The sequence below is a fragment of the Sardina pilchardus genome, chromosome 15, assembly GCF_963854185.1.
Source record: "Sardina pilchardus chromosome 15, fSarPil1.1, whole genome shotgun sequence".
Classification (NCBI taxonomy): Eukaryota; Metazoa; Chordata; class Actinopteri; order Clupeiformes; family Clupeidae; genus Sardina; species Sardina pilchardus.
This window is the reverse complement of record NC_085008.1, coordinates 9,387,743-9,459,198: the sequence shown is the minus strand read 5'-3', so window position 1 is coordinate 9,459,198 and position 71,456 is coordinate 9,387,743. Positions and strand designations below refer to the sequence as shown.

The 71,456-nt window shown below is 44.8% G+C and overlaps 3 protein-coding genes across 6 annotated transcripts; 2 read left to right on the top strand and 1 right to left on the bottom strand.

Moving 5' to 3' along the window:
• Window positions 1-22,998: 22,998 nt before the first annotated feature.
• LOC134102658 (uncharacterized) lies at window positions 22,999-25,158 on the top strand. Its single transcript, XM_062556827.1, has 3 exons — window positions 22,999-24,127; window positions 24,487-24,582; window positions 24,681-25,158. The coding sequence occupies exons 1-3, from the start codon at window positions 23,398-23,400 to the stop codon at window positions 24,767-24,769; spliced, it is 915 nt and encodes a 304-aa protein (XP_062412811.1). The 5' UTR covers window positions 22,999-23,397; the 3' UTR covers window positions 24,770-25,158.
• An 817-nt stretch (window positions 25,159-25,975) lies between these two features.
• Window positions 25,976-68,000, top strand: psmd1 (proteasome 26S subunit, non-ATPase 1). Of its 4 annotated transcripts, none has more exons than XM_062555372.1 (25): window positions 25,976-26,151; window positions 27,063-27,106; window positions 27,211-27,284; window positions 27,381-27,550; window positions 27,635-27,843; window positions 27,937-28,080; window positions 28,259-28,485; window positions 28,636-28,693; window positions 29,201-29,329; window positions 29,924-30,012; window positions 30,125-30,203; window positions 30,292-30,465; window positions 30,556-30,667; window positions 31,441-31,637; window positions 32,185-32,280; window positions 33,166-33,230; window positions 50,082-50,196; window positions 53,627-53,743; window positions 56,085-56,187; window positions 58,680-58,849; window positions 61,459-61,551; window positions 62,498-62,590; window positions 63,925-64,101; window positions 66,483-66,650; window positions 67,797-68,000. In XM_062555372.1, the coding sequence occupies exons 1-24, from the start codon at window positions 26,136-26,138 to the stop codon at window positions 66,627-66,629; spliced, it is 2,898 nt and encodes a 965-aa protein (XP_062411356.1). In that variant the 5' UTR covers window positions 25,976-26,135; the 3' UTR covers window positions 66,630-66,650; window positions 67,797-68,000. The 4 variants fall into 4 exon arrangements, with proteins under 4 accessions (XP_062411356.1, XP_062411354.1, XP_062411355.1 ...); XM_062555370.1 differs by having other exon boundaries at window positions 62,498-62,596; XM_062555371.1 differs by having other exon boundaries at window positions 29,198-29,329.
• On the bottom strand, window positions 34,910-44,158 carry htr2b (5-hydroxytryptamine (serotonin) receptor 2B, G protein-coupled). Its single transcript, XM_062556872.1, has 4 exons — window positions 43,753-44,158; window positions 42,173-42,886; window positions 38,108-38,308; window positions 34,910-36,790 (listed from the first exon to the last, which is right to left on the bottom strand). The coding sequence occupies exons 2-4, from the start codon at window positions 42,471-42,473 to the stop codon at window positions 35,862-35,864; spliced, it is 1,431 nt and encodes a 476-aa protein (XP_062412856.1). The 5' UTR covers window positions 42,474-42,886; window positions 43,753-44,158; the 3' UTR covers window positions 34,910-35,861.
• Window positions 68,001-71,456: the final 3,456 nt, after the last annotated feature.

Genomic DNA, 71,456 nt, shown 5'->3' with positions numbered 1-71,456 from the left:
TAAAAGTCCTCACTACAATAATTCACTATTAAATAATTTAACTATTTAGACTACTCAACTGTTCAGCCATTCCAACGGTCAGAAATCATATGACTCGCGCCAACTGTTTCCTCTGCCCACAACTGTTTCCAAATAAAAGTTTGTTTTGCATTTTATGTTATATGCATATTCATGCACTGGTAATTTCTTGAAATATAGTTGGTACTTGCTGCAACATATGTATACAGCAGTACACAAACACAAACATTTGAGCCAAGTGAGACCTAATTCACTGATAAATGTAAGAATGAATAGTTGCTAGTGACTGCTTTTCAAATCTAATCACAGAATCTGCAACTTCACTATAAATCGTTCATGATCACAGAGATGTAGCCTATCCCTTCTGTTTTCAGTCTCATCTGATCCATAGATACCAATGTGTTGAATTTCAGGCCATTGGCAAAGTGCAATGTGTAATGAGTTTCATCAACAAGGCCGAGGCAGAAAGCTCTTATTAAATGTGTCTAAAAGAATATATATTTTTTTAAAAAAATAATTCCCTGCATTCTGCATTATTGTCTGCTTGAAAATCTTATGTTCCTCTTTCCATTTGGTCAATTTCAATGATGTGTAACTTTACTGACAGAGCTGTGTAAATGTGCCCTGAATAAGATGACTCATATAATGAATGATGATTTGTTGGTGACACCAGTAGTCAGATATAACTTTAAATACAGTGTAGACAAAAGACTATTCAAATCCACTGCAACTTGAACTCTGATACTTACAGAACCAGCTTTGTAACATTCTGATGCACCTTATGTTTTCACAGAACAGAACTGAAAATGATGCTAACATAGTAACGCCTCCACACAAAGGTACTGGAAACAAATCAATGTAGTCAGAGTTACGAGTGAGTAAAGTAGAAAGCTGATTGAGTCAGACCGGCACAGTGTATTAACATCATAAGCAACATTCATAAGCAGAATGTTTCGTTTTATGTTTCTCGTCTACTTGTTCGCATCACCTGGATCACCATGTAAGTGCGACAAACCAAAACTTTTTTTTATTGGTGTGCTGGGTTTACAATCAGTTTTTTGTTTCCTGGGTTTACAGTAGATTTCTCATATTGGGGGGCCTCATAACATTGTTGAAGATTAGGATATATTGTGTTTGACACAGTGTATTGAATTACATTGTATTTTTATAATGCTCTTTTTTGGTTTGGTGGCAAAACAGTGTTTTGGTTCCTTTTGTTCTTAGTATCTCATAATTATGACCTACAGTAATTATGACTTAGTGTAACTAGTAGCCTATAATCATTTTGGCAGTTTTTTTTCTTTTTCAGGCAGAAACGGGCTTCCATAGATTTAGTCCTGCCAAAGCCCTGCTTCTATCCTATCTAGTGTGCAGTATGAGAGGGGAAGTGCTAAGCGCAAAAGCCAATGTATGCTCCTTTTACCGATATGTTTAACAGTTTGCATGTCTTACCTTAACAACATCAAATTTGGCACAGCACTTATTGCACTGTCAAATTGAAAATCAATTGGATGTGGCCCCGGCAGTGGCGCAACTGGCTGGGGCACCTGCGCCGTACGCTGGCGACCCGGGTTCGATTCCCGCCCCGTGGTCCTTTCCAGATCCCACCCCGACTCTCTCCCACTCGCTTCCTGTCATTCTCTCTACTGTCCTGTCCAAATAAAGGCATAAAAAGCCAAAAAAATAATCTTTAAAAAAGAAAATCAATTGGATGAATGGTTTGAGAGATATGTGAATAACATACATTTCTGTAATTTAAAGCTAGATAGTAGATAGATAGATAGATAGATAGATAGATATAGATAGATATATATAGAAAAAGGGGAAATAAACAATAAACGCAAGGGTCAAAAGACAAAAGAAAACTAAATGCTAGCAATAATACAGCAAAGGCAAGACTGCTTTAAAGAACCCACACCCCTATTATATCAGTTGAGATCTCATCTGAGATCAGATACACTCCAGCTCCACCATGCTGTCAGTCTGTGGATGATAAGGTGTCTACAGTGCTCGCATTTATCCCTAAAGTTTAGAAAAAAGAGGTATACTAAGTCATCTTTGATTTATCGTAATTTCATAATGATAACAGAAAAACTCCAACCTTGAAGAGAAGCAAATTTACTCTGAGAAAAAGGAATATCTCATAAATAAATAATGTTTTAACAAGATATGTGTCACAATTATTGGCACCCCTAGAAAAACGTATAGGTCTAAACAAAATGTAGAAGTTTTTCCATTTTCATTCATAAGTTCATAAGAACTTTCAGCTATACTCCATGACTTCCTGTTTCACTATGGTATGAATATAAAGTGACACAGAGGTCAAATTCCATAGTGTTTTGGAAAGGACAAGAAGGCTAAATTCAAATAAAAGGAATGTGTGTTGACCTTTGTAAGTCAAAAGATTGTACCCCACACACAATATCTTAAGCAACAACCCACTGAGCAAAAACTGGTCCAAAATATGTCCAGAAGACGTGGTCGCCGAACTCCAGAAGACGTCTTCCGAGTGGCCAGAATGAACGTTTTTAAGACGTATTTCCTGGACGTTGAATAGATGTGTTGTTCTGGGTGTGATATAGGTGTCGCTTGAAGACGTCTGAAAGACTTAATTAGACATCCAGAAGACGTCCTCAGAGTAGCCAGAATGGCAGAACGTCTATTTGCAACTAATTTTGGCTGTCTATAGACGTCCCGAATGGGGTCAGGCTGGACTATTGTCCCAATGTCATTTATTAACTGATTCTGGCTGTCAAATAGACGTCCAGATTATGACCTCGCAGAACGATTATTTGCAACTAATGTGGTTGTCTATAGGCGTCCTGAACCGGGTCAGGCTGGACTATTGTCCCAGTGTCATTTATCAACTCATGTTGACTGTAAAATAGACGTCCAGATCACAGCCTGGACAGACCACTGTTTTTTGGACGTCCATAGACGTTGCTTGCTCAGTGGGAAATGTGATATCTTATGGCAAAAACCACAGATCACTCAGATATATCTTTGCCTTCTGCTGACATTGACACCCACAGATGTGTAAGGAGATATTGCTTTCATAAACCAAATATGTCTCCTACAAGATTGATGCTTTCATGAGTTATCTGATAAAGTTGTCACACTGGTGAACAGGGCCTACAAGAGATTAAATCTGTCTTGATTTGCCATTCAGATCAGAACTGGTTAGTTGTCTCTTCCTGAGCATCATGACAGTCCTTTTTGTAAGGAAGTAGTTATAAGAAAGTTATCAGAAAGTAGAAATCTGAGCATATAAATCTGTCCATCAATTTCCAAAGTAACATTGACTGTTTTATGCTCACTCACATCGACATAAGTGCATCTCACTTTCACTCATGCGTGAGATGCTGTTTGGCTTCTTCCAGAGTCTACCAAAGCCTCCCAAGTCTTACCCCAGATCTTAAGATGGGCCAAATTTAGCACTAAGGGGTTGGGAACATGGCAGACATGGGAGCATTCTGGATTGATGTGTCCTGGCTGCCCACAGTTATGATGGAAAATATAGGCTTTGGGTCTCTGTGTGCTGCTGCTTTGTCTTTGGGGTAACTAGTCACACCCAGAAGCAGCTCTGCCAATGTCTCTCAGCTTTTGAGTCCGGACAGAGAGAGTGTGTCCTCCTTTTTGGACATTTGTCCGGATTTTTGGCACGAGGACATCACAAAACTCCACCGATTTCCTTTTCACAAAGCAGTAGATGCGACGATGAATTCCGTTGATGCACTAATACCAGTGCGCTAAGATGTCTTTCAGCTCTGCGGGGTATATTCAACATCGCTTTGCTACCAAAAGCAGGACAGATGCATATTGTGAAAACAGACATGTCAGCTCCCAGGGCAAGAGTGCCTTAGAGAGGCACACTCTCACAAACAAGCACAAAGAGAAAGCCAGATCTGCCAGGCAATCCTCTGTTGTTTTTTTGTTTTGTTTTGTTTTGTTTTTTTGCTCCAGCAGCAACCACTGTAACGTTAGAGCTCGGTCTGCAAACTGAAGGTCTCAGTTATAGAGCAATAAAGTAAATGTATGCCATAAAAAATAAACAGCCACAGCCTGCAAAATGAAATGAAAGTTACTGAATATGTTTTGCTCTTGATAGCCCATACATATTTGTGCGAGAGCAACAAAGTCACATGTTTTAAACAGGTGCAAAGTGACTAGAGTAGAGGTGGGAAAGAATAAATTAAAAACTATGTCGCCAAACTGAAAGTGAAAAAAACAAAACTGATCCGTAACAGGCAACACAGACTCCTGCAGGCTCACAGGCTCATGCAGCATGACATTGCAGACAACTGTTAACCCACTCTCCGTTTCACCCATAAGCAGAACAATCATGGCTAATTGGGAGAGCCCACTTCAATAGAGAAGAACACTCAGGCTAGGGTCACACTACCCAGCCAAATCTGTTTTTTTACTTGATGTGACACATATCTGATATGTGCACATCACATAAAGTCACAAAAGTTTGACTTTCTTTCCACCCTGATTTGCCACTTCCATGTGAATGTGATTCAAATCAGATACAGATCAGAATCAGAATCAGCTTTATTGGCCAGGTTTGCGTAAACAAACAAGGAATTTGGACAGTTAATCTTTGCTCTCAAAGTACAACACTCAGGCAAATAAACATAAAAATAATAAAAACATAACAAGAATAGAATGAAGGGGCCCCAGCCGTGGCGCAACTGGCTGGGGCACCTGCACCGTACACCGGCGACCCGGGTTCGATTCCCGCCCCGTGGTCCTTTCCGGATCCCACCCCAGCTCTCTCTCCCACTCGCTTCCTGTCATTCTCTCTACTGTCCTGTCCAATTAAAGGCATAAAAAGCCCCAAAAAATAACCTTAAAAAAAGAATAGAATGAAGGGCAGTGGAATAAGGCTATGTATATAAATACAGTATGTACATTTGCAAATAAATAGCCACTATGGGTGGGATAGGGTAATGCGATTGCGGGGGGAGTGCGGATGGGAATGTCCGCCTCCTTGTTGAATTCTGCCATGATATTGTCCCTACATTGTTTTCCCATTTCGTTTTCCCATTTCTATCTATCTAATAAACTTTTCCTTGACAGCATCCACCACTACCAATATCCCTGAATCTACGACTGGAGCTATAGAAGCTACAACAACACAGGGGCTGACTACATCAACCACCCCTCCTACCAGTACAAGCACAACTGCTGAAACAACATCAACCACCCTCTCAATGGCACCTGAAACAGGTATCAATACAACATCTAACAAAACCACAACAATCTACACCAAGCCACTGATCATGCTCCCTGCATCACTTTCCCATTTGTATCTAACTAATGGACTTTTCCTTCACAGCATCCACCTCTATCGTCAACACAACTGAATCCACTACTGGAGCTATAGGAGCTACAGGAGCTACAACAACACAGGAGCTGACTACATCAACCACCCTCTCAATAACTGCATTTCAAACAGGTACCAACACAACATCTAACAAAACCACAACAATCTACGCCAAGCCATCACTTTCCCATGTGTATCTAACTAATGGACGTTTCCTTCATAGCATCCACCTCTGTGCCATAGGCTACGCACACGTCAGGCTTCTCAACAACAAGAAAACATGTCCCTTGTGTGTGCGTGTGCATGTGTGTATTCACTCCAAATTGGCCTACCATAACTTCCCAACTCTGCACAGAATCCCATTCTACATGACAGCAAAATGTTCTGTAAAGTTAGTGAACATATCAAAGTCAACGTAATGCAGAACTGCACGCGCCATTTGTTGAGCAGGAGAGAGAATGCATGCAGGCACGCATCTTGTTTTCTTTTACTCGGCTATCATATTTGTTGGTTATCACATCAGTACAGAATGTTAAGATAATTCACTAACTCAAGAATCATCATGGATTCAACCTGTTTTTTTAAACAATGAAAACAGAAAGGATGGAGGCAGCAAAGCTAGATTAGATAGATTGTGCTACCATTCTTTCCTGCAGGTGCCCCTGTATGAAAGTTCATAGGGGTCGCCATTAGGATGCGCCTATGAGCTGTGGCACCACAATTATGGGTTTTTTTAGGTTAAAACCTTATAGGCTATGCTTACTTTAGAGCGGAACTCGGACTCGACTTGATCAATAAGTACTCGACTTGAATCAATAGTGACTCGACTCGGACTTGACTCGGATAGTGAACACCACTTGGACATTCTCGGACTCGGACACTGGAGACTCGAACCTTGACTCGGACTCGAGGCATTGTGACTTGACTACAACACTGATAACTGCTCATATAGCATCAACCACCCCTCCTACCAGAACAAGTAAAACTGCTGAAACAACATCAATCACCCTCTTAACAGCTACACCTAACTTCAATCGAATTAGATTAATAACAAGACTGTTGTTGAAATTCATTTGGAGGTAGATTATTATGGCATGCTCCCTGCATCACTTTCCCCTTTGTATCTAACTAATGGACTTTTCCTTCACAGCATCCACCTCTACCGCCAACCCAACTGAATCCACTACTGGAGCTATAGAAGATGCAACAACACTGGAGCTGACTACCATTACAAGTACAACTGCTGAAACGACATCAACTACCCCTACCATTACAAGTATAACTGCTCATATAACATCATCCACCCCTACTAGTACAACTACTCACACAACATCAACCACCCCTTCAGTTACAAGTACAACTGCTCACACAAAATCAACCACCCCTCCTATCAGTACAAGTACAACTGCTCAAATTACATCAACCACTGTCTTAACAACTACACCTGCTACATCAACCACCTCTCCTACCAGTACAACTGCTCAAAGGACATCAACCACCGTCTTAACAACTACACCTGCTACATCAACCACCTTTCCTACCAGCACAACTGCTCACACTACATCAACCACCCCTACCATTACAAGCACAACTGCTCATACAATGTCAACCACCCCTACCATTACAAGCACAACTGCTGAAACAACATCAACCACCCCTACCATTACAAGCACAACTGCTGAAACAACATCAACCACCCCTCCTACCAGTACAAGTACAACTGCTCAAATTACATCAATCACCTTCTTAAAGCTGCAGTCGGCAAGTCTGGTAGATTGAGGGGACTTAGCCAATATTTTTAATATTTACTTATGCCCCACCCCCACTACCACCGAACACCCTCCCATCAAGTCTGTTCTCCTTAGTGACTGTGCACGAACTGTGCTCTCACACAGCCCTGTGCTTATTGGACCAAAAGAACCAGGAGCAGTGGATTTTTGCAAAACAAATAACCGACTCTAGGTGGAGGTAGAAGCGCAGGATTTGATTTATGTTGTTCTGTTGTAGCATACTGTCGGTGTCAGTGAATATCACCAAAAACATCTTGCCGACTGCAGCTTTAACAACTACACTTGTCATTTGACAAAGTTCTGATGATCAACTTAAATCAAACTAGATTAACAACACTGTTGTTGAAATTAATTTAAAGGTAGATTATTATGTTATGCTCACTGCATCACTTTCCCATTTGTATCTAACTAATAAGACTTTTTTCCTTCACAGCATCCACCCCTACCATCAACCCAACTGAATCCACTACTGAAGCTATAGGAGCTACAACAACACCGGGGCTGACTACATCAACCACCCCTCCTACCAGTACAACTGCTGAAACAACATCAACTACCCCAACCATTACAAGCACAACTGCTGAAACAACATTAACCACCCCTACCATTACAAGTACAACTGCTCACGCTACATCAACCAGCGTCTTAACAACTACACCTGCTATATTAACCACCTCTCCTACCAGTGCAACTGCTCACACAACATCAACCACCCCTACCATAACAAGTACAACTGCTGAAACGACATCAACCACCCCTACCATAACAAGTACAACTGCTGAAACGACATCAACCACCCTCTTAACAACTATACCTGCTATATTAACCACCTCTCCTACCAGTACAACTGCTGAAACAACACCAGCCACCCTCTTAACAACTACACCTGCTATATTAACCACCTCTCCTACCAGTACAACTGCTGAAACAACATCAACTACCCCTACCAGGACAAGTACAACTGCTGAAACGACATCAACCACCCCTACCATTACAAGTACAACTGCTGAAACAACACCAGCCACCCTCTTAACAACTACACCTGCTATATTAACCACCTCTCCTACCAGTACAACTGCTGAAACAACACCAGCCACCCTCTTAACAACTGCTATATTAACCACCTCTCCTACCAGTACAACTGCTGAAACAACATCAATCACCCCTACCATGACAAGTACAACTGCTGAAACAACACCAGCCACCCTCTTAACAACTACACCTGCTACATCAACCGTCTTAACAACTACACCTGCTATATTAACCACCTCTCCTACCAGCACAACTCCTGAAACAACATCAACCACCCCTCCCACCAGTACAAGTGCAACTCCTGAAACAACATCAACCACCTCTCCAACCAGTACAAGTACAACTGCTCACACGACATCAACCACCCCTCCTACCAGTACAAGTACAACTGCTCAAACAACATCAACCATCCCTCCTACCAGTACAAGTACAACTGCTCAAACGACATCAACCACCCATCCTACCAGTACAAGTACAACTGCTCAGACGACATCAACCACCCCTCCTACCAGTACAAGTACAACTGCTCAAACGACATCAACCACCCCTCCTACCAGTACAAGTACAACTGCTCAAACAACATCAACCACCCCTCCTACAACTGCTCAAACGACATCAACCACCCCTCCTACCAGTACAAGTACAACTGCTCAGACGACATCAACCACCCCTCCTACAACTGCTCAAACGACATCAACCACCCCTCCTACCAGTACAAGTACAACTGCTCAGACGACATCAACCACCCCTCCTACCAGTACAAGTACAACTGCTCAGACGACATCAACCACCCCTCCAACAACTGCTCAAACGACATCAACCACCCCTCCTACCAGTGCAAGTACAACTGCTCAGACGACATCAACCACCCCTCCTACCAGTACAAGTACAACTGCTCAGACGACATCAACCAACCCTCCTACAACTGCTCAAACGACATCAACCACCCCTCCTACCAGTACAAGTACAACTGCTCAGACGACATCAACCACCCCTCCTACCAGTACAAGTACAACTGCTCAGACGACATCAACCACCCCTCCAACCAGTACAAGTACAACTGCTCAGACGACATCAACCACCCCTCCTACCAGTACAAGTACAACTGCTCAAACGACATCAACCACCCCTCCTACCAGTACAAGTACAACTGCTCAGACGACATCAACCACTCCTCCTACCAGTACAAGTACAACTGCTCAGACGACATCAACCACCCCTACTACCAGTACAAGTACAACTGTGCAAGGGCAAGCTAGCCCCACCACTCCACTTCCTCTGAGTATGACTGCATATGAAAACATAAAATAACCATTAATTTGTTACAGCTCTGATGAAGAAAATATGAAATGTTCTCTTTCTGCTTTCAGATTTAACATCAGTCTTTGGAAATCTCATGTTAACTTCTGTGGTTGAACTTAACAATGAAACAGCTATGGTAGTAATGGAAAAGGTGATAACTTCAGTATTCTAAATTCTTTGTTTTACAATATTCCAAATATTAGGCTACAGTATATTAATCAAATGAAACTATACATACAGTATGTTGAACATTGATACATAACTATTTTAAATATATCATTATAATAAATCAAAATACTTTATTATATTTGATTTTTTTTTAATACATGGAAATCATCATTGCACACATCCTGTAATGTAACAACATTATGACATCAAAATCCATTTTGGTATGCCTGTCCTATTAGTATAGTGTGACATACTGTATCCAGTATCCATGTTATCTTATGTGTTTAATGTAGACTTTGAAGTTTAGAAGTTGTTATTGGCAAGTTATTCAAAAAGAATAATTTGTTAATAGTAACACCTTTCTCTTTTTTTCAGTTTGAAAAGTACCTGCTGACACAGAAGAACATCACTGTGAAGATTAAAGTGACGCATGTGGAGCAAGTTGAGGGTGATGAGTAGGCTAGGCTAGTGGATAAGGACAGTTTTTCCTTGAAGAGCTGAATTACCTGTTATCTGCGATTTGCATTGAGTATGATGTTTTATCATATATAACAGGGGATGTGAACTTCCATAGATATTACAGAGAATAATATCACAGAGGATTTCATTACTCTTCTTGATGCTGGCGAGTCACTCTGCTCCGTGCTGTTTTCAATGATTTTCATGGTTTTATGTAATGTTTAGTTCAGTGTTTGAATGTGCTTGGCTAGCTAGTTGAACGTAGGCTATTCACAGTTTGCAGCTATCTTCATTTTTATTGTCTTTGTCTATCATTTTTCTGTCAATTGTCATTGCCGGAAAACCTGGTGACTCTCGCCACTCCATCTGGCATGTTAAAGTTTGAATCATTTTCATTGTTTTATGTAATGTTTTGTGATATTTTTGTTCATGTCGGATACTTTTTGTGTATCGTAGCTGATGGACCTGTCTCTCCATGTGACAGAATTCTCCCAGTGGCCAGAAGGGCTACCGGGTTGGTCTTTTCAATGACAACATGATGTGCGCACTTCACAACCTTTGTCCCATGGACATTTTTATTATAATATATACATTTTTTAAATTTGCTTATTTATGTCTTGATGTCTGTGTGTGGAGCATTTTGGGTCGCACTCTGTGCATAAATAATACGGTATATAAATCAAAGACTTCAGCCTCACTCAGCATACAGGGGCAAACACACTCCCTTGGTCACACATCTCTAAGGGCTTCAACATCTCAGGCCCTGATAAGGCCACTGTTAAGGCCCTGTTAAGGCCTTAAGGCCACAGATGTAGGAGGGTAGGAAAACAGATCATTGTCAACTATGATCATTCTAGTGCTCTTTTTTGATCAGGCCCTCTCAATGACTTCTACCTGGGGGCATGAGGGAGCTCATGAACATGCCCCCACAGTGTCAATGTAGCTGCCAGCTGTTGCAGCTCTTGGCTGCACCATCTTGAGCTAGGAAAAAACAATTGAGTTATCATTTAACACGATCACAAACATTTGGAGCTTATAGTCAAGTCACTTTATTTATACAACACATTTATAACAGGAGTTAACCCAAAAGATTTACAATTGAAACAGTTAAAGGTTGACAATAGCCTACAGAAATACATTAGACGGGCAAGGATATATTCAGTAGTCCTATACATGGCAGGGATAAGAAACACATTAAAATAAGAAATAAACTAAAGAATAGGCCTGAATTAAATATTAGATAAAATAATGGGAAAGGTCAAATAAAGAAACTGAACAATGAAAGGTAAAATAATAAATAAATTACTGAACGATAAAACCATGATGGTTAAATATAATGGTTTAGGCTAATTATTTCTAAAAAAACCCATTTGAGTTGCATTGCTCATATTTTTATACAAGCAACATACAGCTGCTACAATGTGCACTGGAAATTTGTCTGAGCATTCTATCTAGACTACAATCCCACTGAGAGTACGATAAATGTTACAACCTGCCCGATATGCGGAGTTACCACTCCTACAAAAGGCTGTTTTATTTAAATTGATTGATAATGTGTGTGATGGGCTAAGATCAGACTATTTATGATAGGCTACATAGGCTAAGTCATGAACTAACAAAAGCCGTCACATTTTCCATATGAACAATAATGCAAGCAAGTCAGTCTTAAACAGAAAGGTTCGTGCAACGCTTTGCAGTGCTTTGTTCTATTTGCAGAATTCACATGAGAAAATGAAAAATGGGTTCAAAACTTTCATTATCCATTTGTCAGACTACTCAGCAAATGGACAATTGATGCTATTTTTAACTTTCGAGTGTGGTTTTTGAAACGGTAAATAATGAATTTGAAACAAAACTAAAATTGAGTCCATTTTCCAGTTTTTCCATTCCTGCATCGTGGTTGGACTGAACCAAACGCGCCAAGGGATGTAGGCTACGGGTGGCGCGGCTGGCCAGTTGTAGAGATAGGCCCAGCCTATATAATTAAATAAATAGGGAAATTCTCTCTGCCCAGGGTGAACCTAGGGACATAATCTCTGGAGCGAATTTTGTCCCTAGGTATACCATGGGTAGAGAAATCTTTTCGCTCCAGAGACCAAGTCCCTAGGTTCACCCTGGGCAGAGAGAAAAATGTTCTCTCCAGAGACTAAGTCCCTTATTTATTTAATTATAGTGGCAGGCTCCAGAAACGAAGCCAGGGGAACGCCGAGAAAAGCGCCCGATTCGGACACTTCTCAGGCAGGTCCCCTTGGCCTGGAGGGTACCTAACCCCCCGCCCCCCCCCCCCCCCCCCCCCCCCCCGGTGGGGTGCCGGCACGTTAATGAGGGTGCACTGAAGAAGTTGGTGAAAAAGCTTTGGTGACTCTAGATAACCTCGGGCCGCTCGCGCGCCCTCGGTGGTGACGATGTGTCTTTCGAATATCTGCCCTATCAAATTTCGATGTTACTTTCGGCACCTACCATGGTGACCACGGGTAACGGGGAATCAGGGTTCGATTCCGGAGAGGGAGCCTGAGAAATGGCTATCACATCCAAGGAAGGCAGCAGGTGCGCAAATTACCCATTACCGACACGGTGAGGTAGTGATGAAAAATAACAATACAGGTCTCTTTCGAAGCCCTGTAATTGGAATGAGCGTATCCTAAACCCATGGGTGAGGACCCGTTGGAGGGCAAGTCTGGAGCCAGCAGGGAATACCAGCTCCATATAGCGTATATTAAAGTTGCTGCAGTTAAAAGCAATTCCTCTGCCCGCGATGCAAAGTCTAACGCTAGTGTGAAGGTTCGGTGCGGGGATTGCCAATGCTACAGCACCAGAGGGAGGAGTGGGTCCCTGTAACGGTTTTGCCTTGTATGCCTGAGTGTCCCAAGAAACAGCACTTGGTAGGTGTGCCCAGAAGACCGTAGGGGTGCTGGCGCCGATGGGTGCTCTCGGCCATGACACATGTGGAGGGGATACGCGGGCTGTTTAAATAAGATGCTGGCTTAGATTCCACCTCTCTCCACGTGGGAAGGGTGCTGCGGTTATAGCCAGGGTTTGCCGAATGCTGGGTGAATCAATTTAAGACCCGAGTTAACCTGTTTCTTCCACAGAGATTCCCCTGCCAGTGTCGCTAGCACGGAGCGTACACACCCGCCGCGTCTCAACGCGCATGGCCTATGGAGGGAATCCGAGGGCCTGCCTCATTAATGAGGGCTGTAGAATGAATGGCAGGATCTTCGGGACAGTCGGTGAAATACCACTAGTCTTATCGTTTCCTCACTTACCCAGTAAGGTGGGGAGGTGAGCCCCCGACGGGCTCTCACTTCTAGTGTCACGCGGTGCAGGAGTGGTCCCGAGCCATGACCTGCTCTGGGGACAGTGGCAGGTGTGGAGTGTGACTGGGGCAGTACACCTGTCAAACTGTTACGCAGGTGTCCTAAGGCAAGCTTGGAAGGAAAGAAACCTCCCATGGAGCAGAAGGGCAAAAGCTCGCTTGATCTTGATTTTCAGTATGGATACGGACTGTGAAAGCTGGTGAACACAGGTTAGCTCAAGGTGGGCACGGTGACGGGTGGTTAAGGGTGCTTGTCCAGAGTTGGGCGTGGTGAGGTCCTGGGCAGTGTGGGCCGATCCCCTCTGACCGGGGTAGGCCTGGCGGTGTGGCCCTGGAGATTTGGCCTGAGTAGGGAAGTCCTGTGCCAGGCAGGCTGTGAGGCATCGGAAGTCCCCCTGGAGGTCCAGAGGGTCAAGACTTATTTATTTATTCCTTGGTGCACCATGGGTGACAGAGAAAAAAAAATACTACAGAAACTCAGTCCAAGCCACTTGAGCCGGAGGGGAAAAGACCTGAAAAAGGGGGAAATAGGCTCAGAAACGCTCTAAAAGGGACCGTGCGCCACAACCCGGCTCTATGACACAGTATCGCAGAGCGGTCGCCGATGTCACGATGGACGTGATGTCGAGGGAGGAGATTCGGAAGACGCAGTCGGAGGACGCCATGCTCAGCAGAGTGTGGGCATGGATTGAAGCTGGCCAGCACTCAATCCAGAGACCAAGGCGATTCATTCGCAGGCCTTTCACAGTGCTCGCAAGCTCCACTACAGCAATACACAGTCGGAGCTCCCATGGAGCGGGTAGCCATTGATGTCATGGGAACCGCTGCTGGTCACAGAAAGGGGAAATCAGTGCTCTTCAGGAGCTGATTGATGCAGCAGAGAGGATTGGGGAATGATGATGAAGACCCGGGAAGATGTCTACATCCATGGCAGAGAATCATGTTGTCATGTTCTTAAAGGTTGGTGAATGATTCTTGTCGCCATCAGTTCTGCATTATGTGCCGCCTTTTAGATTAGGCCCACGTCAGAGTGTTGCCCTCTGTTGCGTTGTTTCTTTCTAGCATTCAAACAATGTAATTATTGTTGGTCAAAATATTTTCTCCACTTGCCTACCAGTGTATGGTGCTTGTATTGAGATGTTCTCAAAGTAATACCGACGCATAATTTGTCATTTAAGCTAAACGCTGTTTACCCACCTCTCAAATTTCAGAAATAGAGTTTATACACCTCCTAATAGAGTGTATGCACATGCACAAAATGCACCTTTAACATTCTGAAATCACACTACATTATCCAGATTTACACTATGTAGGCTACACTCATCAACACTCTATAATACTGTTGATATTGTCATAACATTCTCAATGTCTTTTTCATCATCTGATATGGCACTTTAAGCCCTGCATTAATGTGAAAAAAATCATTCACAGACTGGAAACAGTGTACACGAACATCTGGATGCCATACAGGAGAGCAAGCAGCCGGACCCAAGAAAAACACCATCCATGCACAGTACATTGTTCTCGACAAGTACGCCATGTCAGCCAGTGCAGTTGGCGACTTTGATGAACTGCTCAAGAGTCATTTTGTGTTCGGTACGTCCTACAACAAAGTACTTCACAATAGGTGTGTGTGTGTGTGTGTGTTTGTGTGTGTGTCTGTGTGTGTTTTGTGAATGATCGGATGTTTTTCTAGTGGGCCTACACCCTCATGGCGGTGCGTGCTGCCTAGTTGGCCACTCCAGACGGGTGCAGGGGGGTGGGGCAGCCTCGGAGCCAGAGAGCAACGAGTGGGGGGGCTATGAGCATCGACGGGGGGGCACCTGTCGGGGGGGGGGGCAAAATACTGCAAAAATCTACTACAGAGCACTCTGTTTGGGGGGGCACAGAGACCTGTTTGGGGGGGCCTGGACCCCTATGGCCCCCCCCTGACGCCGAGCCTGGGGTGGGGGGTGGGGGGGGGAGTCCCGCCCAAGCGGTCGATCCAGTCCGCTCCCCGCGCTTTAGCAACAGACAAAGAAGAACACCCACCACCCACACCCAAACCCCCCGCCAGGCCTTATCGGCTGCCCGCGCTATCGGGATGTTTGGGCACGCACAACCGCCTACCCACCAAACTCGATGCAGGTCCTCAGATCGCAGCGAGCGACAAGACGCTACACGACGTTCAAAAAGCTTCTTCCCAGCGCCCGACTCCAAAATAGCAGGGAGCTCTGGACCCAGCATGCCCGCCGTACTCTACACGACCACCCATTGAAATTAATTACTACACACACACACACACACACACACACTCGGAGAAGATGGTGAATGATGTATCAAAGTAGACTTGAAAGAAGATTAGCAGCGATAACCCCTCTCCTTTCGCCTAATGCTATTTTCTGACTCTGCCTTCAAGCTGCTATATTTGCTCTTAATCATCATATTTTCAACAGTATTTGCAGGGTTTTTTTTTTTTTTTTTTTGGCGCGTGTTGACACAGCTTGATAAAACTCTTCAGTGTCAGGACTGAAACCTGAGGCGGCGAGGAGCATATTTTCGATCCCGTGGATACAACGACAAACACGAGATACTCTATCTGGTGTTTAAGCAGTTCTGGTCAACAAGTGGCGAGCCCTGAGCGTCTCAGTCATTGTGAGGTGTAATGGAGCATGACAGATCTGTGGTGTAAGGCTGCCCTTTCACCCTGCTAATGGCGCCCGAGCAGTTGCCCCCCAAACGTGCCACCTGGACGGACCACACAGCGCAGTTTCATCAGATTAGCACCGACGGCCGAGACACGGCAGCACACATGCAACTTGTGATCGCGATAAGCCGGTTATGATTGTCCCATCTCTCCACCTAAGCGAGGAAGGAGCGGAGCGGAGGCAAACCAGCTCCCTCTCACACACTCAGTCACTCACTCATACACTCGCTCACACACTCACTCACACTCATTATGGTGGAACTGTTTTTTCCCTAACTAATTTGCTAGAAACTGCTGGATGGAGGTATCGCCTCTTGGCAGGATGAGCGGAGCCGGCGAGCCTCCGAGTTAAACCCACGGAGCAGCGTGGTGCGGAACACACACACACACACGCACGCACAGAGGTGGGCACAAATACATCAAAAACTATTTTGTTACAAATTACAAATACTGGCTTTTAAAATGTAACAAAATGAAATACAAAATACTGATGTGAAAAATGTATTTAATTAAAATACAAGTATTAGTAATTAGAAAATACAAAAATACCCCCACAATAATCAACTTTAAAAAAAACCCACACAAATCCACATGCACGTTTGTACATCTTGACAAAGTTTCCTGGAAATGCTGACTCATCAAGTGTTCCCGTTCTTGCAGAAGTCAGTGTGTCCAATGATGTGCCCCCACGACCACCCATTCCTTCCCATCTTTGAGATTCAAGAGGTGTGTACCTGGTATCTCTATCTCTAGTCTGCGCAAGTAGAAGGAAGTGACAGACATAGAAAAGATAGAAAGCATTCGTCGAACTTTTCTCAATGAAGGCCAAGATGAAAGAGCTTTTCCTCCTCATGACCCTCCTCGGCAACACACACAGCGGTAAGTCCCACTCTTTCTCATTATACGATGCATTTTCGCAGGCCTACACAGGAATGAGGGTGGATAGGTTATGCTTTAATGCATTGAAATTACCACTGGATCAACGGATACAAACCGATGTTCTTGGAATGAATAGATTAGATTAAATTAATAGATTACTGTTAGCACAAAGTGTATAAAGTATTATTGTGTATTTGGTAATATTGTTTAAAGATGTGTGGTTTATGGTTGTTAAATTCACTTGCATTCCACAGATACTATGTATGGAATAGAAGGACAGTCCATCATTCTACCTGGAACCAAACCAAATGGACACAAGGATTTTGTTCAGTGGACATTTAATAACACAGTCATTGTGGATTGGGATGGAGAGATGAAGCAACCTGGCTATAGTTATTCAAACATGGAGCTGGACATCAAAACATTTTCTCTGACCATCTCAGATCTTCAACCAAAGGCTTCTGGACGGTACATACTCAGAGTAGATCACTTTGATGTACACGCCTATCAGCTTGTTGTATTAGGTGAGTAGGATTTATGAGCCTTCTTGTTTTTAAAGCATTACTGTCCGGTTTTCTACCCCTCATTACTGTCCGGTTTTCTGAGACAGGAGTGTATAATGGCCTAATAAAAAGTATGAGGGCGTCCATAGGGTACTAAGTCATTCATACTCTGGCATATAACAGGGAGATTGGTGTCTGTGTCTAGAACTCCTTGTGGTGGTCTACAGTATGTAGTATTGTTGCACCTGTTTAGAAATTACATGTCATGTGCATCAGTGGTCAATAAGTATTATGGCGCTTAATGATATTCTCTCTTTTCCTTTGCAGAAACTGATGACAAATCACGTGGTCTGGTTTCTGTACCTGGTAACAGATCACATGTTCTGGTTTCCACACCAGTTTCTCTCTTCTTCTTCCTCCTACTACTAATTTTGTGAGGTGGAGCCAATTCAATTCAAATTCCAATTCATTAATTGAATGTCAATTCTAAACGTCAATTCTAAAATTCAGAATTCCGCTGACTGACAAGGATGTCCATTAATTGGCATGACTCCATGATGGTTCCTGCTGACCTGGTTCCCCACATCACTTCTGCATATGGGTTATTGCTTTACTTTGCTTTGCCAACTGTTACAACTCTGCCGGTCTCTGCCTGGCTGTCTGTCTTTCTATGGGTTGGGGCAGAGTCAAGTCAGCTGCTCATCACCTGATTGGGACACCTGTACTATAAAAGAGGACCTGTCTGGAGCTCGGGATTCTGCTCATACTCTGATTGGCACAACCCTATACTTTCTTACCATCTCATGCACCTCATGTTTTCATAAAAAAAACTTTACGGTAACTGGTTGGCAACTTTTGCTGCCGTGCCTTTTACTGATTTTTTTTACAGTGTACATTATTTACTTTAATAAATATATTTTTGTCAACGCTTTATCCATGTGTGGTCTCCCTTATGTACTGTACAATCACCACAAACGAGCCTAGGGGTTGTAACATACAACCAAACAGGGCTACACATCATTCCTGTGATGCTACCCCACCAGCCAATATGATAGCATATTGTCATGGTTATAGGTAAGAGGCTATATTTAACCACATGATGATTGATTTTTTTGGCTAATTTGAGGGGGTAAATGGCATTTCTGTATTTGAAATCCTCTAAATACAATCCCTCAAAGTATTTTGTTACAAATTACATTTGATTTTTTCCAATCCTGCAAAATACAAATTACAAAATACAAAAAAGTAATTAAATACGTATTTAAAATACATATAATTGAAATACTGCCCATATCTGCGCACGCACGCAGGCACGCACGCAGGCACGCACGCACGCACGCACACACGTATACACACACGTATACACACACACACACACACACACACACACACACACATATCTACACACACACGCACAAGTGCATGCAAGCCCAAGCACAGAGAAACATATGAAAACAAATAAATACAACATCAAATAACTTCAATCTCACATTCACACTTACATGTGCACACACACACACACACACACACACACACACACACAGAATACATACATGTCATGCATGCACACACACACACACACACAAACACACACACACACACACACACACACGCACACACACAATCAAACACACATGCACAAATGCCTCCAGGCAAAGAGGAATATAATGTATTCAAATACAAATCACATCACTCTCACCACACAAAACAATCCTAAATACACACACACACATGCTCAGCAGGCTCTGATGTCTCCCTGGAGCTCTAAGCACCCTGTCAGGCTCAACAGGCCGAGGGGAGAGGGGTTGCGAGAGGGGTTGGGTTTGCCTTGGGGTCATTCCGTGTCAAATCACCCAATTTCAGCTACATTTGGAAAGTGACCCTCTCCAAAAAAATCTGAAATAAATCACAGGTGTTTGTAGACTAAACCTATAGAGGTGTATATGCATAAATCTTAAATAGTATATCTGGATCACTAATGGTTTAAAAAACTACAGCCCTTTGAAGCTTCAAGTCATTTTAAGCATTGTGGTGAACAATCCTTTTTGGTCAACTTGCAACGTTATTGGTTCTTTTGGTATTTCACACACATCAGTGAAACTATGTGAATGGAAGCACATTTTCCTGTTGAATTAAAAAATCTATTCAGATCAGAGGTATCTTGTGTAATTTCCCCTCTGCAAAGCTCTGTAAATGGCCATAAATTCATTATGTGAAAAGACATCATCACTTTTGAAGGTTTCTCATTCATAAAGTATGTGCCACAAATTTCATCAGGTTTTTTCCCCACTCATATATGGACTATAAGGTCATGTCCATGCATCAATTTTGGTTGTAATCGTTGTCGTATTGTCAGAGCATTTTGTTTTAATTGGACTTGATTTTCAAAAAGCCCATTTTCGTCCTATCATTTCACCATGTGGACAGTTAACAGGATTGTTTTTTAATTTTACCGTATATCATTTTGTATGTCCTGCACTGTCTTGCACTGTCCTGTCCAGCACTGTCCTGTCCATAGGGTGACCACCTCCAGTCAGACAAAATGTGGGACAAATAGCATGGCAAAGTGGGACAATGTGGGACAGACGTAATAACTTTAAATGTAAGATATATTGTCTATCTAATTTACTAAGCAACATTTTTTTAAACCTACCGACCAAAATATTAAGACACTACCTAAAAGACAAAACACTAATTTTGCAACATCTTGTCTTTATTGGGACTATCAAACAGTCAACTGGGGAGACCGGGTATAGTTGAAACACAGGGATAGTTGTAACATCACCATTTCCACAGAACAGGAATAAGATATTGGACATATGATAACATCAGCATGTTAACTACTCCACCACTATCCCACATGGTGATTTTTAAGCCTAATGTCACCTGTTCTAATTTAGCAAAGGAAAAACTGATTTTGACATAAGAAAGTAAAATTTTTCACCACGGCTATATTTTTCTTAGTACTTTTACCATTGATGATACAATCACATTCCTCATATTATATTAAACTGTCTCTGAGGCAAAACATGATGCATTTCATCCAAGCATAAACCAAAGCACTAGGCCTATACAGCAAGATACATATGGCTGCCAGGGATCGGGGTAGGTTGTAACACTCCACATGCATTCAAATTAGTACAATTGCTTGATTTAAAAAAAAGATTACAGAATGCTTATTGAGGGGTGGGGGTTGACCTGTCCTACACCTCACTTGGAAACTACATCCTCTCCCTTCCAGATGGCCTAAAATTATTTATGTCTAATTTTTAATGATATATCATGTAATTTCTCTGCCATTGTTTTTGTCAGCTGTATCAACTCTGGGACATCTGTAGTACAAGTTTTGTGCAATGTTTTATACTATCCAGTCAAATTTACACAGAGAAACACACACAGACTCACAAACACACCCCTACACACATCTCACACACAAAAATACACATACACACAACTAACTTCTTGTGAAGTGAAAACAAGCTTCATTCTTCATTCTTTCATTTTGAGTCAGGTTTTCAGTGTTTTGGTAAAGTGTGTGCAGAGAAATGACGAGTTAGTGTAGGCCTAAATGTGGTGTAGCCTAACATGGAATGTGTTTTTGAGAGTAAATGATCCATTTGGCCAATTGTGTTTTGTAGGCGTGAGTCTGTGTTAGAGTTTAGAAGTAGGCTATCTGAAGTATGGGTAAGCGCTTGTTAGCGATTGAAAAAAACTGTAATGATGAAGTTAAACCGGGTATCCAAGCCAGAAGACTGGGAGGGACACACGTTCACGGAAACGCAACGAGTCACGTTTTCTACGCGGAGCCACTGATCACTGAATAGCGCGGTTTCTCCAGCACTCCTTAACATTAGCTCCTGCTATGAGTTTATGTTTCAAAACGGTGTTCTTAACTGTAAAACGATTAGGCTATTATAGGACGCACTTATAACTGTACTCTAAAGACAAGACTAGGCTACATGCACTGAAAGACGTTTTTCTGTTGATCTCCATGAAAACACGTCCATACTGACAAGGCCGTAACCAGGATTTTTAAAATACCGAGGTCAGGGCCATCGCTAGACATTTTGGGCATCCCGAAATGCCAGGGGGGTTCTTCCGACCCCTCTGATCATGTTGCCAACGACATAGAACTATAGATTTGTTCATTGTATAACATGTTTTGTTCATAACTTGAACCAACACACTTTTCCACAATATTCTTTTTGTAGAGCCTCAAGAGCCTTTTCCCAAACTGACTTTGGTTATTTAAACTGGACCCTACTCCTTCTGTGATTAAGAATGCTCTGCATCTCCTCATCAGTGTAGGGAATGCTGCATATAAACTGCAGGGTCATAGCTAGGGTTGCCAACTATGTGAAAATAACATAAGGAACATTCAATGTGAAATGGAGCGCGGGGCATGGAGCTTAGCTTCTTTAAGTTGAGGCCTGGTTATGGCAGACTTTGGGGTCATAGGGCCCACCTACACGTACCTACACCCCACCCCCCATCAAATCATCATTATGATGATCATTACAATGATTATTATGCTATATAGTTAGACATGCACTTTCACTTCAAAGCAGTCAATGTTTGAAGTGCCAAAATTGTTCACAAAAAGTTTGTGAAAACTATGCATATGCACATGTTAGCGTGTCATATGCACATCAGAGGCCTGCTTTACTAATGTAAGATATACGTACAATAGTGCATTGCTTTTGCATGGTTGCATGGGAGAATGGAGAAAAAATGGATATGGTTTATAATGAAATTTCATTTGAATGCCTGAATGTAAGGATTCAGGAAACACAATAGCAACTTTTGTCTATGGTAAACGGCCGTGCAGAAATCTGGAGAAATCTGGAGATCTTTAAATGAAAGACTAGATCTGACCATGATCAAATTTGACTAAACGATACTCAATCCTTGAATTTCCCCTTGGGGATCAATAAAGTACCTATCTATGCTAAACAATGTATTGTACATCCTCTGCTCTGTTTTTATGGGAGTTGCGAGAATCCACGTTGTTCTATTAAATGTCGTTAAATAATTATAGCCTTCCAACAGGTTGACGCGGAACTTTGCCACCAACGTAGTTTCAGTTTCCGTCACGCAAACGCGTAGGCTACATGTACACGCATGCATTCAATGAACGTTCACACTTAATTGTATGGCTCTATGTTTAATCACATCAATTTTGTGTGTGTTTTTCATTGTAACGTGCGTGCATTGAGCAGTTAAAATACAGAACAAAGAGCGTTCCGTATCAGTTCAATACGGAAGAAGACTTAACGTGTAACACTTATAAAACGAAACTTGAAGAAAAGAATACCGAGGACATGACCTCGGTGTCCTCAATGGTAGTTACGGCCATGCATACTGACTGAACATGGAACAACGACTCATGTCGGTTAACTGACAGTGCCCTGATCAACCCTTACCCTCCGCAAAGTAGCAAGGAAAATATTACATTCAGCGGCCTGCGCTACTTGTGGCGCGGTCCCGCGCTCTCCTGGTGAAAATTCATCTGAGGCCAGAATAATGGTTAAGTTCGACCTCAACAATCCGTTCTAGTCTATGAAATCAACTATTGTGAAGGCTCTTCCATGTTTACTCATGTAGCCTATTAAAAATTAACTATTTGCACTAAGTTAAATTGTATGCGATGGTCACACACCTATTAGCGAAATTGACCAATTGGAAGCTGTTCCTTACTTCCACCCTCAAAGTCCCATAGTCCATTGCAACAACACAGTGCCAGACTTTAGCTTAGTGAGCTTAATTTATGAAAGCTTCCGCACACGCCATGGGATATAGCCCTTCGATTGTATTGTTTAACGAACAATATACCCGAAAGTGCATTATTTAATTTCGGTATGAAACGTGGACAAAGCCAAGGCTAATCGTCCGTTTTTCAAATAAATCGGTTAGTCATGGCCGCACCAGGGGCTGGACAAGGTGACGAGCAAGAAAAACTTGAAGATGAATTTCAACAAACGGTGTGCCGTATAGGAGGCAAGGAGAAGATTTATCTTATTGGAGAGGTCTGTAAAAATGACGGCGATCAAAGCAATTCGTTACAGACACTGCTTGATGAAATGTTCAGCGACAGTAAGCATAATCCTAGCTCGGCAAACACGACTTTGAATGACAACACACGTCCTGAAAACCAGACCAATACACTGAACGACGTGGCAGATATCAAAGACATTTTACCCATTCAAGATAAGGCAGGTACGGGTGCTTCAGTCAAGGACGGACATGAACCTGGACTTGGTGACATTCACAGGACGATTAGGTCGAGCAGAAATGCTACAGCAGCCGCCAGATCAATTGACTCTGCCATGATAATATTTATTTTCAAGCACGAATACATCAGCAGCAATTGTAATCACATCTGCATCAAGGAAATTATGAAGGACGTGAGAGCCCGGACGAAACATTCTCCAATATTTCCTGCTGTGATTGGTTTGGTCCACTCTGCAGCTGAGACAAGGGGGTCACTTCAGTCTGTTCAAGTTTTGGAACGTTTACTGCACTCAGTGTATCGAAAACATTCCAGTGACTCCATATGGGCTGGTTTATACATTCCAAACACTGTGGAAAAAATGTTGTCTATCAAGAGACATGTCAACAAAGCTGTTCACTCGTCTCTTTCTTCAGGTTGAGTATTCTAGAATAATTATATGGTTTATCCAGGAAAAGCGGATTCTTGTAGCCTGAAGTGTAGGCTACAGCAACCAATGAGTGGAATCTTTATAGACAACATCAAAGAAGGCTACTGTGATAGAAAGGTCAAATGATTGTCATGAGATGAAGTTTTGAATGCATTAATAGCTAACTTGGCTATCAGACCTAGCTCAAGCTGCAATTCATCACTGGCAGATCGGGCTGGGTTTACAGTCTGTAATAGCCCAATACCTACCCTAAATTGGAGATCATGTCATATCATAGATACATTTATGCAGCAAGTTTTTATGCTGTATGGTGAAATTGTTTCGTATTTTCCACTGGTATTTCAGATAATGTGAGAACAAACAACCGTCTCTGGTCACTGAAATGTTTGTCTCGGAGGAGGCAACAAAGACAATCCAGAGGTCAACCTAGCTGCACATCTCGTACGTAGTTCATGTGGACATGCAAGTAATTCATTCAAAGAATATAGGCTATGGCATGCAAGTGGGCAGTGTTGCAGTGATTCTCTCTATCCTTGTAGGTTCCATGGAAACAGTTGAAGGTATCCCACTAAAGTCAAGAGGACATCAAGGAGATTTTTCCAATGGAATTAGCTCATCAGGGACTTGAAATAATTGAATATAGGCAATATTGTCTTGGAATAGGCCTAATTTGTTGCAGTGGCACTTTTGGCACAATACAGTGTGACTTGACTGTACAAATACATGAATAAATTGTAACCCATACATTCAGAGAACCGGAATCTGGAAATGTCAAATGTAAAAATTATGTTTATTTTAAGTGACTGATCAAACACCTATGCAATTTGTTCAGTGTGTTGCTGTCAATGGGTTGTAAATGCATGTGGTGATGCCACAATGATGCATGTTACAACTATTTTAAGGTATACTGTGTGTTAATTACTTTAGACCAATAGCTTTTATTTCTACTTTTTGATAACATTCTGTTATAATTTTGAGTACTCTCACTAAAATAAAATATCCTTTTTACCCCCTTTACCAGATTAAGGTGTGTGTGTGTGTGTGTGTGTGTGTGTGTGTGTGTGTGTGTGTGTGTGTGTGTGTGTGTGTGTGTTTTGGTAAGCCATATGCAATGCAAGGTTTGACTGAAGAACACTGACATAAGAGTTAGCAAACCCTATGATGCATGATTAAAGACTATATTATCTGACATCACTAAATCAGACCAGAGAAATCAGACCCACAGACATTGACTGTAAAAAGCGGGTAAACTGACTTCCTAAAGGAAATTGCTAGGCTACCACATCGTTTCCCAACCTTAAGGTCGCCTGAATTCATATGGGGTCAGCTTGGGTAAAGTAGCCCTGATAATCGACCAATAGGCTATGGTAGGCTACATTAAAATATGTAGGGCCATAGGCTTACATACCTAAAAAATATGAACCCTTTGATATTAACTAATCAGATCTTAAATTACAATCTATGTTAAAATAAATGTAGACATCCTCCATGAGATTGTCATGGTTAATATGCTTAATACTTCCAAACAAAGTAGCAAAACAAGTTAAACAAATGAGCTTACTAGGACATTTGGGGAAATAGGCCTACATCGTTCTCTTCTGTAGGCCTATGTTTGGTAGAGATGTGCTCTCATCAAAATAGGGTCACCTGCCATTAAAGGTGACTGGTATGAATGAATGAATGAATAAATAAATAAATTAAAAACTAAATATGTAAAAAACATTTAATGTTTAAATTATTCAGGAGGAAATTGCGTTTTCAAAACTTCGAAATTGTTTGTCGTCATTCTAGTCAGGCACGTTTTGGGTCAGCAGCTGAGATCCAAAGGGTCCTGACAAAAGAAAAGCTCATTGTGAGGCAAGTTGCAGTGAACGTTTACCCCTGTGGTTTAACGGGGTTTATAATTGGAAAAAAACATAGTCGAGATTCGTTGGGTTTTACAGGTAGATTCAATTTAGTGAGTGCAGATTGGGCAGGTGAATAAGGAGTACAATATGATCACCTCTGCCGGTAAGCACAAATCTTCTTTAGGTCAAAAATGCCGTTGATATAGCTGAGTCACTAGCCAGCCTTCAAAGTTGCTATCCTAGCTTGGATAACGTTAGACATCTAACAGTGGAGATTTTTCAATTATATAAGAATGACCTCTGTAAAAGTCTGATGTTTGTAGTAATAGCTTCTCTGGTTATAATTGTGAATTAATATCTACAACCCTACATCTACAACGTTATCACTTTATCAGGCAAGCAAAGCGCCTGCCTGTTAGCTATAGGTAGCATAGTGTGTTATGTAGATTAGCAGAAGCTATATTTTGGCATAGAGACTGAAAGCAACTGGCTAGCTAGCCAACGATGACTGACATTTTACCGGTAGCTAACATTTCGTTCGTTGAGCGTTATCAACTATTAGTTGGTGTCAGCGTGTGGGTTAGTCTGAACTGCAATGATCTAGATGATGACTAAAGATTATTTTTTAACTTATGTGTGGTAAATAGTTCAGGTAGTAAGTTAATTTGCTCTGTAACTCTGTGGGGATTAGCCAGCTAACGTTTATGTTAGGGCTTTGGCTAACGTTATATGCTATATTCACGTTAGCTAGATATGGCTTCTCAACGTTTATTATATTATAAATATTATTATACGATTTGATCTTATTATACGATATGATTGATGGGAAAGGATAGTGGTGGACAGTTTTTGTTGACAGATCTATTTGAGCTTTTTATGGTTGGGTAGGTCAGCTATTTGCACTGTAAAGTTCACAATAATAAAATATCGTGCTAACGTCAGGTGTTGATTGTTGTAGCCTAGGTTAACGTTGCATGGTGGTTTTATGCAAGGCACTTTGGGTATCTAGCTAACGTGACCAGTTATTACCGATGTTTACAGCCGTGATCTGAGTCGTGTTTGTTTTCTTTAAAGCTGGAATCATATCCCTCCTGGATGAGGACGAGCCGAAGTTGAAGGTAAACATGTGCGGCCACATTGAACACACCGTTTAGTTTTCGAGACTGTCTCGAAAGTAGTGTACTAAAAAAGTGTACTTATTCCGATATAATTATGTCCACAGGAATTTGCTCTTCATAAACTGAATGCCATTGTCAATGACTTCTGGGCTGAGATTTCCGAATCTGTTGACAAGATGTAAGTGATGATTGACTGATGTCTCTTTACCCTACTTTCATCCCAGTATGAATCCTTAATATTTACTGTGGCAAACTGTGGCTTTTTCCTGTTCAGTGAAGTTTTGTATGAAGATGAGACATTCCGGAGTAGGGAGTTTGCAGCCCTTGTTGCCTCCAAAGTTTTTTATCATCTTGGGGCCTTTGAAGAATCCCTGAACTACGCCCTCGGTGCTGGTGACCTTTTCAATGTGACCGATGACTCGGAATATGTGGAGACCATTATTGGTGAGCAATAAAACCGAAAGTTTAGCCACTCTGTTGGGCAGTCTACAAAATATTCTTGACTTGTTTTTAACATTTTGTCTTCAGCTAAATGCATCGATCACTATACCAAATTGCGTGTGGAAAATGCTGAGCTGCCAGAGGATGAAGAGAAGAAGACCATTGATCCCCGTCTGGAGGGAATTGTTAATAAGATGTTTCAAAGATGCCTGGATGACCACAAGTACAAGCAGGCCATTGGCATTGCTCTGGAGACACGGCGCTTGGACATCTTTGAGAAAACCATCTTGGAGTCGGTATGTAGTTGAGAACATTAATGTGATATTTCATTTGGTATTTTATAATGTTAACCAACCAGAATTTTGATCTCCCTTTTCTGTTGTGTTTAGAATGATGTAGGGGGACTCCTTGCCTACAGTCTGAAGATCTGCATGTCGTTGATGCAGAATAAGAAATTCCGTAATGAGGTCCTCAGAGTTCTTGTGAAACTCTACATGAACCTGGAGAAGCCTGACTTTATCAATGTCTGCCAGGTAACCACTGACTGTCGTTTGTTCCTTTCTGAGCACAATGGTGAAAAAGCCATTCATGTACCATGGTTCTCAACATGTGTGGAATATGTTTTCCTTTCCTAATCCCATTGTGTTTTTATACATGTATACAAGGCTGCGTCCACTCACTGTATGCATATTGTCTCCTGTTTTTGTCCAGTGCTTGATTTTCCTGGATGACCCACAAGCAGTGAGTGACATCCTGGAGAAGCTAGTGAAGGAGGACAACCTGCTGATGGCCTACCAGATCTGCTTTGATCTTTACGAGAGCGCCAGCCAACAGTTCCTCTCGTCCGTCATCCAGAACCTGCGCACTGTCGGCACGCCAATCCCTGCTGTGCCTGGCTCCACCAACACGGGCACCGTGCCCACACCAGAAAAAGACAGGTGAGGCGGGAGGAAGAGTGACCTGACATCTGAGGACTACTTGTAGCCTTCATAAATTGTAACATGCACCGGCATACAATCTGTATTATCGTTAACCTTGTACAAAAAAAAGGAATGTTCTTATTTTTATTTTTATCGCAAATATTGTAGTGATGCCATGGAGACTGAGGAAAAAGTTGGAAGCTCACCTGCAGGAAAGGCTGACTTGGTAAGAATGCATTCCTACTGTCTCTTGGAACTGTAAACATATTTAATCTAGACATTTTATACTCCATGAAAAATGCCAGGTTAATGCAACACAATGAATAAATGTACAGTACCACTTTTTGGAGAGATCTATCTGAATGCAAAGCAAGTAGTTAATGTATCCTCAATGTAAAAAATGAATTTCGATGGCACATGGTCAGATAAACAGATAAACACCTGTCATTCCCACTAGCCGACCAGGCTACGCACTCTGTTCCGTGGTCCGGGTCGGAAACCGTGTGAAAATGTAAGGAAAGCTTTCATAGCAAGATGCTGCTAGACATATCGCCAAAGGACGACTGTTAGAGTGCTCTAGCAAGCTTGTTGCAGCATTGTTGCTGTTGGTGCTTTAGGTTAGGTAGTTAGTTCCCCAGTTTTAGATCCAAGACCCTTTACTACTGCTTAGTAAAGTTATTATGTCATTGACAATTTGGAAGTTGTCACCAATTTGCCTAATTTTTTTCAGCAGAAAGATGAACCAAAAGACCAGAACTCAAAAATGATTAAGATACTGAGTGGAGAAATGGCAATCGAATTGCATCTCCAGTTTCTCATTCGAAATAACAATACAGACTTGATGATTCTGAAAAACACAAAGGTAAGATGGTTGCTTTGTTTTGTTTTCTTTTTACACCAAAGGGCTATGATAAATCCAGTTCAGATTCTATAAAAAATGGACTGAGTTGTACCAATGTATACGTAGTTAATTCTGCCATTAGAGAACATGAATAATATAGTGTCTCCTTTAAAGTTTGATGGCTGAGGTAAATGTAAACGCATTGAAAGAAGTCAGACTAGTACCTTACGATTAAAGTGAGCTATTTGGTGGACTGGGGCGAGGCTATCGAGACATGCTACCACAATGCCATAATTCTAGCTCTTAGAATTAGGTAAAAAACAGTATGTTGATTGTATGAAATAGTCCTAGCCTGTTATAATATGTAAAAAAACAGGAATGGAGCTCGCTCACAAACTGTATATTTAAAAAAAATGAGAGTTAACGTCAAAAAAGTGATTTATTGGCCCACCATACTTAAAAGAGACCTAAAGTCCCCATCCTCAGTGCATTATACTGTGGACATAACCTGCCAAAAACAAACACATTTAATATTTCATAGTATTGGTTAGTACCTTGGATGCATTTTTTAGCCTCTTCAACTAAGTTGTCCTTCGTGTTTGTTTTATGTGTCAGGATGCTGTTCGAAATTCAGTGTGTCACACAGCAACGGTCATAGCCAACTCCTTCATGCATACAGGAACCACAAGTGACCAGTTTCTAAGGTAGGGTCCTTTTTATAGTTGATCTAATGAAAGTAACCAAGACTAAGGTTACACTTTACATACAGAAAGATACAAAAATGTTAATGTATTGTTTTTAATACCTTTTGAACAGAGAGAATTTGGAATGGCTCGCAAGGGCGACCAACTGGGCCAAATTTACAGCCACAGCCAGCCTTGGTGTCATCCACAAGGTAAACTTTCATGTCTCAACAAAGTTTTCTTAGTGCAGCGATGAGGGAATGTTTGAAAATTCTCATTTTCGCCTCTGTTAATGTGCAGGGCCATGAAAAAGAAGCATTGCAGTTGATGGCCACATACCTGCCCAAGGACACCTCGCCTGGCTCTGCCTATCAGGAAGGTGGTGGCTTGTATGCCTTGGGTCTCATCCACGCCAACCATGGAGGGGACATCATTGATTATCTCCTCAGTCAGCTCAAGAATGCCAGCAACGATGTAAGTGTCAAAGAGTCGTTGTTTATGTTGTTGGAAATCACATTTCCAGATTGCATTGAATCCATTGCTTTGATCTGGTTTTTTTCACAGATTGTTCGCCATGGTGGGGCCCTGGGCCTTGGCTTAGCAGCCCTTGGCACAGCACGACAGGATGTTTATGACCTTCTGAAGTCAAACCTGTATCAAGATGACGCAGTTACAGGTAAGTGGATCACAATACCGCTGCTGTTTATACTACAGGGCAACTGTCTTACTCAGAAACACTGAAGAACAGACAGCTGTAGAACCATGAATGGTCTGGGGCAGATGGAGCACCGAGTCTCATTAATCCTGAGCCATTTTTCCCCTCATTATCATCTCGACTCGGATGTGATAAAACGTCTATAGCGGATCTGTATATAAACACCATCTAGCTGGTGTTTAGAGAAGTATCTTCCTGAGGAGAGACTTGGTAGCTTATTTGCTAACTTAGTTAATCACTTGCATATGCCAGTCTCTGTAAGCTTACCCATTCCTCAGTGGCGGCCCAGGTTTATGTCTCCGCTGGCTCCCGATGCCCAATAAATGCCAGCGTTTATCATTTTGGGCCCTGTGTTTGGTACTGAACAGAGCGGTGTCTTGGGACAGTGCCTGAAGGAAGCTGACCAGTAATTAGTGACTCTGCTCATCCTCTTTTATCTGCTCTGTTGTGTCTGCAAGAGGAGACAGTTGTCATAACAAAGCCCCAACAATGGCTCATATCTTCAGTCCCCACTTTGTCTGCATTTGTTTTGTTTTTTTCCCCTCTCTCTTCTTTCGCTCTCTTGATTTCTGTGTTTCTGTCCTGCCTACCTCCTGTATGTATGGTGTGTATGGCGGTCGCTCTTGTGCTTGAGTGTTTGTGATCTGCCTTTCCTGTGTGTGTGTGTGTGTGTGTGTGTGTTCGTTCGTTCGTTCGTTCGTGTGCTCAACTGTTTCACGTGTGCATCTGTACAGGAGAGGCTGCTGGTCTCGGTCTGGGCTTGGTGATGCTGGGCTCCAAGTCGGCCCAGGCCATCGAGGACATGGTGGGCTACGCCCAGGAGACCCAGCACGAGAAGATCCTGCGCGGGCTGGCTGTGGGCATCGCCATGGTCATGTATGGCAGGATGGAGGAGGCTGACGCGCTCATCGAAAGCCTCTGCAGAGACAAGGTACCACGGGGCCCTAGTTGGCTACCAGGATGGGACGCTAACCTGTTTGGTGTTTTCCTTCAGTGCATTGACTGGAGTGTTGTACTTGTTGCACATCATGACAACTTATATCGCATCACCCAAGAGATTATGGTGTAGTGTGCCTTGTGGTATAGCCATGTTGGTCTTTTCATATATATAGTGTTTCTTTTGTCTGTCTAATATTGAATTGTTATGAAATGTACTGGGTCTGTGTACCTGACCTTTGGCTTACCTGTAGTTTTATGACTCTGTAGATTCTGTTAGTCCACAGTATCCAGACCTTTGTACATTTGGAGACTGTATTAACATGGCTGGTTTTAAGGCTCCCATCCAGACATGCAGTTCCAGACACATGCAACACTGAGTCATTTGTTTGGCTGAACATCTCCTGTACTGTTCTTTATGTCGGCCGGTTAAAAGCACACAGACACAAAGTCTGTAGGCTAGGTGTGACCGGGTGTACAGGGCGCCCACAATTTGCACAGACGGCACCCTGATGTTCTGTTTTGTGTCTCTGTGGCTCCAGGACCCCATCCTGCGACGCTCGGGAATGTACACAGTGGCCATGGCCTACTGCGGCTCCGGGAACAACAAGGCCATCCGACGCCTGCTCCATGTGGCTGTAAGTCCCCTTTTTTGCTGTATCGCCGTCACGATGGCAAATGTGAGCCATGATATCAGTGTTTCTTTTTCACAACTAAGCCAGTGCATTGAAGATGTGTCTCTTTCCATTTCCATTACATTTATTCATGTAACCATAGCAACTTACATATGTCAATTATATTACAATTGTATTCTCCCTAGAGCAACTTGTGTTTAAGTGCCTTGCAGCTCGGTCGAATCCGGGAATTCAACCCACAACTTTTCAGGCTACTGCATACTAGTCCAGTTCCTTTGCCACTACACTATGTAGATAACTGATCACTAGGCGAATCTTTCTTTGTATTAGGGCCGGTGTCCACCAATCGCGTTTTTTGTGCCGACGACGACAATTTTTAATACAAAGTCTATGTAGTTCAGCGTTCACAGTGCTGAGTGCCGTCGGTGGAAATAAGCTCTCGGCACTGACCGTTTTTTACCGCAGCACTCTGAGCACTCAAAAGTTTGAAATCTGTTCATAGCATAGGTAACAAAGCAACAATAAACACTTGAATGAAGCGCAGAGAAAAGGAGGTTGAGGGTGCTCTCAGCGTTGAAAAACGCGATTGATGGACACAGCACCCTAATTTCAGTCTGCAGATATATCACAGTACAACCACATCCCCATTAAATATAGTATTATTAGTTTTCACTGGTTAAGTGGAATGCTTTGAATTATTGTATCCTTCTGAGAAATGCGATACGATTACTAGAAATACTATTTGGTGCAAGTGGCTACTCTGTTCATCAACATCACCTGGGCACCCGGGTTCCAATCTGACTCCCAGCTTCCAGTCACTCTTCACAGTCCTGTCTGAATAAAGGCAAAAAGCTCCCAAATATGCTTAGACTGTTTTGTATTTTTTAGGTCAGTGACGTGAATGATGATGTGAGGAGAGCAGCGGTTGAGTCCATTGGGTTCATCTTGTTTAGGTAAGTGTCATCGCGTTCCTGACTCTCTCTTGCTCTCTTGTCCTGCACTCCGTCCTGTAGCCACTAGGGGTCATGTTTTGCTAAGCGTCTTAAAATGTCATGCTGTGCAAACTTCGCTGGATATTCTGACGGTCTGCATGTGTGCACAAAGAAGACATTCCTTCCATTCTTGTCGAATATTTTCCAAATGTGTTTATGAAGATCTGAATGACCGTTGACCACTAAATAACCATTGTAAGGTATTTATTTCGCACTGCTGTGTCTTCCTTCCAGCCTTCATGTTGAAAACATTCAAAAACAAACAGACATTATTTGCTGGAAATGGCTTCCCTCTGCTCTTAGTACGGATAGCGAGTTTTGTGGTGTGTGTTGTTGAGGTGTTATTCTTATACAGAGCTATAAAGTTCTTTTAGGGTTGGCTCTGTGCTTTATCGTCTGCTATTGTGTGCCAGATGTGTTGCGGTGTTTGTTTGCCCTCAAAACAGGTTCAACTTTGTACTCTAGACCTAAAATACTCTGTTGTGAGTTACAGTGATTGACTTGTGAATTGCTCTAATTGGGCCAAGTAAGAGTCTGAAATTGATCTGTGTGTTCAATATTCATGAGTTGTTGTTTTTTGAGGAATAATCCTCATGTCTTGAAAGACTCTTGCTTTAAAATTGCATTTTATTTTGAAAATATATTTCAGCAGGGTGAGTGTATAGTAGTAGGCCTTTTTGATTCTCATTAGTCAAAACCCTTGCGATAAAAGACTTCCTAATTGGGATTGTTTATATTAACAAGCGGAAATGGTTTTGTGCACAAGCTGTAAATTTCATTTTTATGTTGCTCGGAAATGACTACAGCTTCTCTGTTTTTATGGATGATGACCATATTTTTATTTTTGTTAAAAGAAAGGTTAAATGCGTAATTTTTAAAAATTCAACATTTCATAGGAATTACTAACATTTGTGTTTTATTTTGACTGGGATATGGTAAACTGCTGTCTGTATCCGTTAGACTTTGTTTTGCTAATAATGAGTTTAGTATGTGAAATTGAAGAGCAGTGGCAGAGGTTGTTACGACTCAATTCCCGAAGTACCATAATAAGTCCTCCTCCTTTTTTCATCCCCTTTATATTTTATTTGCTCACCGAGCTCCATTTCTCTCTCCCTGACATGGATTTACCCATCAGGCTGCTCTGCTCTGTGTAACGGTGCTTGGGGCCAAGCAGAGGAACTGGGGGGACTATTTTAAGCCCAAAAAAGGCTATGTGATATTCCCGTGATCAATTGGCTGCAAGATAAACGTTGTGTAAATCCTTCCTGTGTTTAGAGAGCCTCCTGAACTGCCACAATTCAGAGGTGTTCTCCAGTCTCACTTGCCGACAAATAGAAAGGCAGCACCCAATGGAGCTATATACCCTGTGTGAAGGTGCCGAAGGTCTCAGTGATTTCCATCTCCCAAATTACCTCTGCTCTTCTCCCCAGCAGATTTACCAGCCTTAATTAACATTTATGTGGCTAAGAAGAGAATGCTTAAATTTGCTCACAGTACGAATTTATTGGACGAGGCATATGGTATTGTAGTTCATTGACCCCTGAATATTAAAGTTCTTTGTCACTTGTATCAGACACAGTAGGCGCTTGGCAGAATGCGATTAAGCCCCCCCCCCCCCCCCCCCCCAATTCTCCTGCTCAATTTGGTGTCCTTCTGATGGATTTTACTTGGGATGCATTCGTGAAAGGTGATTAATCACAGAAAGGCTGGTTGAGATTTTATTACTAGCTTTAGCCATTATGGGCTCATGCACAAATCCGATGATGGATGTTTGAGGTGTTTTTGGTTGTTAGTAAGTCCACTCACCTACATTCAGATATCTTTACCATGGCCTTATGATTCTAGCTCTTGCACATTGTTGCAAAAGTAGAGGAATGAAAATCTGGTTTGAGGTGTAGTATTTTTCTCACTGTTGTATTCATGACAGTTCATTATGAAAACTTAAGTAAACAGTCATTAATAATAGATACGTCTGTGTTATGGCAAACCCAGCTTTGCATATTTTTCAAGGTTGTTCTCTATGAATGCTGAAATGTGTCTGTCTCTAACCTTTATTTGTTTTATTTGGCAAGGACACCAAAGTCTGCCCACAGATTTCTTTGTCTCACTTAGCATCTACAATCATTGGTTGGCATTTTTTCTCCAAACATAAAAAATCAGACTGTAAGGGCAAATTATAAATCTTTTGCTTATTTGGCACAAAAAACGTAGTCTTTCATCTTTTCAGTAAAACCAGGTGACATTCAAGAACAGTTGTACATGTGTACATAGAAGGCTCAAATGATCCATGCTGTGTTTTCCCCCATGCTTGACTTGTCAACATATTGAGAGCTAGCAAGTTGGGTCAACATATAGAGCAAGCAAGTTGGGTTATAGAATAAAGATGAACTGAATGTCCACACTTTCTTTTAGTCCAACAACTGCTGGCATCCATTATGGGGTCCTGTTTCAGCCTCGTCAACTCATTAGGCTTGATATTACCAGATCATACTTCCACCTATTAGTAGAGCTTTTTTGCCAGTCAGGTTCTTAGGAAGCCACAGTATTTACTGACTGTCCCTTGTTGTGTCTAGTGACATCCAGTTGAAAAGGTCACACATAGCTAACATTTTCATCCGGCTTGCCGTCATCGTTTTCTGTGAGCAGCAAAGTGTCCAGCAACACGCTGGTAGAGGACTGGATCGGTGCCGATCTCCTCCGCAGAGGGCTCTGATAGTTCACTGGGCTGATGCCATTCTTCATTCCATTTTTCATGAAGAGCTTTGAGTTCTCAGCCACGGAGGAACGGAAAGAGATCCGCGTCAGGGTCTTTTGCTGCACTTTCGGGGGCCTGGGCCCGCCGCTGTAGTTACAGGTGATGTAGCGGGCAAACGCCTCGCGGAAGTTCTTGTTGAAAAGCGTGTAAACCAAGGGGTTGACTCCGGAGGAAACATAGCCAATCCACTCGAAAATACCCATGAGCCGACCCACCACCTTAATGTCACAGCTCTTGCAGAATACTGCCGTTACATTTGTGATGAAGAAAGGACACCACATTACTACAAACAGCAGAAACACTATACCCAACACCTTTGATGCCCGCTGCTCGTTGCTGATGTTCTGCATGGATTTTTTACCCATGGTTGACAGTCTCCGCATAGGGATGTCCTGCCCCGTGAAGGGGTTTTGGGGGCTACCAGTTCGGTTTCTCTTGACCCCTTCTAGCATGGCTAGTTTGGTGGAGTCTGATGGAGAAGAGTTGGGTTGATCACGCTGGCACACTGTGGAGATGGTGGGCCTAGAATAGCGCTGAGTCACCCGTGACCTGAGCAAGTAGGCCTTTTTGCGCAAGGCCTGGATGGTCAGCAGATATATGACCAACATTACAGTGAGTGGTATGAAGAAAGCTGCCAGCGATCCAAACATGATGAAATCTTTGAAGCTGTCCTGCTTGAGCAAACAAGTGTGGTTTTGGTTGAAGGTGATGTTGTTTGGGTGATGGAAGATTCTCAGGCCCTTGATTGGAATCGGTATGGCAATTCCTGTAGAAAGAAGAAGAGCGTTAGTCATAACGAAGCTCTCGGATTATAGTCTTTTTTCAGTTTTGAAAGTGTACTTTTTGCTATTAATTCCTGGCACGGATGGAGTTCAAATAGGTCCTCTCTGTTCGATATTCAGACATACTATTAAAAGGCTGAGGGATATGATGGAATAGTAGCCCCCCTCATTTACTACTTCTAAAGTCCACACAGGATACATTAGTCTTTTAGAGACCAAGAGACTTGCATTTTGCTCTGCAGCGATCATTACTTTTGATCTACTGTCGTCTACCTTTTTAGCTCCGCAAAACCAGCACAGGCGAAAAGAGCAGGGGATTGCCGACGCTGTCTGTCTCGAGCATGTGAGCACGGGCCCTGCCTTTGGAGGGGCGTTGTCTGTGTCGGCCAGGATGTCTTAGCCAAGGCGCTGCACCACGGCTGACTCGCTCCAAGCAGCTCAGCCAAGGGGAATTGTCTGGACTAGATGTTAACGAGCATGGCTTGTGAGGTGTTTAATTTCGTTTTTCTCCGCTGAAAGCCACTGTGTAACTGAGACAGGAATCGTTAAAAGGAAATCATTGGGCTTATGTAAACATGGGTTCATTGGTCAGTCAGAGGCAGTCCAGTTTCAAAGACAAGAGGATGTTGAAGAAATGCTTGACGCAGATAGTTAGTGAGAAATAATGGGAAAACGCATTAATCAGAATGGAGTAAACAAAGACTGGACAGATTTGACACACAATGCACAATGAACCCCACCAAATGATCCCTAGTGGTATTGGTTTACATGTATTTGAATCCGGGACAAATTGATTTTCTGTTTGAGATTATTTCTGTACACTCATAACTCCTCTGAAGCCTCCCGAGTATGACTGTTGAACGTCTCCCTGTTTACGGTCCCTGACCTGCGAGGGAACATGGCAAGCGTTCACAGGCTGTTCCCAGCCTTCTCTCTCGGCAGCGTCTCCTGCTGCACAGCCTGAGGCCGTTTGGCTCCTACTCCTCTGGTGTGGCATGTGTCCTGTTGCTTCTTTAAATGTCAGGTTTAATGCGTTGCGCATGGTTTCGCAAACGTGTTCGTATAAAACAGTTGCCCATGTGCCTGAACTTTTGAAAGAAGATTCCGATTATATAGACTAGTTTTTGAGGATAAATGTCCTAGCCATTACCAAATGCGACACCCCGAGGAGAAGGTACATCGTAAATAGACCGTAGATGGGACTGAGAGCAGACGTTAGTCAATTCTGCAGACATTAGTCACCTGTAGAGGGAGGGCAATCCATGTGCCGTTTACCCCTTGCTCCCATCGCACATGCTTACCGATCGATATGATCCACACAAGTGCAATCTTCGCCATGGCCTTGGCACGGGACTTGTACTGGCTGTGCTGGATGGGCCTCTTGATGGCTATGTACCGGTCGAGGGAGATGGCACAGAGGTGCATGATGGAGGCAGTGGAGAAGAGCACGTCCAAGAAGAGCCAAATGGGACACAGGAACTCGGGAAGTGGCCAGTCTGAGTCTGGAGCAAAAAGAGCAGAAAGCAGTTATTAGTTGAATTTATTTTTGTTGTAGGGATGTTGTCTTGGAAGGCATTGCTAATGTAAAATGGAACACTGACAAAATGTGTTCTACAATGATGCAGTTTGGGATAGTTTTGAGCAAAGTTTTATTCATGTTATTTCTCTAGTTCAGTATATTAGTTATCATTTTTTTACAGCTATTATACAAGATTTATATGGCAAACCAAACAAACGTTTTTCATTTTTCTTAAATGTAAAAAAAAAGCACAGAAATGTGCATTAGTCATAAGATTAGATCCTTTGCTGTTTTTTTATGTTCTACATTGAAAATTGGAGCAGCCTAAGCTATTGGCTCAAGGAGATTAGTTTGAAGAGTGAAAATGGTTCTGATTAGTAACCCATTTGTCTCTGGAGTAGGCCAGCATCTCCAAGGACTGTTGCCGTGACTAAGAGCTCGCACTGCTCCTCATTTGGATATGCTGTCATTGTAGTATTGTTTATTTTGGGCTTCAGACAGCACATTGCCAGCTAATTGACTTGGATTTCATCCCATTTCAAATTAATTTGGTTAAAGATGCGGTCATTTGCAGGCTTTTCAAAATGTAATTTAAATATAGCCTAGAGTTTAAGGCCTTCATTCCCATGACATGTTACAGGTCAAATGTTTTCTAAGCCCACAGTAACTAAGATTTGTACATTTGAAGAGCTATTGTTTATTCAGGGACGTTGACTAGGCATTAAGGTCTTTATCGCCTAGCTGGGTTGGTTTTGACTTGCAGATTCTGTCTGTACATTTCCTATAAAACTGCTCTGCAATGCCAATGAAGCAGCTTTTACCTGTACAGGGCACTACATTTTCATGAAGATGTGGAGGTGATTCAAATGAGCCATTGGTAGATGCACATGCTTTGGCTTAGTTTCATTCAAATAGAAGGTTTGAGGGATCAGTTTGCAAACTAGCATGTTTTATGGGAGGCTGTTATTTCTTTAAATATTCATTAACATGTTTCAGCAACATGTTCTATTGCAACCCTTACGATAGTGTTACTGTGTGCTGTGGATTTGGCAAAAGTTTGTTAATGCATAATTATAGAACAGTGTAAACACAGGCTGATACTCATATGACTTAATTGTTGTTATTGATATGGTCTGTTGTTTTTTCCATTGTGGTTTGCAGTTATTTTGGGCCCCTACCAAGCTGAGATGGTCCTTGACCTGAGTCACAATGATTTTACATAGTTGACTGTATTTGGGAATCATGTAGTCAGACTAGATACCTAGACTAGGTAATATTTATACATGTTTTGTGTCCTCAATAGGTCCCTCGTAGACATGTTTTGTTTTTAAATTTGACGAGAGGCTGCAATTTCTGTAATGGGGTCCTTCAGGAGCTCATAACCATTTCATCTTTCATGTGCTTGTGTTTATCTCGCTGCCCTCTCTCTGACAAATTTGAGTTTCAGCCCATTTTATTCCAGCAAATGAAGTGATCTGTCTCTTGTGTCTTATGCCTTTGGAAGTACAAACTGTTTCAACATATTATGCGTGTGTGAGTGAGTACTGTTCCCAGATCTGTTGTGGAGCTCTGTCAGCTGTCCAGTTTTTATAAGGGTGCTGTCAGTACCAAAACCGCTTGTTTCTCATTTCTGTCTGGGACTCCCTTATACGTGTTTTCACTTTTCCCTGAAATGGAGAATCGCAACAGATGTTTTCTGCCCAGGCGGAAATACTGTGGCGTAAATATTTCTCACCCCTTTTAAAGATAAACACCCATGTGGTCTGGATGTATAAGCCGGCTCCCATGTTTCCATCCACTGTACTGTATGTTCTCCTCTATGAAAAAGTAAGACTAAGGGTTGGGGGTGGGTTTCAAGACTTCAAAAGCTTTGTCTAGTTTCAGCTGTTATCGGAGAGCATTTCATTTAGATAGTTTCACCATTGAAAATCGCGGAAGGTGATCCCTCTGCTCACCTGCTCCACAGATGTGAAAATGCCCGACCCCCAGCTTTACATCAAACCTACAGCTAGTATTCCATATACTCATGAAGTTTTTAAGTCAAATAAAATTCAGGTAGAGAGGAGTTATTTAAAAGTACAACTACATGTATAAAAGTATAGCGAGGAACTGTCTGACAGAGTCCAAGCTAAAAAAAAAAGTAGTTTGTTACCTGTATTAGCCTGACTATCTTCACTTTCAGAGAATATTCTATTTAGGCAATGCACTCGAAGAACTGTAAGTATCATCAGGACCATGGGTTTAACTCACGGCAGCATTGTTTAATATACACTGTACTGGCTAATTTTGCTTGTAAATGACTGACTGTTCTTTGCGCTCAGACTGACAGTAGTGTATTTATCTTTGTTGACTGGCGAAGTGATTTAAAGCACACAGTTTAAAGCACACAGTCCTAGTCATAGTCTTGCTGTAATCTTCTCCAGTTGCAGATGTTTGCGTGCACCCGCGACACAAGCCACTAAGTACACTTGTTGTAGTCTCTCGACTCGCACACAACTCTGTTTGGTGACCCGTGTGAAGCACTACAGTTTTGTTTATGTCTGTTTAGGCTGTCTTGAACCGCCCTCCCACCCCCCCCACAGGTCCCTTCTGTCTAACATCTTGGTACAGTGCAGTGACCTACAGTCCCCCCCCCCCCCCCCTCCCACCAGCCCATCCTGAAACTATTCCACAGGGCCTCTCGTGTGCTCCGCTGGGTTTCATGTAGCCTTTTTTCATCTCCGCATTGCACAAACTTCTTTGTGAGCTCTGAAGTCGATGTCCTACCAGATGAGGACATGTGCGTTGTATTTGTTGTTTCTGCCATCTCCCCTTCCTTCTTTCAACGAAGGCTGGCTTTAAAGTGAGATGGATTCATTTGAGGCTGTACCCCCCCCCCCCACCCCCCACCTCCCTTCTCAGCATTTTCCCCTCTACGTCCACTTGAGTAGCAGCACATGGTTCCTATACTGATAGCATTGTTTTTGGAGAAGTTTGCCCATCTATCTGACCACTCCCATGCGTGATGGAGGTGAAACACATGCCATGCCATTGAAGCTTGACTGCTCTAACTGATGAGAAGTAATGGACCTGCTGGACCCCGACAGCACAACAGAAGCATCGGCAGAGATGCTTTTCGGTTCCGCTGTTTTAGAACCACAGCTGCATGCACACATGGCTTTGCTTTTTGTGGTGTTTCGGAGGCAGCGTTTTGGAGCCTGAAGTCTGATCCGATCTCCGGCTCACTGTAAGCGTGCGTGAGTTCCCTGGCTGGATGGAGAGATGTTTATGTGAGGATTTATCAGGCAGCGCACGAAGGACGGGGTCAGCAACTTGGAGATTCTGTGCACCAGTTTAATTACACCCTCGACTTGTTTTTTTTTTGTGTGTGTGTGTGTGTGTGTGTAGCAAGATTTTATTTATTTATTTATGATTTGGTCAGCAATGCTGTTTGGATTTTCTGACACTCAATTTTGTTAATTTTGTTTCATTATTTATATACAATATTTTCTTTCTAAATTACCTAGAATGTTAATTTATTCCAGACATAAATGAAGGGGTTTGAACGTTATCTATTTAATTATTTGAGGGCCTTGTGTCCCTCAAATACCGTCAGTTAAACATTCTCAGCAATACATAAAGAATCTCGGCATAAGTGGTGTATTGGTATTTTATAGCAGTTGGCTCACATACAACAGCAGCAACAAACAGACACAATAGAACGTCAGAAGACGGCAGGAAAAAGCAACAGTGCAGCTAGAAGTGGGCAGAGTGAGGTCACTCATAACTGATCGATTGCTAATTCTCACCACGATCATCAGTCGCCCAAGGAGGGTAAGGGGGGGGGGGGGACTGGGGGGTCACTTACTGAAGAGCACGCTCAGCAGGGCCAGAGGCATCACCAGGAGGCCCACCAGCAAGTCCGCCACGGCCAGCGACATCAGGAAGTAGTTAGTGGCGTTCTGCAGCTTCCTCTCCAGCGACACGGCCATTATGACCAGGATGTTCCCCCCGATGGTGGGAATGATGACCAGCAGGATGAGCAGCGAGGCCCAGCGCAGGGGCAGAGGCTCCTCTCCGTCAGCGCTCTCCACCAGGGAGGCGTTGGAGTCCAGGGGGTCGGAGGCGTTGGGCAGCAGCAGCAGGGACACCTGGTCTCTCTGGGACATGACGCGGGGGAAAGGGCTCGGGCTGGCTGACCGGGCTGCGAGTGGAAGAGGAAGAGAAGGCACTCTGCTCTGGAGGTCCCCGCAGGCTTTGCCAGCATGTTCACAGGGCTCCCTCAGGACAGGGAAGGGGTGGGGGCCGTTAACAGGAGGGAGGTGTGCGGTGGCAACAACAGCTTACAAGTGACCCCCCTCCTCCTTCCCATCAGCTGTATCACGTCACCCTTGTTTGGGGAAGAGGAGAATGGTTTTATCTGTGCTCTTGTCCTGCTACTTTAGATTGTTGTAGTAATCCATTAGCCACGGCTTGTGTCTTCAGAATTATGACGGTTGCTGGCTCTGAAGTACTGCGTCATGCTGTCTGGTATGGTGCAGGCCCCATCCGGTTCGTGTTGAGCAAAGAATTAGCGGTCCTCCTGAGAGGTGTAAAGAGTGGTATATAAACATTTTTTTTCTGTTGTCATCCTCGCTATTGCAACCTCCCATTCTCTCACATGTGACTCCACATTTTCCTCGACTGCCATTTCTATATGGAGTGACATTTATTGTAACAAGTGATATCTGACTTTCCTGTTTGCTCATTAATATTCGGTCCAGACCATAGAGAAGCAATTAACCTAGGAAGTGACCATGAGCTGTTATCAGTGCTGGCTGAGTCTGGTGTTTTTATTTATTTATTTATTTATTTTTTAGTGAATTTATATTTTACTGATATGAATTTATGCTTTGTGAAGTGTGCCCTCCTAAAATTGTCATGATTTTACTGATTTTCATGAACTAACCTAATACCTAATAGCCTTTATTTGTATCATTATTATCAAGGTCAAATTGGTGTATTTCAAAATATAAGGGATTTTGAACATATTTATCCTTCTCCTTTTGAGTCACAAATACTGACCCATAATTGTCTTTCTTTTACCCATACAGTAATTTACTCTGAAGTAGATGTGGAAAAGAGTAGAACTGAAATTAAGAGATTTTTTTTCAATAGCAACCTTAAATGTGAACTTCACAGATTCCAACAATTTTCTGAAACACATTAGTAATTTAGCTGTCAGTCTTATAACAAATGATTTGCATCAGAGAGTACTTAATTGTCTTCTTTGTTGTTTAAAATCGGCATGCATTTGTAATTACCTAGATTTATACAGTTTCTTTTTTCCCAACCCCATTAGTTTGCACTGTTCTAAATCACTATAAACGTCTTAGCCATTTTGACCCCTTTTCAGTCTAATTTTGAATGTGCTTGAATATCAATTTACTTTAGTTCCTTTGTTCTTACCTGCTATCGTATCCAGTCCTTTTACCCTTTTAATCGGTTGTTCCGTGTGTCGGATATGTTCTCGGCCATGATTCAGCGGCGTGTGTGGAAGATCTTCATGTGTCAAACATTTATATGTGTTTGCGCTTACCCACTATCCGTTAGCTAGATGTCAGTGCCCCTTGCTTGCTCTTAATTGTGTGTCCTCCGTTAAATCTCTGGCAAAAAAGACAGGAGGAAAAAAAGAGAAGAAAACATCACCGTAGTCCTGACAAGTCGTCTGGCTGTGAGGTGTTAAAAAATAAAATCCCAAATATCTCTTTTCACACTTCACTGTTTTCCTTGCCGAAGAATTTCCTTTGTCCCAGCGAATTGGAAGAATCCCCAGTCCGGCTCCGCATCACCTAGCATGATCACAGGTTCAAAACTTTCAGACGCTTGCTCTCGCCCTCTCCCTCTCCCTCATGTTCCTCTCACACTCCCTCTCATGCTCGCTCGCTCTCCTCTCATGCTCCGTTCTGATTGGCTCACTGCTCGACTCGTCTCTGGCTCGTGTCTTCCCCTCCCTCCCTCGCTCCCTCCCTCCCCCCATGTGCTGGTGAGCTGTTCTGCGACTCGGGCCGGAGGAAAACAGATGAATGTGTCTGTGCTGGATGTGTGCCAGTGGTTCTGGGAGGTAATTTCCTCCAGCACAGCGGCCCTACTGTTTATGTTTGTCACTCTGGAGTCCAGAGCTCTGCTCTGCATGGGGGCGAGTGGGAGATGGCCGCTGCCGTCCGTGGGGAGGAAGGTCGAGCAGGATCCTGGAGCTCGGCTCAGTGGGGACATTCTGACGTTACTGGACCTAACGTCACGGTGTCGCTTCATCAAGTTTCGTCCACAATGAAAAGATTTTGTCTGAGTTCTTAAGATTCTAAATATTTATGCTGCAAGAAATGTTAATGAAAGTGTGAAATAATGCGCCATTGGAAGCGCTGAGAGCAAACTGGTGTTTGGACCATAACCCATGTGTGGTGTTTTTAGGAGACACCCAGTTTTGCATAATATCTTCAGGGATTGCTTCCTCCTCTGTCTGGGTGTTTAACCTTCAGAATAATATGGCTGTGTTCCCTGTGGTTTGTTTGGTAGTTGGTGGTCCCTAATGATCCTTAAAGCTAAACAGAGCTCCCCTAAAAGAACTTCAGTTGTTTTACATATAATTTTCTCCCCCTACCCCCAACCCACCCATGCCTCTTAGAAGGCAGCCCAGACCCCAGGACAGCGTGCACCTGGTCTCATATGACCTCTGCTTTACTGTGAAAGGAGCCCTCCTACCAATGACTTTTATGCTTGAACACAATGATAATTCACCACAGGTGTCTATGCCTTTGGTCGTCTTTTTGCGATAACTGGGTGTCTGGCTTTGTCTGCAGAGGATGGTCTGGTCTGTCCATCAAAATTCAGAGAAAGTGGCACCCCCCCATCCTCCCCAGCTGTTAGCGTTTGCTCCTAACTCTCGACATCTTTTTAGAATGAACTTTGACCACCCCCACCAGCTTCTCCTCCCACTATCCCACTGTAGTCCCTACCGTGCCAGCGGTGAAGGATTGGCTTTTAATTATCCTGAGACCCCACGGTTATCAGCCAACTCCGTTTGCTCTCAGAACTCCGATGCGAGTGTTTGCCAGCACCTCTTCCTCTGGTCTTCACCATTCCATTTCAAATGAGTCTCCCTACACATATTTTGTCCTCCATAGAAATGATCCTGTCCCATATGTTGTTATTTGAAAACCTTGCTCAGTTTCATTTCTGTTTGGTATGCAAATCACACCTGGCCACTAATGGTTTGGTCCTTTTCCAGTGTTGTGTCCAGCAACACCTGGCACGGCGGGTACGTTTGGTCCCTGCTCACACGACTCTGCTGTGTGTCACCTTTCTTCTTGTGTTTATGGAAGTGAAGCAGAGGGGTGAAACGGTGTGAACCAAAACAGTGTTCACCTTTTCTTTTTTTTTTTTTTTTCATTTTCTTTCCTTCTTTTTTTCGCCTCTCACTGAGATGTCCCAGATATGCATGTGTTGAGTGTTGGAAAGTTGTTCATCTTAAGAGTTTACTTATCATGTTAACGGCAAGGGGTTGGCTTCTAAAAAGTAGTGAATAAGGAGTGCTGATGATTTAAAATGGCTCTATTGAGCTTTTTATTCTCCTGAACGGCTTTTTCACTGCACTTTTGTCCCAAAAAATGTATCATCTGTATCCCATCTTAATGGACCCTAGTTGATTGAGGTGATGTATTTTCTCTTCTTGAGCCAAATCAGCCAGGTGGTTAACATGAGTAGACTGAATGAGATGCCTGTATATGTCTGCTTGTTTTGTCATCCTACAAGAGGGGGGGGGGGGGGGGGGATCTCAAAGCTCAATAGTTATCCTTTGTTTTACACACTATTTCGTACTTGCATACTTTGACCGTCTTCAGCTATGTACCAAAAAACACTTCGTTTCCAAAACCGTTAAGTTGGAAATTCTGCCTCAGCGAAAGTCCTATCCTAAATGTGATTCCAGGCTCCCTCTTTCTCTATTCATAATTTGGCAGGTCAGACTAAAAATATTGTTGTGGTCATCATGATCAGAATAGCAGCCTTAATCCTCTATAGGGTCTGTTGAAAGGTGATCCCGATCTCTCTGTGATTGCCCTTTCTGATCAATTAACGCTGCAGCCTAGTGTCGAGATGAGCCCCTAAACCCTCAGCGGCTGGTCCGCATTAAATTCACTAAATGGGGCCCCCTACAAAAAAGCAGCAAACCCAGATCACCAAACTCCAGAATGTGGCGTCCGGGTTTTTTATTTGGAGGAGGCGCTCTCGCTTGTTCGTTTATTGACACTGGTACTGAACATGAGGCGTTGGAGTTAGTGCCGTCTCTCCACGTTTAGCCGAGGTATTACTGTCGCGATTCTACCCAAAGTCTCTGAAATCCCTCTTAGTCTGACAGGGTGTGTTTGCATTTGGGAGGTTTACTGGAGACTTTAATTGGGTGTTAAAGTGTAGACAAGCTTCTCACGAATATGACTGAGAATGAGGAAAGGGGAGAATATGTCAGCACAACAGTTTGTGTAGGCTGCACATATATGTGTTATGTATGTACTGTATGTATGTGAAGGCATCCGCACTTCTGGATCATGTTGTTAGCGCCTGGATTACAGGTTTTTTAAAGCATCATAGCTGCAACAAACGTTATTGCCTTTAAACATTTATTTTTCTGTATTTTTCCTGAAATAAAGCATTGCTTGAGTGTCCCTTGAGTATAGAATAGGCACACTAAAGATCCAACAATGGCTGACGGGTCCAAACTAGTCTTAAGATTGGTATCTGGAGTTGGCGTTATCAGGCCTGTGGATTGATGGCGTAATGGAATGAGTGTATCTCACTCACAGAACTCTCTTGTGCGTATCAGATTTACTTGAAGGCCCATATTAGTCTCATTCCCTGTGGGTGTTATACCTCAACAACTGAGGCCAGAAACCAGCAATGCTGAAAATAAATCCCTACGGGAATGCAAACAGAATGTAAAACAACTGCTTATCTTCTCAATCTAACTATTACTTTGAAATGACCACTAAACTTCCCATCATTGCATGTGTATTCACTTGCTCTTCTACTCTGGTCAGAAGATCTGTCTGAACCGAGTGTGAACGGCCTCGAGAGCAACTCTCAGAATCTGTTTGAAGTCATCTTTCGGATTTCATCCTCCGCTCCAATGCTGTCTGCATTTTGAGCTCTTCAATAAACACCAGCTGATCAGAAGTCCTGTCTTGCAGCCGTCAGCTGAAATCCATTGAGTTTGAAAGTTGTTTGCGTGAGAGGAAGAGAAAACATTTGCTCTTCCTCTGGGCATGTGTAAATGCTGCCCCTTTTGATCTGAGAGTCTTTCTCCTCTCATAGCCGTTTCCATATTGGTGGGCAGTCTGGTTTCACCGCCAGACTCTCGGCATCTTCTGTCCACCCAGAGCTCCCAGCACTGGAGGAGTGGAGGAGAAGAGAGGAGATGAGAGGAGACGAGTGTACCAGCGGGCCGGATTACCTTCACTGACGCTAATGTAACGGCAGACTCCACCAGGGCCTCCTTTCCCAAGTGCCTGATCCTCAAGTGCTCTTATCCCCCTGAAGCGGGCTATTATACATCTAAGATTGTATAGTTGGTAGAGGGCCCAACATGACCCCTTCTCAGAACGAACACACACACACACACACACACACACACTCGCTCACACTCACTACGTCACTTGTGCGTAGACCCACACATTTTAGCCGTATAGACTACACATCATGCAGGCACATTGTGTGTTTTTCATCATGGAAAGACCATATGACCACACAGTACAAACATACGTGTAGGCAGTCCCACGTTACCTAATTACCCATCGACATGCACTCTCCCCCCCGCTCTCTCTCTCTCCCTCCCGCTCTCTCTCTCTCCCTCCCGCTCTCTCTCTCTCCCTCCCGCTCTCTCTCTCCCTCCCTCCAGCTCTCTCTCTTGCGCTCTCTCTCTCTCTCTCTCTCACATACACATGCACACACACTCCCGCCGCATAATCCTCACCACTCTTGTTCCTCAGACACCAATCCCACCCTCGACCAGCGAACTTTAGCGAGGTCTGGTGAGCTGTAATCACCTTGTGTAAACTGTTTAAAGAAAACCTTCCTGACACAGCTGCCTTGACTTGTGAGGGTTTGTCCAAATGAAGGAGAGGGCGATCGAGGAGGTTTTTGGAGTGGGAGTTCAAAAGGACCATGTCAAGAGGCTCTATTCGCTTCTATTGAAGCCCTATGACACCATGCCAGAGCCAGGAAAAAGTGAGGACCTTACTGGCATCCATTTGTGATCCTTCTCTAAATGTGGGGCTGCACCTTGCGCTGCAAGGGTCAGAGTGAATGTTGGTACCAGCAAGCGCTGGAGAAGTTGGAGGGGGGAAGACATGGGGGTTTGCCAGCATGCCTCTTTTACTGCTGTGGGGCTCCAATGTTCCAGAGAGCCCTGCTCCTATTCCTCCCCCACCTCACTCTCGAGTGTCAAAGCCCTCTACCATATAACAATGCGTAATGTTCTGCTTTGGGTGCCAACCGATGATAAATTGCATGTTTCCAGTCGTCAGTGTTGGGCCTTGGTTGCCTGGTTTCAGAGAACAGGTCCTCGTCTCCTCAGCTCCCGAAGCCCCCAGCCCCCCTCCTCTGAAGGGGTGAAATCTTCTCAACGCCCCCCCTCCCTCCTCCCCGCTAGGAGGGCAGCAGATCAGGCAGCTCGAGGCGGGAGGAAGAAGCCCCCGCATGTTAATTTCACAAGCCTTCATTTAGTGTGCGCAAGAAATGACAATTTCGGTTTGATACAGAAAGCTCCCATTCAGACTGGGCCAGACCCCATGCAATTACAGTGGCAGCCAAAGAGCTCGTCTTGCTAAATAGGAAGGCACACCGTTTCGCTTTCACAACCCCCACCTTTGTCCACCCCCACCCCTTCACGCTAAATGTACAAGTCCTGGAAAAGTGTCAAGTACATTAATCACTGGCCCACTTTTTAGACACATGGCAGTGGTCTAGCCCCCCTCCCCACCTAACACCGCTCTAAAAACAAAAAAAGAAATGTTGCACTCTTATACACTCAAACATATTGGCAGCATGAGGCGTTGCAAAATTCAACAGCACAGCAGTTTAGCTGGTTTGACCTGAGCTTCCTGTGTGCCATCCATTTGTCGTGGCCTTTAGCTAAATCAGGGCACCCACTTCTTTTGATTACGGCTATATAAGGTTTGAAATGCACATTCAGCATTGCACCATAGCCTTACAGTATGTACAAAGCTGTACATGAGTTAACTATAGCTACTACTACTACTACTACTACTACTACTACTACAATGGATTCTATTACTAGAGGAAGTGTTTGTCAACGTGTGGTTGACTGTGCTGATGGTAGAGGGAAAAGATAGAGGAATGCTCTGGTAGCACTTGGTAGGTCTTTCCTCCAACCAGAGCAACAAATGGAAATGCTCTGGATTGCTGTTAGTAAAGTACAGCCACCTAAGTAACGTGAGATATCCCATCAGTAGTATTTTGCCTGTATGCCCAAGTGTAATTGGCTGCAATTGGACTCTTTCCTCCTACTGTTGGTGAATGCTTCCTTGAAGTCTGTTTACATAGAGGAAAGCCAAGTATTCCAAAAATGGGTCCAACATTGGGGTAGAAACAATGTTCTGCGTTTCTGTCTTTTCAGAGCCGTTTGGATGTGTGAGTCCCTGAATGTGCAGTTGCATTCCTCCAAGTGGCTGTCCCATTGTCCCAGTTTCACTAAAATCCCCTGTGTTGTGTGTTTATGTGTGCAGGACTCCAGATCAGTGCCCCAGCGTGGTGTCCTTGCTGTCGGAGAGCTACAACCCTCATGTGCGCTGCGGAGCGGCTATGGCTCTGGGGATCTGCTGTGCTGGCACAGGACTCAAGGTGAGGTCCCCTCTTCCTTTTTAATCCCTCACCTCCTCACCCTTCCTCCGCACTTCCTGCCCTTCACCTTTCATCTATTTCCTGTCTTCATGACCCTCTTCCACCACAACACTTTCCCCTGTTTCCTGGTGTTTCATCTCTTTCTGGTACCCCTCTCCCACTCCTGCCTTGTCCTCTTTTTGCCCCTCCATCTCCCCCTTTCCACTCACTCTTCTCTCTCTCTTTCCTCATCTCTCTTTTTTTCTCTCTCTCTCTCCCTCTGATCAGCTCTCGTGTTCGGAGAGTTTTGATTCATTACAGTCTCCAAAGGCTGTCCCCTCCAGCTCTTGCCTAATCAGTTCCAATGACAGATCGATGGCAAGCAGGACTCAAACAGGAAATGGGTATCTCTGGGCCCTTTGATGGCCACGACCCAGTGTGTGTGTGTGTGTGTACTTGCATGCAAGTGCGTGTGCCCAGTGCCCTCATTTGGACGTACCAGCTGTTTCATAGTTTGATTAGCAGACTGGCTGGCTGAGAATTATGTGGGCTGATTGAGACAGGTCACAACGACAGATCAAACCAATTTCACGGCAACAATCCGAATTATCACTAGACCTCTGAGAAGTTTCTCTGGAAGACACGGGCAGTTCCTCTGCCTAATGGAGTGGAAGATGACATACTGCTCCCTTAAGAGCAAGTTGAAAGATGTCTGTGCTGGTACATTAAATCTTTTGAGAGGTGCCCACTGATATTTAGGGAAGTGCTTTTTTATCACTGATCTCTGGAAAGGACTGCTACATAAGAGCTATGCTGAATACATCATTTTCAGCACCATTTTACCTCTAGAGCAACAGGGATTGATCTCTTGATGTTGGTGCACTCCCTGAAGTATTTTTTTGTGTTTGTCCTGAACGTTTGCGGTGAACATGTTTTGCATTGTTGCGTTCGTCAAACTCGTGTCCAGTTCCACTTTGCGGAGCACTACCTCCTCAGACTGTTTGCGTTTGTTAGCAAATGTTCGCCAAAAACTCAAGGATAACAGAATACTGTTTGCGAGCGTTCACAAACTCTCACCTATGTTCCTGAACTTGAACGCACCCCAGGAGTGCATTCCAGATGGGTCCCTTGACACCTCACTTGAGAGACTATCTGTGGGAGTTCCACACCAGTGTCGCAGTGTTCTCAGCGAGGCCACACTGTCTCTGCCTGTGCTGCCTCACTGGAAACACCCGCGTGTGCGCACACAGGCATTGTCTGTCTCCTTGGCTGGATGACTTAATGAAGCGCTTGACTCATCTCTGGTGCCACAAACCCAAGCAGAGTCACGGCCCATTTCACCTGGAGCCGACACGTGCCCAACCGTCTCCACAAACTGGACCGGTCTCAGGGTTGTGTGTGTGTGTGTGTGTGTGTCTCTGTCTCTGTCTCTGTCTCTGTGTGTGTGTGTGTGTGTGTGTGTGTGTGTGTGTGAGGGAGAGAGCACTGCCACTGCAACCGTGGATCCCTATGTGGGTCACGCACAGCCTAATGTGCCAGGTTCCATAATTTATACACCTGGGGTTTTGGTTATTTTTATTGCAGGCATATTGCATTCGCCCATGCTGTTCCGAGACATGGAGAAAGTGCAGAGCCAAGCTGTTTGGAAACCCCCCTTTATTTTACCTGCTCTTCAAGTCATTTTGCAAGTGTAAACACCATTTGCCATTGGTCGTGTCTCTCTCTCTCTCTCTCTCTCACTTTCCCTGCAATTTGTCAGGGAAATGGGTCGCCTTTCCGCACGCATGCAAATGTATAGCGACAAGAGAGAGAGGAAATAACTTGTGCCTTTCTCTTTCTAAATCATTTCCGCACCTCCTAAACCTTTGGTTTGCTCTGACGTCGTCTTGCAGCACTGTAAGGCGTGGTGAGGCCTGTGCGGGAGCATGGCATTCTTCAGGGCGCTGCAGAGATTAGTCCTGACGCTCAGTCTCCTCAGTTTAAGCAGACTCTCCAATCAAGCACAGGATGTGGTCAAGGCTCCCTGGCAGGCTCCACTCCCAAAGTCGAAAAATTTCACATCACCTCTGTGCTGGCAAGCCCCAATGCAGCCATTCCATACCGTTTCATTCTTATTATTCTGCTCCTTTTTGCCACTGTATTAAACTGATTCATTAGTCCTGTGGACGGTTTCATCTCCAGACACGGGGATGGAGAGACGTAGTGCTTTCGCACATGCCTTCTGGATGGCAGGTTCGGCCTTGGGGCGAGGGTGGGCTGTGCCCAGAAATCCAATGGAGGAGAACAAATTGGCGTTGAGGTGTTAGCCGTGTAAATTGTTGGACGAGAGAGGTTTGGTTTTGATTTTCCAGTGTTTGCGTCTGGCTCTGGCGTTGGTGTTGACGGGCACTTGGATTGATTTGTGCCACCCATTTCTTGGGCCCAGCGATTTGTGCCACCCATTTCTGTGCCAGCCCCTTGGCGAGGCCTTATTGTTGGGCTTGGTGAGGCCTCTGAAAGAATCGTTACAGAGGGGAGGACCGGTTCCTGCTGAGAGAATCGAGGCTCATACAGTGAGACCGCTGAAGGCAGTCTCCAGCCACTCCTCCAAAATCGCCTGATATATGTATGTGTGGATCCTAGGGAAACCTTTTGAAAGTGAATTTCATCTACCCAGTCTTGCTTATCCAGCAGCAATCATTTCCACTTTCCTTTCCTTTTCTTTTTTCTCTTTCCCTCTCTCTCTCTCTCTTTGCCCCCCCCATCCTCCCTCCCTTCCCTCCGTGCCCTCTGTCTTTTGTGTTGGTCTCCGCACCTCACCTAGACGCCTACTCCAAACACGAGCCCTTCCCGCTGACCAGTCTGCAGGCTTGTTTAGAGCCCCGGCACGTGAAATGGGTCACAGGTGTTGCTGTTGATGAATGTGCATGGGCGTGCACGGCGCAAAATGATAAGTGTGTGGTTTTCAGTCCAAACACCGCAAGGAATGTCTGACGAACCTGCCTGCACGATCACCCACCGCAATAGCGTCTTCGTAGAAGCAGAGAGTTCAACTTAATTTCGCGTTGCCCCAGTTGTGCGATAGCCTCATTTTATTCAGCCGCTGGTGCAGCTAGACACTGCTAATGGTATTGTCTATATGCTTGGCTGTCGCTGTCTGAATTGACTTTGAATTGTCTGAATTGAAACGGCGTTGATGTCTGTAAACATTATGATTGCCAGCTCCTGTTCTCCAGAGGACTCTTTTTTTTCTCAGTCAGAAGAGCAAATCAGTGCTTAACCATAGATGGGGTTTTTACAAATTGCCTTTCGTCATTTCATTCATCATTGATGGGAGTCATAAGAATGGGACTCAATACAATATTGTATTGCCATAATAATAACAACCTCTCCCTAACCACTGCACATAAGGCTAGTCAGTAACTGTACAGCATTTTCTAAAGTATGCATGATTTGTTTTTCCCACACACAGGAAGCCATTAACCTTCTGGAGCCCATGACCAACGACCCCGTGAATTACGTCAGACAGGGAGCCCTCATCGCCTCTGCCCTCATCATGATTCAACAGACTGAGGTCACCTGTCCGAAGGTGAGCGGCATACACAAATACAAGCCTTCTATCCTATACTAGACCGGACACTCATCAAGTGTAGACTCTCCCTCTGGCATACACACTAGCATCTAATTGGCTCACTCTCCTATCAATCAAAGGCTTTAGAACACGGTTGTTCTAGAGTCATTGAGGTGATCTAATAAGGGATGAGCCTCAGGTAGAGCTATCTTTACTGCACCCTTGACACCTGCAGTCCTTCCGTGGTCCAGACAGAAATGGCTAATATTCCTTTCTCTGAAGTGGCAGAGACCGACAATTATAACGATAACCCCTTGGGGATCAATAAAGTATCTATCTATCTATCTATAAAAAAAAGTATTGTTCTTGTTAATATGAATGACTACCTTCACACAAGCTATAACGATAACGACATATTCATAGCGATAGCAATTTTGAGAACGATAAAAAGCTAACAGCCAATCAGAACCCATCGCATTCATTAACACATGGAGAAACGTATCGTTTTGTCAGTGTGGACACTTATCGTTATGGTTATTGTTATCGTTAGCGTTGTAGCTATCGTTCTTGGTGTGAATGCCTCTTAAGGCATGGGTGGATTGTTGTAGTTATCGTTCTTGGTGTGAATGCCTCTTAAGGCATGGGTGGATTGTTATCGTTATCGTTGTAGTTATCGTTCTTGGTGTGAATGCCTCTTAAGGCATGGGTGGATTGTTATCGTTATCGTTGTAGTTATCGTTCTTGGTGTGAATGCCTCTTAAGGCATGGGTGGATTGCTGCAGAGTGGTGTTGGCAGGTCAGGTCGGGACAGCAATCAACACAAGGACCTTCACGTCCCCTCTGTTCACAAACTGCAGCACTGCCCTTTCAGTCTGTCCATACAAACAGGCCACGTGTCACCTTCAATCAATTTGTTATTTACTTGCTTATTTACTCCGTAATGACATGAAGGCTCATCTAGCAGTGATCCATTGCTGCACTCACTGTTTGTTTTTTTTAACCCAGATAGACTGTTAAGCCCTCATTCTGTTATCCACATATCCAGACTTGCACCCTTGGAAATCAGGTTAATGAATAGGGTTTTTTTTTTTTTTAAGCGTTTAACGACACCACATGCTCCACCCATTAGCTGCCATGTTCCAGTGTGGTGACGGGCGGTGGTAGCGGTTGCATTAGCACAGTGGAGGTGCCTCTCCGCCGTGTTGCTCTGCGCCGTGCTCTGTATGCATCGGCGTGTCGGCGCGCTGATGAAAGCCATTAAGCTAGCAGACAGGGAGGTCAGGCACGATCAGCGGAACAATGAAATGCATTAGGGCCGTGATTGCTCCTCAAAATGGCTCAGCAGTGGCGCAGTGTTTGGGGAGAGCTGAACTTCATCCCTGAGTCACCCCCAATTTAAAACTCCTCTGCAGAATTTAGCTCCACACGAGAAGGAGAGGGAATGAGGTGTGTGTGTGTGTGTGTGTGTGTGTGTGTGTGTGTGTGTGTGTGTGTGTGTGTGTGTGTGTGTGTGTGTGTGTGTGTGTGTGTGTGTGTGTGTGTGTGTGTGTGTGTGTGTGTGTGTGTGTGTGTGTGTGTGTGTGTGTGTGTGTGTGTGTGTCCGAGTGTCCGATGAAGGGAGAGTGAGACGGTGAGAAGAAGTTGAAAGCAGATAACTGAATGAGCTTGATGAAGTTGCAACCAGAAGGGAGGGAGATGGGTTGGGGGCGAGTTTAGAGAGAATAAGTTGGAAAGCAAAGCCATAACAGAGAGGTGGAGTTGAAATGGAGAGGATGGTGTATTGGCTAGTCAAGTGGGAGCAGTTAAAACTCTCATTTACTATGTATGCATTGGGCTGAATGGTGAATATCTGAAAATGGATTGTACAAAGAGCTGGCAGTTCTTGAAGGTCGTTCCAGAGATCAATCTGAAATGGGGAAAAGGCAACAGCCTGTCATAGAACACAGCAGCTTCCATCTGCCTGATGTAGAGAGAGCAAGTGCAGAAGGCCTCAGACCAGCTGCAACAAACAGCAGACTTCTCATGTTCCTCTGCCAAGCACAACACTGCATGAACGCCGCCTCAGTGTTCAGTGATTTAGTGATCAAAACGGACACAAAGGCAAAAAACAGTTTTAATTTTCTCTTTATAATAATAATAAAAAAAAGAAGACAGGAAATGTTTTAAGCTTGAAACCAACTTTGTGTTGGGGTTTTTTGTGTGTGTATGTGTGTGTTTTTGTTGAAAAGCAATTTTCAAAGTTTTCGATGCCATTTCCACTCTGTCTGGAGAATTATACTAATCATTTACTTGACGCCTATGAACTAGAGGGGAAAAGAGCATGATTGCCTGACCAGACTTTGATTCTCTCCTCCACCAGGTCGCCCAGTTCAGGCAGCTGTACTCAAAGGTCATCAACGACAAACACGATGACGTGATGGCCAAGTTCGGGGCCATCTTGGCCCAGGGCATCCTGGATGCAGGTGAGCATTCCTGCTTTGCTGTTTTCTCGTTCCCTCTGTTGAGTTCCTAGTTCCAACAGATATGGAGTGAGCCCCAAGGTGTCTCACTGCATTAGCTAGTGTGACGATAGCCACGTTGCTCAACCTCTCCACCCCCCTTGCTTTGTGTGTTTGCGTGCGTATATACAATGTGCATGTGTGTGTTTATCCTTTTTATGTGTGTGTGTGTGTTTATACACGTGTGTATGTGCGCGTGTGTGTGTGTGTGTGAGGTCCCACTGCGAGCTGCAGATCGTCACTTTTGAGAGTTGGACGCGAGCGCAGATGTGTGTACACATACCCCGAATGCAAGCGTGTGGCGGGACACGCTCACTAATGCTAACAGTGGGCTTTGTGTGTGAGCCCCAGAGAAAGAGCAGGGCTGGCGTCGGGCGGCTCCAAAAGGACTGTGTGGAGAAGCCTGCCCAAATCCGCGGCCAGGTGCTGTGCCGGACACATCCGAGCAGCTTCAGAGAGGGCGCTGGGGACGGCAGGGTCGGCAGGGTCGGCCACATCAGCGAAAGACTTTGACTAACTTTTGTTGCGCTGATTCATTAGATTAGTTTGAGTCCTATTGGTCTTTTAACTTTACTTGTGTGTATGTGTGCGTGCGCACAGATTTTTACAATGAACTGTTGTATTCCTTTGGATTTGGTGAGGTGAGGTTTGTGTTATGGTCTGATGGTCTTTGTGTGTTAGACACAGAGATGAGGGGTATGTGTGTGTGTGTGTGTGTGTGTTATTGCGAGGAGTGAGTATGAGATTGGGTAGCGGGCTGTAGATGGCTTGGCAGGCCCTCTCTTGGCTCCTCTGCAGTAGCCGAGCAACCCCCCCTAATGCCCGCCATGCATCACTGTCATGGCGACAGCAGGCAGGCCGGAACAGGCTCCTACTCTGGGCAGATGAGATCTCTGAGGGATCAGCTCTCTGAGATCAGTACACAGAGCTCTTATTCACACAAACATACACACACACACTCTCTCTTATCCCACTCAACAGCATATACGGGTGAAAAACATCCCCAAGCTTGGGCCCCAGCATAAATGTCATTCCCTGACATGTATGCGCACACACACCCACCTCCTACTCAGACGAGATGGAGGGATAGTTTTGTTTCTCAAGTCGCCCGTCGTCTGTTTATGCTACGTGCCCCTTGTCTCAGGTGCTCCGCTCTCCCTCCCCTCCTCCTCCCCCTTCCTCCTGCCCTCCATATCTCTTTCGCTTTCTGTTGCCTTTCATCCACGGGCCAAAATGATCCCCTATCGGCGTCCACAAAGGGCCAGTTTCATATTTAGATCGGTGCCCTCACCTCCTCCTGACCAGCTGGCAACTGCCCTTTTGTCTCTCATCAACACCTCCGTCGGCGTGTCTGTCCGTCTGGGCATGTGCGGCGATCTGTCCGGCGCTCCTGATGAATGCGGCTGTTTTAAATCGGCCGCTCAGGAATTTCCTCACAGGGCCTGGCTCGCTCGAGTCTGCCTCGCCGCTCACAAGGGGGACGTTTGGAAATGAGGGCTTTGGCGGCGACTCTTCGCCTCGCAGCTCGAGTGTTGTTGTTGTTGTTATGCGTTCTTCTGTCATCTATGAGGTCAAGATATTAGGGAGTTGCCAGTCGGCAGTCAAAATAAGGGATTGGATGACCTGCGGGTCGTCGTGGCGATAAGCGACAACAGAAACCAATATGGGGGGAAGGCGAGCGGGAGCAGAGAAATGTGAAAAATCTGTGTTTCGGAGACAGGGGGAGTAGGTGTGCTATTGTTTGTTGAATCTGAACAACTCCCTTCTGTCCAGCCTTAAGTCTCCCTTTCATCAAAGGGATGGCGGGCTCTTGCCTCTCTCCCCAGTGGCCTGTGAACTATCCACCAGATATGCTCCAAAAAAAGAAGAGATGAGCCCTTGCTCTGCCCTTCCGCTATCCTCCACCCCTCTCCTCCCCTCCTCTCCACCTCTTTCCTTCCTCCTCTCATTACCTTCTTTTTCTCTGCCCCTGCGCTCTTTATCTTTTCTTTTCCTCTATCTCTCCCCCTCTCTCTCACCCTCCCCAAGGGAGAGGAAGGGCTATTATTTCAGCGGTCCACCCTATCTCTGCACCCTGACCCCCACGTCACAGCTTAATTATGGCCGGACTCTGCACTGTGTCCTCTGCCATCAGACCTCCCCCACATCCCCCTCGGCCATCTCTGCATTGTTTTAATCAAGACCCAGCCTCCAGTAATTGACTTTAATGCCATTAATATCTGGGATGACGAATAGAACATTCCTGAAGGCCTTTGTGTGTGATATGCAATTAGAGCGCTCAAGGAAGGGCGACCAAGATGATGAAGGGGCCTGAAAAAACAAGGGAAGGTGGTGTCTCTCTTCCTGAGTCTAATGGCTGTTGTGACGTTGTCTTTCAATCCCTCCTCTGTCAATCTCTCTCTCCCTCCCTCTCTCTCTTTCTCGCTCTCTCTCTCCCTCCGCTTCTCCTTCCGTAGGTGGTCGCAACATGTCCATTTCGCTGCAGTCACGCACAGGTCACACACACATGCCATCTGTGGTGGGGCTGCTGGTCTTCACTCAGTTCTGGTTCTGGTTCCCGCTCTCCCACTTCCTGTCGCTGGCCTTCACCCCCACCGCCATCATCGGCCTCAACAAGGACCTGAAGGTAAACAGAGCAGCACCACTACAGCTCACCAGCCTGCTCGGCACACGCTAGTCAGCTTCATCAGCCATGTGTTTATGCAGGGGGAGAGAACCAGTGAGTCCAACTGTTAGAAAAAGCACTCCAGGTAGTTTCTAATTAGCTGGTTCAAACAGGCAAGATTCAAATTGCACTTCATTTAATTGTATTAATGTAAGAAACAAAAGGAAAATGGCAGACGTGAACCAATAGCTCCAATAGAACTCGAGTAACTGTTATTGGCCTGCCAAAATTTTTACAGTAGAGCGTCTCTGTAGCACACATACATAGACACACAAACTAATAAGACTGCAGCCCTGCTGCGTCAGTAATCCTCGTGCCTGTCTGCTTCTGTAATGGGAGGGGAGGTGACATTGGAAACCAGTCATGCGGCCAGCTGTAACTAAAGGCCCTTGACACACACGGGCGCTGGGCAGTTCCGTGCGCAGAACTGTCATTGTCCGAGGTTCGGCTTGGTTATGATGGACTAACGCTAATCCGGGCCAGCCCAGTAAGGAGCCGCCACAGTAATCCAGACCCTCCAGTCCACCTCCCCATCCCCACTCCTCACCCCCCCGGGCAGAGTGCCAAAGCCTCAGTGTTAGCCACCACTGTGGGGAGAGGGAGATCAATGTCTCATACCACAGACCTAATGAAATGGGGTCCTCTCCTCGCCATTCACAAACAATAGTCTTGCACACAGCACACACACACACACACTGAAGCACCTGCTGCAGCCCCCGCTGAGTGCCAACTGAGGTGTTTTTTTTTAAAGACGGGCAGCCTTGGCCAGTGCCTGCCCTCGGAGCTGTGCCATGTGCCAGCGGGCTCCTCTGCTGGCCGGCACAGACAGATGGTTTGGCTGCAGCGCGTCCTTCCTTTCCTTCGTCTCTCGTGTCTGCACTGCCAGTCATGTCTTTCATGGCATTTGCTCAATGTCCTGCTTCCTCCAGATGTTTGAGAAGAAGCAGTCCAGATCATTTGGCCACGTCCAAATTGTCATCTTTTCTCTGAAACTTACTGGATGTAATAATGATCATCATAAAACGGAAAATAAAAAGGGAATTTGTTATATATATATATATATATATATATATACTGTACTGTATGTGTCTAATGTGTGAAGAACTACAGGCCTCCCTTCTTCCTTTCTTGTCAACGATTTTGGAGAAAGTGGTATTCAAGCAAGTATGTGACTTCCTTTATTAGAATAACCTACTAGACCCTATGCAATTTGGTTTCAATAGTCGTCACTCTACTGAAACTGCTCTTCTGTCTGTGACTGAAGCATTGAGAGTAACTAAGTCCTCTGCTCAGTCATCAGTATTAATTCTGCTAGATTTATCTGCAGCCTTTGATACTGTTAACCACGGCATTCTCCTTTCTACACTATCTACACTGCGAATTTGTGAGAAAGCTTTTGAGCTATTATTTTGGCGTGTCTTGGCAGGGACAGGTATCAAAGTCTCATGACTTCACCACAGGTGTTCCTCAGGGATCAGTAATAGGGCCCCCTGCTTTTCTCTTCTCACCTAAGGAAGTGGTGTCAGACCATTTGCTCCCATGGATTTGACTATCATTACTATGCGGATGACCCTCAACTTGTCGATCTTTCCCACCTGAGAACTCGTTTACCATCAGATGTATGTGTGCCTTAAGGATATTTCAGTCTGGATGATACTGTAGATCGGCACCTTCACCTTAACCTCTCAAAGAGCTTTTGGTGTTTCCAGCTAAAACGACTATTCCCCAACAGATTAACATCCAGTTTGACTTCTTCACTGACCCCAACTAGATAGAGGCAGTTCGGCACGTAACTTGGATGTCAATTGCAAATCTTGTCGTTTTATCCTTTACAACATTAGGAAGGTCAGACCTTATCTGACTCAAGATGCCACACAACTTCTTGTGCAAGCCATGGTTATATCCAAGCTGGACTATTGTAATTCACCGTTAGCTGGCCTACCTGCTCATGTAGTAAGATCGTTACAAATGATTCAGAATGCCGCAGGATGCCTGGTGAATCAGCCAAAGAGGACACATGTAACTCCTCTCCTAGTTACTCTCCACTGGCTCTCTGTAGTGGCCAGAATTACATTCAAATCTCTCACTTTGGCCTGTAGGACACTGGATCTGTTCCCTGCTGTCTTAATTCAATGACGAAGATGTATATCTCCAACTGCCCACTATGGTCCACTAATGTTCGGTCAAATTTGGTGGAATGAGTTGTTCAGTGCTCTCCGATCCTGTGATAGTTATGGGTCTTTCAAGATGCACTTAGTTTATTAAGCGTTTCTTATGCGCCATGGTTTGTATATTACAGTATTTAGTTATTTTCATTAGGCAATTGATTGGATTGACATTGTGGTTCATCATTGCTATTCTCCTTAATGTAGTATTACCAACTTTTGAATTATTTACCGTTTAATTCATTTATTGTAATTGTTGTAATTTGTTTATTGTGTGTGTTGTTTTGGGTTGCTTATCAATATATTTGTTTTGACAAATCCCCATACGTATGCTGTGAAAGGAATTGAGGAGTTGGTTGCCAACTCTAATCTAACACCTCTATCTTGTGTTTCCCTCTCTTGCAGATGCCCAAGGTGCAGTACAGGTCCAACTGCAAGCCCTCCACATTCGCCTACCCACCCGCGCTGGAGGTGCCTAAGGAGAAAGAGAAGGAGAAGGTGAGGCCCAGAGAGCAATCACATCCACATCATCTACAGTCTCACCCCACCCGTTCCTGGAGACAGTTCTCCTGTATCGGAATGTTGTTTTTCCCCTGGAAAATGCCGGCCAAACTTTCCCACCACGAAAATAGGGCGATCTACAGTAATTCAAATAAACGGTGGATTTATTGTGAAACGGGCTGACGATCATGACTCACCTGTTTACCAACGCGTGAGCTTTAGACTTGTTGTGAGAGTGGCTGTTGAAAAAGCCCCTCTCACAGGTGGAATCTCATAGTAAACACAGTGATGTGACTCAGAGACATCAAACGGGGCTGACGCTCGAAATATCTTAATAAAAACACTAAATGTTGCTCAATCCCACAGCAGGATTTACGGCAATGACAAGAAGCTGCGATTACTGAAAACACGATTTAAATTAAGAATGTCAAAATTAGAAACCGCTGCTATTTAGACACACACGTACTCACTCAACCCTCCACACACACACACACACACACATACACTCTCCCAGACGAGCCCATTTAAAAAGGATATGCTCTTTTGTGATCAGCAAATAGCAGGGCTTTTATTTCCAGCAGGTGTTTGGCAGATCGAGGGCCTCGGCCGCTGCCGCACTGTCAGCCCACCTTGATGAGGGCGCGAGGGCTTTTTTGTGCGGGCCAGCTGCTCCGAGCATGGCGCCAGCGCCGCCCTGAGCGCCCATTTAGCCCCGTCTCCCGCTGGCACCGCGTGCCCTGGGAAAGGCGCACATACGTGCACTCCCGCCATAAACTCCCCAGCGGGACCGCCGCATACGACGGGCATCATCAGGAGGATTTATGTGGCCTTCAGTCTCTCCCGACGTCTCCTTTCTAACTCTTAACTCTCTCTCTTTCTTTCTCTCTCTCTCTCTCTCTCTCTCTCTCTCTCTCTCTCCCCCCCCCCCATCTCTATCGGCCAGGTCTCCACCGCTGTTCTCTCCATCACTGCCAAGGCCAAGAAGAAGGAGAAGGAAAAGGAGAAGAAGGAGAAGGAGGAGGAGAAGATGGAAGTGGTGAGTGTGAGTATATATATGTGTGTGTGTGTGTGTGTGTGTGTGTATGTGTGTGTCCAGGCTCTGCCTATAAGCACACACGGAAGCTGGACTCCTGCTGTTTGTCATGCAGTGTGCTAATGAGACCTTTGTGAAGTGGAGAGCCCAGACATGCATCCCGCAAGCTCCAGAGTGTGTGTGTGTGTGTGTGTGTGTGTGTGTGTGTGTGTGTTGTGTGTGAGGGGTAGTGAACTTAGCCCTGTGTGCTGTATGGGGATGGGGCCATGGAGGTGGGGTAGGACTTTGAGGGCCCTTTGAGGAAGGGGCCGAGGAACAGGATTTAATGTGTTAATAGTTTGCAGGCTCCTCATGTTCTTTCAGCCTCAGTTACGAGGCTGCAGGGAGCACTACAGCTTCCTCTTTTCTTTCTTTCTTTCTTTCTTTCTTTCTTTCTCTTTCTTTCTTTCTTTTTTTCTCTCTCTTTCTTTCTCTCTCTCTCTCGGTCCCTACTTCTCATCTTCTCTTCACTCTTGCTCAATCCTTCCCTCTCTTTCTTTTACAACATTCTTTCTGTATTTCACCCCTCTCTCGATCAATCCCTCCCACTCTGTCGTATACCAGTAGTTCAACCATGAAGGCCCAGTTAAAGAGGAATATTACCACAGGCCCTCTCAAGTGCTGTCGACTCTATTACATTTTAATGTCAATTTGGGCTTTCATTGCCTTGGTCCTCACCAAAGGCAAGACTTTCCAGAATCTCTCCTCCAAGAGAAGCTGTGTGTGTGTGTGCGTGTTATGGAACGGAACTGAGCCGTTGAGGCGCGGGTGATGTCAGTGGGTGAAATTGAGTCCCTAACCCACACACACACACACACACACACACACACACACACACACGCACACTTGGCTGGGGCTTATCGCCTGGCCAGAGATTTATAGCAGTGGGTCCACACAACACCGGCATGGACCTGCTCGCAAAGACAGGCCTAATCCGCTGGACAAATAGATATTTATTCAACCTTTTACTCAGCAGTCAAACACCACACACTCACATACACACACACGTTGCTGTCTAGCACGGCCCACTGGTATAGCATGGCTTTTCACCTCCCACTATAGCACTAGATTCTCAGAGATATGGACTCTATAAAAGCAAAATTAGACAAGAATATTTTGAATGCTGCCTTGTAGAAGCTAACAATTATGACTTTTATGGGTCCTTCGATAATGACTGCACCAGTTCATTCAGACAGTCTAACTCAGAAATCTATCAATCAGTGGCACAGTGAAGGCCTGGTACGGACGAGTAATCGTCCTCTCGTCATGTTTACATTCTCAACATTTTGTCTGCACAGGAGACGGACGGAGACAAAGAAAAGAAGGATGAGGAAAAGGAGAAGGAGAAGGAGAAAGAGAAGAAGAAGGAGCCCGAGCCCAACTTCCAGCTGCTGGAGAACCCAGCCCGAGTGATGCCCGCCCAGCTCAAAGTGCTGGCCATGCCCGAGACCTGCCGCTACCAGCCCTTCAAGCCCGTGAGTGCCCCCTCCTCCTCTTCTGTTGTTGGTGATTAACACTGCCGTAAACAATGCTAATGCTAGCGTCCTTGCTAATTTGTTTCCTATCAGTAAATGGTCAGGATGCTTACATTTTCAGTTGCTAATTACCCACAGCCTGTTTTGGTCAGAATATCCATTTGTCATGGCCATTATCACAAAGCGGTTAACTAAAACATCTCGACAGCACTTGTACAGCGCAGCAGTTTTCATCGGTTAGCATAGTGTGCCTGGCTGGCTAGTCACATGTTTGTGTCCTCCTGTGGTCACCTTGATCAGCAACAGCAAACACCTGGTTCTGCTGAAGGGCTTTCTAATTATCTGCTGAGCTGAGAGCGTGACTGGGGGGGAAGATCAGACTTCTACGTGTAGTAGCGTGTCTATTCCACAGGGATGGAAAACTGGATAGAGAGAAAAAAACATGGATACTGTGAGAGAGAAGCAACTGGTGGTGATGGTAAAGGTGGTAGTGACTGGTGATTAGGGATGGATGCTAAAGATGGCCTAGTGCCAGAACACAGTCAAGTATGTTGGAAGATTTTCTGTTACTGTTCTGTTTGCATCTGAACATTTCCATTAGGGGACGAGCACTTCATCTTTTTTTTTTTTTTTAAGCTTATTTTTTGGGCTTTTTGTGCCTTTTATTTGGACAGGACAGTAGAGAGAATGACAGGAAGTGAGTGGGAGAGAGTCGGGGTGGGATCTGGAAAGGACCACGGGGCGGGAATCGAACCCGGGTCGCCAGCGTACGGTGCAGGTGCCCCAGCCAGTTGCGCCACTGCCGGGGCCGAGCACTTCATCTTTACAACAAACAAAAGAAGGCGCGTTGGTGACGGCAGAGCTTTAGCTGAAGCAATATCACTAGAGACCCATCCGCACAGTGGCCGATTGTCCCTAGGAGCCAATTTAGTGTTTATGTGTATTTAGTTAATTTCCCTTAGCCAGGCTGTGTGTGTGCGTGTCAGTGAGGCGACCCAGCATGAACCCAGAGCCCCCTCCTCTCCTAATGTGATTAGCAGCGGTGAAAAAAAAGCATCTTTGGCTTTGTGTCGTCTCTCGGCCGCGTGCCCGCGCTTAAATGCTCCCCATTTCCCTTCAGTAAATAAATTCAGCTTTAGCATTGCCCACTCTGGAACACAACCAGACCCCCTTTTTGGAGAGGAGGACGACCGTCCACTCGAACGTCCAGATAAACATGGCCAAGTGTGTAACCATAGCCACGCAGCCACTCTGGAGAGGTCAGTGTGTGTGTGTGTGTTTGTGTGTGTGTTAAAGGAGCCCATTAGCTTAGCTCAGCCTCAAAGCACTGTCCTTTTTTAAGGGGCTTCTTCATTCCCGACGACTTACGCCGGGAAACTGTTGGCTGCCAATGCTGATCTGCAATCCGGGCGGTTTTTGGAGAACTTGACCCGGCGTGTTTACCGCCGCTGACAGATGACCGTATTGACGAGTGTGTTGCCGTTGCTCCCAACAGTGTAACCGTTGGCTCGAGCTCAGTGTTCCTCCATGCTTTATGGGAGTGCGTGGTCTGTTGGCCGGAGAGAGGCGTTCGTCTAAACACTCGGAGGTGTGCGCCGATGGCTGTGATGGGGGAGGCGTGATGGACGACGTGGCGTGGCTTTGAAAAGCGAGCGCCTGATGAAAGCCACGGGGCGGGCGGGGAACGGTCAGCGCCGGACCGAGCGATGCCGTTTGTGCGTGTGCCAGGGCACAGGCCCATCCTGCCCCTCCCGCCACCCGGCAGCGGAGCCAGCGCTCCCGGCCCCCTCGGTTCTCTGACCCCCGGCCGTCTCCTGCCCACGCAGCAGGGGTCAGGGGCCAAGGACGGGGCAGGGCTCCCGCTCAGGTCATCTGCTGCCGGACCGCTTCCGCACGCCGGTCCCCACGGGCGGGTTGTCTGTCTGCTCGTGATGAGTGATGGCAGTGAAAATGATCAAGGGCCTCTAGCGCTGTCCACACTGCAAGGTCAGCAGAGCTATTGGACGAGCGGTCAGAAATATACCAGGAGTGTGTGTGCTGTTTTTAATTAAAGTGGAAAGATTCCCACGAACACGCTGACGGCTGTTAGAGACTGTAAGCACGCCACACCGAGCTCAAAGGGACTTAGATGATCTCCCAGCGATAATCCAAGCCTTCCGACAGTAGTCTCTGACCGTTAATGTGGATTTGCTCCCCGAAACATGATTACTCACTTTGTCAGTATGTTTGGTTTAAGTTGAATCTAGCCAACATGCCTTGAATGGAGATGCTAACGGTGGAGGGTGGAGACACGGAAATTGGACAGATGTTTGTGGTGGTGTCCAGTTGTTGCTTGTCTGGTCCGGTCTTGGCTCTAACAGACTTGTTTTCTTCCCTCTCAGTTGCACACGGGCGGCATCATCATCCTGAAAGACACCAGTGAGGAAGAGGAGGAGCTGGTGGAGCCCGTCTCTGCCCACGGCCCCAAGATCGAGGAGGAAGAGCAGGAGCCCGAGGCCCCCGAACCCTTTGAGTACATCGATGAGTGAGCACGCTCTCCACTCTCAAAGGTACACACACCTGCCTTCACACTCTCACCCCATAGAACAAACTGTTTTGGGAACATGCCATTAGTTTGGGAACTCCATGTCCCACAATCCATCTAAAAGCCCTTTACTCGAGCGGCCAAAATTCCTGATTTAATGTAAGTGCTGGCTCTCGGAGCAGGACTTGTCAGCCACACACGCACATCTCAAAGTGTACGGTGTTTAGGCCTCAGACATATGGCACGCAGAGTTTTAAAGTATGACACATTTTCTGCCTTTCCCCAGCATATTCGTTTTCGTGTCCTTTTCCTCTGCCTTGCCACTTATGGCAGTGAATCCCTTCCAGCTGCCTGCGTGTGCCCTTAGATGGAGAATAGATAGCATTAGCGGAAGCTAGCGCTCCTTTGTGCTGCTCCGCTCCGGCAGAACAAGGCCAAACACCCCCCCCCCCCCCCCCATGCCAGTGGAATGTAAGCAATGTCAGGCAATGCTAATCGCTCTGAACTTTTCCACGTAGCGCTATAGGCCTTCATTAGCGCGGTGGCTCTCCGCGGCCCATGATATAGGACACGGCAGCGGCAGGCGTCCTCCCTGGAATCTCTGTACACTGTAACCGTCTCGCTGAGGAGAGATCTCTAAACACCAGGACAGATCCATATGATGTGGGACTTATTTGATCAAAGGCGTGTATGTTGGGGTGCAGTAGTGGCCGACACTGTGTAGTATATTTGGCCAGTGAATTTCCAGTGTATCCCAGCTTGTTCTCCAACACGTTCCTAGCGAGAAGTCCAAAACATTGCCAGCAGGTGATGAGTGAATTTAAATATCCGGAATATTTCCTGTTGTGTATATTGCCGTAATCCCCCTCCCCTCCTCCACACCAGTCATCCTACCCCAGAATAGCTCCTTAAAATTCCTGTCTTTGTACTCCTAAAAGCCAACGTGCTTATTCTCTTGTTCTCTCTCCCTCCCACTCTCTTTCTCTCTCTGACATATACACACTTTCTCTCTCTCTCTCTTTCTCTCTCTCTCTCTCTCTCTCTCTCTCTCTCTCTCTCTCTCTCTCTCTCTCTCTCTCTCTCTCTGCGTGTGGCTTGTAACAAAGCTGTTGTGGTTGTGCTGATGATTATGGGTGCTGCCAGTAATAGATGTTTCTCTGCTCTCTCACAGGTGGCGTTTGAATTCACAGCGGACCCCTAGCATGAACCTTTCAAAGCACCGCACCCCACCCCACCCCACCCTCGCCCATCTCCATGCTCTTTTTACATGTTATTTTCTCTACCTGGCCTCAACCGAATAGGGAGGTTTTAACGTTATCTTGTTTAATGGTTTCATTTTCTGTCAGTACGAGAAATAAAATATATCTTGGACAAACCAAGGCTCTGTGTGTGCTTATTCGCAAATACAGATTTGATCCCTGTGCGGTAGTATCAACAATGCCCAAAATTGCTTGGGTTTCCAAACGTGAAAGTGTCAGCTGATCATATCTGCCTTTACTGGGTCTCCTAGTAAATCAGTGACTTGTCATCTGTGTGTTCATTACAAATACAGTAGTTATGATAACTTGCAAATAAAATTACATGATGGATTGAAGTCATAATTGGCAGACGGTTCGTTTAGACACAACGGAGAAATGTCTGGCACCCCTTCTGTGCCCTGTGCGTGTAGAGAGCTGTGTGTTTGTAATTAGCTGTCCCTGGTGTTAATTTAATCCAAACACAGCCTTTGTATAATTAGCATCGGCCTCTTTATGGTTCCTAGAATGCTCATGGAACAACGCAAATGACAAAACTCGTGCCATGGCACGGTACTAATCACATTTGTTTGCTGAAGTGGAGTCCTACTAAGACCAGATTAAAAAGCCAGCTTTTATTAAGCAGGCAAGCTATTCATTAGCCTGTTGTCGTCCCCCCCCCCCCATTATACATTAGAAACTCTGATTAAGTTGATTAGCCCGAGGAATAAGTCATGCCAGTAAAGAGCACATTTAACCTGGAACAAGCAGAAGTTCATGTGGCTCATCTTTGTGTTTACAGTTAGGGAGGAGATTATTAATGAAGGCAATGTGAAATTCTGTGGAAGCCGATCTGATTACCTTATGGCCAAGCACACATACTTATGTAATGGCTGATGCTGTTAATGTTCGCATACTTTTGAGTATGTAAAAAAGGGCAAAGAGTCTTCAAGAGGCCAAAAGGCCCGCAAGCTCTTTTGTGACGACATGCAAGATTTTCCACTGGATCCAGTGCAATCGAGCTCTTTCTGAGAACATCTTTTCATGTGCGCAATATAAGAACCAGCTGCTGCTGGCTAAACGAGGGGGGCTCAACCACTTTGTTGTTCGGCCTGTCACAATAACGTAAGGATGAAGAATCAGTTTATGTAGCGCTAAGAAGAATGCCCAAAGTTATTGAAGCGTTTAAATGTGCATGATTTGTTCTCTCTGTTCAGTACACAACAGAAGGCAGGCTAACGAAGAATAATGGGCTCGGCATTCTGCTGCTGTTGATGTTGGACGTTCTAAAGGACTGGCGAACATGCATATTTAGCTAGTGCCATACATCTCTCCTCACCTCCACCCCCTGCTGGCGGTTAAGATGAGCTGCGTGGCACCGTCGGCTTTGCCACAGTGCTGAAACTCACGGCACGAAATCACTCAAGGAAGAATCAAGAAGCTGCTCGACAGAAGCCATGATGTGGTGCGCCATGCTCGATTAGGAGCTGTGGTGACCATTTCTACCCCGCGCTGCCTGGCACCAACTCTACTTTGAGTTCTGCCGTTCAATTCACTTTGGGTGTGTAGAAGGGAGAGAAGAATAGTCTAGTGGACCCCTCTTTCTCTTTCTTCTGTGGCTGGAGGTGTGCTTCTGTGATCCTCAGCATTCCCCAACTGACAGGAGGAAGCTTTTAGTCACACGTGTTGAGACTTTCCTACTGTGTTTCCCATAAATGGAAAGGATCGTGCCAAAACATTTAATTTTCCCGTATGCCTTTACAGTGTGGGTGGGATGCTGTGATCCATTTGGAGTTCGGAAAAATTTCACACAATTCCTGGAGCGATTTCATACATCATAAATATTTCCTTTTGAATTCTTTCTTTTAGATGGCCTGCTGATATGGCCTTGATAAAGCTCAAATGAAGTAGTCTATTCTAAAGTCCCATTTCTCAAAGGGTATCAGCATAGATAGACGAACGTGATGCACTGGGCAGTTTCCACAGGAAGCCGTCCAGCACGTGGAAGTGGAGAAAGAAGTATGAAGGCTTTCAGGGGTTTAGCAGCAGGTGCTGTGTATTCCTCTGTTGTAACCTGGAGTGTGATTGATGCATCTGTCTGTTCTCTGAGCTAACAGGTGGACCCCTGCCTTTCTCCGGGCAGGGCCACCTTTGGTCAGCCGGAGAGTTGAGCAGATTATTGACCGATAGTGGAGACCACAGCTGGCTGTCCTCTCAGCTGTCATGCCATATTGATGACTATCCTGTAGTTTCATAAAATGTCCAAAATAAGGCACCAGCGGTGAGGAGGACCTTGAAACTGCTCGTCATTCTGTGACGTAAGCTCAACTTCTGGCCAAGTGTGATTAAATGCTACCTAACAGATCGGGCTGAAAAAGAGTTGAAAGAAAGAGTAGATACAATCAAATGACCCTTTGGAAGGCCTGATGTAATCTGCTGGGTCAGTCTTTTAAAGCTTTAATAAGGTTCCGTACACTGAGTGAAACTAAATGGTCGTTGGGATGGGCCGGTCAGTGTAGACACGATCGCGGTGATGTCACAGCCCTTGTGCTTTTTAGGAGCTGTGGACGCCTCTCTGGGCTCCCTCTCTCCCAATAAGGTCAGCGCCGAGGCCCATAGATGGTCAAAAGAGCGTGTTTCTGAGTGAGGGTGGTCAGGGCACGTGGGCTGATGACCAGGGGCGGCACGGCCCAGCCGCACGGGCATGACCTCAGAGCGCCGTGAAGGACAGCTGGGCCCGGGTCCCACGCGGCGCCTGGCCGGCCCGTCTGTCAGTGGCTCCCCGAGCGCACGCATACCTCGGCCGCTCTCTCCCGTGGAGTCACAGTCTGTTGGAGCGCCGGTGACTAAGCGGCGATGACAGGCCGGACGGCGCGAGAGCGGGCCCTTTCGCGTTCGGTCAATCAGCGCACGCGCCGAAACATGGCGGGTCGGCAGGAGTTCGGCCAGCCAACGAAGGTGGTCAAGCCCCCCTGTTTGTTTGACTTAGGGGGGCAGTTAGTGAGTGACACACAGACGGTTCTTCGGACATGCAACAAAAGGGACTATTCAGTTTGTCCTCTGTTAAGGGAAAGGACTTATTGTGTGTCTTGGCTCGCATTGAGCGAACAGCATCTTGGAAATACCCTGATAGCTCAGAACAAAAAAGAGACACAAGCCCAAACATTTGCTCCCTTGAGAAGTAACACTGACCAGAGTGTAACTTCATCCATAGATGACACGATGACTCTTAGCTGTTAGCTTTTGGGAAATCTATCTCAGAGGCCATTCCCACATGGGAGCCCTTTCTCTGGACCACCCAACGTCCTCCCTCCTCTCCTCTCCTCAGTTACGCCATATTTTCACCATGCTAAAGGATCACAGGCCCCAAGCTTAGTGCCACAGTGATTTACACGCCCGCGTTAATGTAGCGATGGGGGTTCACTTCAAGCCCGGCGCGGCGATGTTGAAATTTCAAACGCGGAGCGAAGGCCCGGCATTGCGTAAGTGGCAGGAGAGAGGAAATTGCACAGCGTTTATGTTAGGGATTAGGTGTGTGGATGACAGCATCTCGACGAGACTGGCTAACTAACACATCCACTCTGTTTTGGCAGGTG

Excerpts from the sequence above, each read along its gene's own strand:
- LOC134102658 (XM_062556827.1), top strand. The coding sequence starts at position 23,398 with ATGGCCGCACCAGGGGCTGGACAAGGTGACGAGCAAGAAAAACTTGAA. Across the intron at positions 24,128-24,486 it reads TCACTCGTCTCTTTCTTCAG|ATAATGTGAGAACAAACAAC; the intron begins GTTGAGTATTCT and ends CTGGTATTTCAG. Across the intron at positions 24,583-24,680 it reads TCAACCTAGCTGCACATCTC|GTTCCATGGAAACAGTTGAA; the intron begins GTACGTAGTTCA and ends CTATCCTTGTAG.
- psmd1 (XM_062555369.1), top strand. Across the intron at positions 27,285-27,380 it reads TCCGAATCTGTTGACAAGAT|TGAAGTTTTGTATGAAGATG; the intron begins GTAAGTGATGAT and ends TTTCCTGTTCAG. Across the intron at positions 30,204-30,291 it reads GCCTTGGTGTCATCCACAAG|GGCCATGAAAAAGAAGCATT; the intron begins GTAAACTTTCAT and ends GTTAATGTGCAG.
- htr2b (XM_062556872.1), bottom strand. The coding sequence starts at position 42,473 with ATGTCCCAGAGAGACCAGGTGTCCCTGCTGCTGCTGCCCAACGCCTCC. Across the intron at positions 38,309-42,172 it reads CCTGCTGAGCGTGCTCTTCA|ACTCAGACTGGCCACTTCCC; the intron begins GTAAGTGACCCC and ends TTTTTGCTCCAG. Across the intron at positions 36,791-38,107 it reads TGTGTGGATCATATCGATCG|GAATTGCCATACCGATTCCA; the intron begins GTAAGCATGTGC and ends TTCTTTCTACAG.